Source organism: Arabidopsis lyrata (assembly GCF_000004255.2).
Source record: "Arabidopsis lyrata subsp. lyrata unplaced genomic scaffold ARALYscaffold_5, whole genome shotgun sequence".
NCBI lineage: Eukaryota > Viridiplantae > Streptophyta > Magnoliopsida > Brassicales > Brassicaceae > Arabidopsis > Arabidopsis lyrata.
In genome coordinates, this window is record NW_003302551.1 from 204555 (window position 1) to 271591 (window position 67037).

At 36.0% G+C, this 67037-nt stretch overlaps 13 protein-coding genes across 18 annotated transcripts in view; 6 read left to right on the forward strand and 7 right to left on the reverse strand.

Moving 5' to 3' along the window:
• Window positions 1–6316: 6316 nt before the first annotated feature.
• Window positions 6317–9349, reverse strand: LOC9312818 (homeobox-leucine zipper protein ATHB-17). The gene is given in 5 exon segments (XM_002876704.2): window positions 6317–6769; window positions 8212–8291; window positions 8412–8599; window positions 8908–9006; window positions 9009–9349. Coding segments are annotated over 5 exon segments (843 nt in total). The 5' UTR covers window positions 9226–9349; the 3' UTR covers window positions 6317–6510.
• Window positions 9350–12206: 2857 nt separating this feature from the next.
• On the reverse strand, window positions 12207–18579 carry LOC110228349 (ATP-dependent DNA helicase homolog RECG, chloroplastic). 4 transcript variants are annotated; one of them, XM_021025508.1, is made up of 18 exons: window positions 18292–18579; window positions 18141–18214; window positions 17939–18065; window positions 17373–17852; window positions 17178–17290; window positions 16735–16969; window positions 16337–16500; window positions 15956–16037; window positions 15755–15844; window positions 15421–15654; window positions 15174–15245; window positions 14887–15039; window positions 14659–14802; window positions 14291–14449; window positions 14102–14185; window positions 13400–13972; window positions 13176–13306; window positions 12207–12415 (listed from the first exon to the last, which is right to left on the reverse strand). In XM_021025508.1, the coding sequence occupies exons 1-17, from the start codon at window positions 18331–18333 to the stop codon at window positions 13214–13216; spliced, it is 2919 nt and encodes a 972-aa protein (XP_020881167.1). In that variant the 5' UTR covers window positions 18334–18579; the 3' UTR covers window positions 12207–12415; window positions 13176–13213. The 4 variants fall into 4 exon arrangements, with proteins under 4 accessions (XP_020881167.1, XP_020881168.1, XP_020881170.1 ...); XM_021025509.1 differs by lacking the exon at window positions 12207–12415 and adding an exon at window positions 12445–12803; XM_021025511.1 differs by lacking the exon at window positions 12207–12415 and having other exon boundaries at window positions 12445–13306; window positions 18310–18579.
• Window positions 18580–18847: 268 nt separating this feature from the next.
• Window positions 18848–21835, reverse strand: LOC9312819 (mitogen-activated protein kinase 17). Of its 3 annotated transcripts, XM_021025009.1 has the most exons (11): window positions 21818–21835; window positions 21615–21685; window positions 20992–21412; window positions 20756–20883; window positions 20497–20556; window positions 20263–20412; window positions 19964–20119; window positions 19732–19869; window positions 19535–19614; window positions 19344–19451; window positions 18848–19260 (listed from the first exon to the last, which is right to left on the reverse strand). In XM_021025009.1, exons 3-11 carry the CDS (start codon window positions 21395–21397, stop codon window positions 19029–19031), a joined length of 1458 nt encoding a protein of 485 aa, XP_020880668.1. In that variant the 5' UTR covers window positions 21398–21412; window positions 21615–21685; window positions 21818–21835; the 3' UTR covers window positions 18848–19028. The 3 variants fall into 3 exon arrangements, with proteins under 3 accessions (XP_020880668.1, XP_002876751.1, XP_020880669.1); XM_002876705.2 differs by lacking the exon at window positions 21818–21835 and having other exon boundaries at window positions 21615–21707; XM_021025010.1 differs by lacking the exons at window positions 21615–21685; window positions 21818–21835 and adding an exon at window positions 21518–21541.
• Window positions 21836–26537: 4702 nt separating this feature from the next.
• On the forward strand, window positions 26538–32668 carry LOC9312820. The gene is given in 27 exon segments (XM_021025111.1): window positions 26538–26974; window positions 27048–27160; window positions 27257–27383; window positions 27482–27577; window positions 27650–27718; window positions 27804–27938; window positions 28011–28079; window positions 28156–28199; window positions 28292–28455; window positions 28779–28834; window positions 28837–28944; window positions 29117–29201; window positions 29304–29537; window positions 29674–29765; window positions 29897–29939; window positions 30037–30194; window positions 30291–30401; window positions 30496–30564; window positions 30666–30809; window positions 31027–31101; window positions 31178–31354; window positions 31451–31536; window positions 31639–31693; window positions 31790–31915; window positions 32017–32130; window positions 32225–32344; window positions 32436–32668. Coding segments are annotated over 27 exon segments (2853 nt in total). The 5' UTR covers window positions 26538–26857; the 3' UTR covers window positions 32502–32668.
• Window positions 32669–32674: 6 nt separating this feature from the next.
• On the reverse strand, window positions 32675–35185 carry LOC9311141 (SEC12-like protein 2). The gene is made up of 10 exons (XM_021025110.1): window positions 34858–35185; window positions 34662–34756; window positions 34313–34460; window positions 34134–34225; window positions 33905–34001; window positions 33735–33810; window positions 33527–33647; window positions 33325–33441; window positions 33136–33203; window positions 32675–33039 (listed from the first exon to the last, which is right to left on the reverse strand). Exons 1-10 carry the CDS (start codon window positions 35143–35145, stop codon window positions 32948–32950), a joined length of 1194 nt encoding a protein of 397 aa, XP_020880769.1. The 5' UTR covers window positions 35146–35185; the 3' UTR covers window positions 32675–32947.
• A 155-nt stretch (window positions 35186–35340) lies between these two features.
• On the forward strand, window positions 35341–36053 carry LOC9312821 (10 kDa chaperonin, mitochondrial). Its single transcript, XM_002875027.2, has 3 exons — window positions 35341–35457; window positions 35558–35697; window positions 35847–36053. The coding sequence occupies exons 1-3, from the start codon at window positions 35356–35358 to the stop codon at window positions 35893–35895; spliced, it is 291 nt and encodes a 96-aa protein (XP_002875073.1). The 5' UTR covers window positions 35341–35355; the 3' UTR covers window positions 35896–36053.
• Window positions 36054–40493: 4440 nt separating this feature from the next.
• LOC9311142 (uncharacterized protein At1g04910) lies at window positions 40494–44785 on the forward strand. The gene is given in 11 exon segments (XM_021025260.1): window positions 40494–41201; window positions 41684–41753; window positions 41972–42039; window positions 42153–42241; window positions 42342–42539; window positions 42717–42921; window positions 43049–43216; window positions 43383–43488; window positions 43491–43549; window positions 43630–43820; window positions 44029–44785. Coding segments are annotated over 11 exon segments (1701 nt in total). The 5' UTR covers window positions 40494–40823; the 3' UTR covers window positions 44198–44785.
• A 226-nt stretch (window positions 44786–45011) lies between these two features.
• On the forward strand, window positions 45012–47585 carry LOC9311143 (phytanoyl-CoA dioxygenase). The gene is made up of 9 exons (XM_002875029.2): window positions 45012–45170; window positions 45255–45379; window positions 45483–45543; window positions 46008–46076; window positions 46185–46303; window positions 46642–46789; window positions 46882–47026; window positions 47125–47211; window positions 47314–47585. Exons 1-9 carry the CDS (start codon window positions 45116–45118, stop codon window positions 47357–47359), a joined length of 855 nt encoding a protein of 284 aa, XP_002875075.1. The 5' UTR covers window positions 45012–45115; the 3' UTR covers window positions 47360–47585.
• A 97-nt stretch (window positions 47586–47682) lies between these two features.
• LOC9311144 (WUSCHEL-related homeobox 6) lies at window positions 47683–50875 on the reverse strand. The gene is made up of 4 exons (XM_021025261.1): window positions 50112–50875; window positions 49672–50013; window positions 49376–49440; window positions 47683–49048 (listed from the first exon to the last, which is right to left on the reverse strand). Exons 1-4 carry the CDS (start codon window positions 50191–50193, stop codon window positions 48710–48712), a joined length of 828 nt encoding a protein of 275 aa, XP_020880920.1. The 5' UTR covers window positions 50194–50875; the 3' UTR covers window positions 47683–48709.
• Window positions 50876–52760: 1885 nt separating this feature from the next.
• LOC9312822 (CLAVATA3/ESR (CLE)-related protein 16) lies at window positions 52761–53424 on the reverse strand. Its single transcript, XM_002876708.2, has one exon. The coding sequence runs from the start codon at window positions 53422–53424 to the stop codon at window positions 53110–53112; it is 315 nt and encodes a 104-aa protein (XP_002876754.1). The 3' UTR covers window positions 52761–53109.
• Window positions 53425–54615: 1191 nt separating this feature from the next.
• LOC9312823 (pentatricopeptide repeat-containing protein At2g01510, mitochondrial) lies at window positions 54616–57338 on the reverse strand. The gene is made up of 2 exons (XM_021026569.1): window positions 55204–57338; window positions 54616–54994 (listed from the first exon to the last, which is right to left on the reverse strand). The coding sequence occupies exon 1, from the start codon at window positions 57178–57180 to the stop codon at window positions 55426–55428; it is 1755 nt and encodes a 584-aa protein (XP_020882228.1). The 5' UTR covers window positions 57181–57338; the 3' UTR covers window positions 54616–54994; window positions 55204–55425.
• A 3085-nt stretch (window positions 57339–60423) lies between these two features.
• On the forward strand, window positions 60424–61544 carry LOC9312824 (MLP-like protein 328). Its single transcript, XM_002875030.2, has 2 exons — window positions 60424–60686; window positions 61012–61544. The coding sequence occupies exons 1-2, from the start codon at window positions 60500–60502 to the stop codon at window positions 61278–61280; spliced, it is 456 nt and encodes a 151-aa protein (XP_002875076.1). The 5' UTR covers window positions 60424–60499; the 3' UTR covers window positions 61281–61544.
• A 5098-nt stretch (window positions 61545–66642) lies between these two features.
• LOC110228334 (MLP-like protein 329) overlaps window positions 66643–67037 on the forward strand; it is a 1275-nt gene continuing 880 nt past the window's right edge. Inside the window, exon 1 of the mRNA XM_021025348.1 lies at window positions 66643–67005. Within this exon, the coding sequence (XP_020881007.1) occupies window positions 66826–67005 (180 nt within the window). The 5' untranslated portion in view covers window positions 66643–66825. The remainder of the gene's footprint in view (window positions 67006–67037) is intronic.

A 67037-nucleotide genomic window follows, 5' to 3' on the forward strand; every position in this document is an offset into this window, starting at 1 on the left:
AGCTGTGATTTTCTCAAAACGAAAAAGAGATAAAGCGTCCTTATTATTCCTTAAGCAGACGCTGATGGGTTTAACAAACCAATGAGAGGGGTACGTATGTCTTGATCAAGTCTGGTGTCTCGAAATAAAGATACCATAATGATATCACGTGACGCGCACATGGTCCATTCCCATACATGCCTTTCTACCTCCCGCCGGGTCGTCCCCGTCGCTACCAAACCCCAAGGCCTCAAAAACTTTTTGTATTCAGTTCCCAATTTTTTTTTCTTTTTCTATGAATGTAGATTTTGGGTAAAATCCTTTAGTACGTTTACGTACTTTAGAACCTAGGGTTGAAAACTTGAATGTAAAATTAACGATGGCACATAAACGTAAAAGAGTCATTTTCCCCTCTAAGTATTGATATTTGATGAATAATGACCATACATCAGATGTTACTTTTTTATTTTTTTTGAATCTAATGTTAAATTATATTCAAAGAAAAAATATCGTTTGTACAACTAGTGCAACGTTTGTCTGATGTTTAAAATATGTAAAGCTGAAACTCAAAGAAACTCAAAGAAACTCAAAACCTTGATTCAAACCACCTTTGTAGCCCGTTGTCGTATCTTCGATCTCCCAGAAGTTTAATAGCCGAAAGAGTGTTCCGAGTGTGCTTGTCAATCCAAGCAACTAGTTGACTTGCCGAGTTATGAGGTTCTCCATGCCTTCTACCATTCCGCTCTCGCCAAATTGTGTAAACGGATGCTTGAAGGATGTAACGTGCCAAAAAACTCTCGATTCGGTTGTGTTGCATATTGGAGATATAGGAAATGAGGGAGTGACAGTCCGTTGAGTACCTTGTTTTGAAAATGTGCTTAACCAAAGCAGCCCAAATCTCTGACCCATAGCCGCATTGAAAGAAAAGATGGTCTCGGGTTTCTAAGTCGTTATTGCAAAGCACACATCCCACTTGAGAACCCGTGTTCCATTTGTCGATTCTATCCCCTGTTGCAAGCCTGTTAAGGACTGCGAGCCAAACACAAAAAGAGTATTTGGGAGTTGCATGGGGGAACCAAACTCCCTTGTGCCATGTAACTTCATTTGATGTGGTTCTGATTCTGTTCCATGTATCTTTAGTTGAGAAACAGTCTTTGAATGTGTCGTTATTGCCTCGCCAGAGCACTACATCATTGTCCTCTGTCCGTCATTCTCTTGCTACCTGAAGAGCCTCTTCGATTTGGTTTAGAGGTTCTGTCTGATGCCTTCTTATTCGGCGGGTAGACCAAGCCTCTGCGACAGTGAGGCTTCTATTTATTCCCAGATCAATTACTCCTCTATCTCTTGTCACCTCCATTAGTCTCCCACTACAAGAAAACATGTAATTAGCGACCACACATTAAGTAGCGTAGTAGTCGCTAAACCTATTAAGACGACAGTTTGGCGACTAAAACACGTAGTCGGTAAACCTTGCGTCGCTAAATTTATGAGTCGCCAAACAGTCGCCATTTAGCGACTGAATAACTACTAAATTATGTGCCGTTATTTAGTCGCCTAACAGTCGCCAAATTAGCGACTGTTTGGAGACATTATTGCCACTACATAGTGACTCTTTGGCGACTATTTGGTGACTGATATAGCGACTGTTTTGCCACCATATGGCGTCTGTTTAGTTTAAGTATTGGTGACTGAAATGCAACTAATTGACGACTGATTACAGGTTTAATTATCAATTTTACATTCTAATTTATGGAATCCTAAATTTAAAAAAACTATATTTAACAAACAAAGAACCTTGATTCAAACACACAACATAATTCAAACATGTTCACAACATAATATTCAAGCTACATAATATCAAGTTTTTAAGTTTAGACAAGAAAAGCAACTAAAGGAAGGGGAGATGAGATGTTCACTCCTAGGCTTGATCTTGTGAAGCATTAGCAGTCTGGAACTCTTCTGTTTGATCTTCTGAAGCAGACTCGAGAAAGGCGAAAAACTTGGGGTCAGTTTTGGTCAAGTACTTCTTCACCATCCTCAAGTGTTTGATCTCTGCTTGTTGCTCATTAGCAACACGCTTGATCTCTGCTTGCTCAGCTTTCACCCGCAATGCCTCTGCCTCCCGATGTGCTTGGAGAGTCGCTTGTTCTTCTATCTTGCGGTTGGCTTCCTCAAGCTGTGACTGCAAGGAAGTGAAAGCAGAACTGCTTCCTGGGTACTTCCGCTTCCCATTGATGTACCTCCCTAAGCTTCCCATTCCGAAGTATACCCCTCTCTCGTTTGTGACAGTTGACTGCAAAAAAAAGACAAGAGGATTAGTTCTTAAAAGATGAAGTAAGTGATAATAATAAAAAAAAAGAGGATCAACCACATTACCAGAAGGAAGATCTCATCATCCTCCTCTTGAGATAGTTCTGATCGACGGGATGTACCATCAGACCCTTCATCATTCACAAGGGCAGCCAACTTAGCTTCCTTGTTCTTCAAATATGCCTCATGAATTTCCTGCGCCTTCCTATCAACAAAACTCCCATCTTTTTTGGTATGAGTCCTAATGAATATCTCACCAAAAGTAGGTGGTCTTCCCAGCTCAATTTCCTGAAATGTTGTTCACAAAAAAATTCAAATTCTTAAGGAAAACCATTATGTAAATAAACAAGAGTGCTTGATGTAACTTACCATCTCTTGCTCGATTTGTAAGAAAGACTTTGGCCCCGATACATGCTTGTGAGGACCAAGACCATTACGGTCAGACATTCGAGCTGCTGATGTGGTTGAACTCTTGGCAAGTGCTTCTTCTGTGTCCCAATACTCACACATTTCCTTCCACAATGTCTTCTCAATCCATGGCGGTCTCTCAGTGGCTCGTTTTGAGCAAGCCTTAGAAACCATGTCCTTCATACGCAGCTGACATATTTTGTAGAATTTCTCTTCAATTACACCGGTCAGTGATGGATGCCATGTGTGTGTTTTCTACAAAACAAGAGGAGAGTTTGATGTTAGTGATCAAACAACCAAACCAAACCAAATGGATACAGACAATAGAAGTTAATTTACCGCGAATTCGAGGAAGTATTTGTGTCTTCTTTCAGTAGGTACACAGCTCCAATTGTAATATGGCCCATTAAACTTGTTTGTGAATACCTTTGTGATCTTCCGGGTCAGCTTACCATTGTCGTGACCAAACCTACAATTACATAAACCAATTAGCAAGCTTTATACACACATAATCCTAATCTACTCAACTTACCATACACACACATATTACTCAATATTAACCCTAAACCTAATATACTCAGCTTACCATATACACACCTAATCTACTTAGCAGATACACACACACATTACTCAATATTAACCCTAAACCTAATCTACTCAGCTTACCAATAGGTTCCAGGCTCAAATGTGGGAGAGATGACCGTTGTAAACTTCTCACGTCCTGGCTGAAGAAGCAACTCATGGAGAGTAGCAAGCGAATCTTCAGGAAGAGTTGATTCCCTTTCATAATTAGCCTCAGCTTCCTCATCTTCATCTTCTTCCGCATGTGAGTTTTGAGCTTGAGAGCTGTGATGTGATACAGAGGCTCGAGGTGGAGGATTTGACGCCTGCCGAGGTGGAGGATTGGAGGCTTCCGGTTGAACCGACGCTGGAGACTGATTGGAGGCTTCCCGTTGAACCGGCGCTGGAGACTGATTGTAAGCTTCCCGTTGAACCGGCGCTGGAGACTGATTGGAGGCTAGACGATGAACAGATCCTCCAGATCTAGGTTGAGTCGATCCGGATGCTCGAAATGGAGTCGAGCCAGATCCGCGAGGAGATCCTTCACCTGACTGGAAAAGTTGCGTCGGAGGAGGATAGTCCCTGATGGTTGGACCCGTTGGAGGTTGTGCAATCGGCTCTTGTTCAGAATCTTGAAGTGGGGCTTGACGATTCGCCGGCGTGAACTCGTAATGGCTGGGAAGACCCCTAGGTCTTCGATTCAAGGTCTTCGATTCAACTCGTACAGGCTGGGAAGAAGTGGGTCGATTTTGGGGGGGAATCTTCGATCCCCTTCCTCTCTTGCCTTTTCCACCACGAGTCTTCATCATTCAAGCGTTCAATGGAGAGATTGAGAGGATTGATGAAGAATTAGGATCGAATCGAGAGAGAAGGAAAGGGGAATTGGGTTAGGGTTCGTCGGGTTCGTCGAGAGAGAAGAAAAGGGGATTAGGGTTAGGGTTTCGCGACTCCGAGTTTATATACTCCGAGCTTAATGGGCTAAAATTACTGGATCAAGCCCGTAAAATCCCAATTAATTGCCCAAATAAAATAAATGAGTCGCTAAATAGTAGCTGTAACTGGCGACCTATTAGCGACTACGTTAATCAGTCTCACATTAAAGACTGATTAGCGACTAATGTTTAATATAGACTACTTAGTCGCTAATACGTCCCTAATTAGTCGCCAAATTTAACGACTACATATTCAGTCGCCGAATTAAGTCGCTAATACCGTGTTTTCTTGTAGTGTCCCTAACTCCGACCAATTGTCATACCAAAAAGAGGTGGCTTCTCCATTTCTAACATCCACCTTACAGAATGTTTGTGCCGTCGCTCTGTACTTGAGCAGTTTTTGCCAAATCCAAGACCCCAAAACAGAGCTCTCTTTCACTGACCAAAAAGAATTTTGTCGTAGAAGGTTTGTTTCTGTCCACTTAACCCATAAAGAGCTGCTGCGGGAGACAATACGCCAGATCAATTTCAAACAACAAACCTCATTAGCTTCACGTACAGAGTGACGTATTGTCTCCCGCAGAGCGTATTGTCTGAGTACAGATGTTACTTTATTAAACACAACGATTGAGTCTACTTTAGTCTTTATGCAAGCGTGCGATAGTTACTTGTCTAGTTAAGACTGCTAAAACTTATTAAGGGCCTGACTGGTTTAAACGTAGTGGTTGCGGTTGCGGTTGCGGGAGTTTGCGGAAGCGGGCGGTTGCGGTTTCAAGCGTTACCAAGCGTTTTGAAAGACTGGTTTAGCGTTTGAAAATGGATGCGTTTGCGGGAATTTTATGACTGGTAAACCAGCGGGTGCGGTAGCATTTAAATAAAAAATGACCAAAAAAAAATATATATTACAAAAAAAGACATAAAAACACCAATATATTATTATGATAATATTAGAAAAATTGAACATACTTAATAATTAAAAACGTAAATAAAATACTAAATAATTATTCAAAAATAAAGAAATTTTGTAATAAGATAGTACTTTATGCTGGTTTAACACCAAACATTGCATCAAGTAATGAGACAAACTGTAAATAACGTTGAATTCAATCAAAAAGCAAGTGATTTTCTATTCGAGAAAACAAATCGAAACATATATTAAATCAAAAAGCAAAGCAATACATAATGAAAAGAAGAAAAACGATACAATGAAAAATATTCAAATAGTTACACATGAGGTGATGAATGAATAAAAGGATTTATGATACTTACGTTTGGTTCTTGATTTTCATCGGTTTGGGTGGAAGACATTGAGAAAATAAGGTTTTAGAATATCGATTAGGGTTTCCGATGAGAACGTGATACAAAGATGAAAGATATATATAGGATTAATATATTTTATAATAATTATAAGTAAATGTTTGATTTTTTTTTTTCTAAACCCAACCGCTATCGCCCGCAACCGCAAACGCTTGCGGGAAGGAGCTTTTGAAATTCAGCGATTTCGAGCGGTTTGTAGCGGTACAGAGCGGTTTCTATGATTGGTACCAACCGCTAACAACCGCAAACGACCGCTAGCAACCGCTAGGAGGGTGCTAGCAGGAGAACCAATCAAGCTCCAAGTACATACGTTGCTTGCCGTTTTGCGCCATTATCGGACGACCAATAATGATTGCAGGCCTCTAACATAACACCTGGCCCAAACTATGATCACAGCTATAAGCCTATAATGCAACTATTAGATAGAAATCAGAAATGGGGCATTTTATCATAACGGCCTGCTAAAAACATAAGTGGGCCTCTTTAGTTTTTGTTAAACCCAGTAACCGGTCGAGCGAGGAAGATGCAAATCCACAGATTTGTTTTCTAAAAATGACATAACAGCTGACACAATATTTCTGCATTTATATAGAGGGTTTCTATAAATAATGACATAACAGCTGTGACTGGATTTGGTACGAGTCGTTGGAGTTAGGGTAGAATCATTATTTCGTGGGCTTTCTACCGTCGAAACCCAACAATTGCTAGTTGGAGTACTAAAACTCAACAATTGGCCTTTAGCTAGTAGGATTTTGTGATAATAATTTGAGATTTAATTTTTTGTACATCTTATTTTGTTTCAAACAAAATTAAGGATATTGGATTTCTGGTTATAAAAATTAATAATAGTATTTACAAAAAGTTGTTGAAGGAACAGAGTCTCAGTCTCTTAGTACTAAAATATTTACACGAAATCATGTGATCGTCAATTTTTTCTGAGCCCAAGGGTTGACTTTCGTTGACTTCTAAACCATACTCCAGTCCAGTGTCTAAGATACATAAATCAATGATCACGCTCTTGCGGCGGAAACGTTTTCTTGGCCGGAACCGGCACCACCGCCCTCGAAGGGCTCGCTGCAGTGGTAACTCGCTCGCAGCGGGGACACATAGTGAGGCTCGAGGCAGAGTTCACTGTTGTTGGGCCAACCTTCATGGCTCTAAGCTCTTCTACTTCTCTATGGAGCCTGTGGTTTTGCTCCGTTAATGAACCAAACCACCTTTTGAGGTACTCGCATTCCATCTCGGTTTGCTTCAATTTGCTCCTAAACCAAACAAATCCAAAATCGGTACGATGCGATTTATTTATTTTTGACATATAAACACATTAAACTCATAGATGTTTTTTCACAACTTGTTAGTTTATAACATGCAAGCAAGGATCAAATGCTCGTCGACGATGCATATACATAAAAATATATTTAAAAAATCATGGAAATGAAAACGCAGGAACTGCCGAATGAATTATGAGTCAAAGGGCATTGATGAGAAAGTAAGTACACAAGGCAGAAAAAAAGAAAACACATTGATTGATTTACTTGAAATTTATAAAATTTAATAAATCTAAAACATATAAATAATTGAGATAAAAAGAGGCTATAAAATATATTTATTAAAAAGGGTGTGGTTATGATTATAGTTATTATAACTTATAATTCGGGAAACCGTCATAATATTAATAGTAATACGACCAATGTTGAAACTCTTCTTATTTATTGCACCATATGTACCTTTCCCATCTGTTCACAATTATTGTGGGATCCAAATAAATTAACTCTTTATATATTGAGTCTATAAAAGACAAGACATTCTAACCAATTTAGCTTTGCTTTTTCGGTTTGAATAACAAATTAACAATGATCACTAACGGATTATCTAGATTGAATTAATAATATATGTTATAGACATGAACAAAATATATTCATGCAGAAACTAAAGACATATATATACCTATCGTTACCAGGAAATTGTAATAAACGACTGATGAGTTCATGAAACATCGAGTCATTGACACGTGAATATTTAGGTATATGAATTAATGTATACACGTATCGTATTGACGTACAGGGGCCAAAGTGTTTTGTAAAACTGGCTCCAAGTTACATCACACATTAAACGTGTAATGGATATCACAATTGGCGGCTCCGAATGCTGTTGTCACTTGTGAAAGTAACCATGCAACAACACATATGTACGTGATGTTGATATATAAAACTACTTCAACATTAATTAATATATTACTTTTTATTATTATGTGTGATTAATTGAGTGGCTGTTAATCTATTTCCGTAATTCCTTTGACTTCAAAAATAGGAATTGACATTTTCCTTCTATATGTGTAACAACAACTAAACAAGTGGTGACTCTTCAAGAATTTAAGAAGGACCTAGAAGGAAAACATTATAAAATAAATATTTGATGGAGGAATTAATGAGAAATAATTTATGAAAAGGACAAGATTAACTTTATATTATTTAAGGGTACGACTTATATATGTTAACGGGGTGGGTCGAATCCGATTCAGATTTCATTTTTTCTGCTTTATTTTTATATTCCGTCAACGTTTAACGCTTATATTTGTGAACTCTCTCGTTAATCATCAACCACCCGCTTATTATTTTAACCTTATTTATACTCAGATATTTATTCACCAGTGATGTAAAAAACAAAAGTTGGTTTAGAAAAAAAAAGGAAAATAAAATCGTACCTTGCTCTACGGTTTTGAAACCAAACTTCAATTTGTCTTGGCCGTAGCATCAAATGCTTGGCAAGTGCTTCCTTTTGTTTCTACATTTTACAAAATAAAATAAAATAGAGAAACATTCAATACAATTCTTTTTGTTCTAAAAATATAAATAAAGATATAAAAACAGAAGTAATTATGTTTTATTGTGAATAATAAATTACGGGATTAAGGGTATGATTCTGTCTGAAACTATCTTCAAGAAGACGTGACTGTTCTCTGGTTAGACGAAGTTTCTTTCGCGGAGGAGCAGAGCCATCGTGACTGAATTCTTCATCGTCTCCGTCTTCAGACGACGGCAATCGATTCATGTCTAGCTTTAGCTGGTCTCTTCCTCCGCCACTTCCTTCATCTGAAACTTATTGCGTATATAAATTATATTAACAACGACAAAACGAAAATTTGTGATCAAAGAGAAAATAAGACGATGAAAAAACTGAATATCTTTTTTTTTTATTGTTGTCGATATCAGTTTTAAGATTTTGAAAAAACTGATATGGTTTTTCCATGTAAAATAAGAAAACAGATAATCTGATAATCAAACAAAAGAAACATAGAATACAAACACAAGCCTCATAAATATATACTTGTGCATATAGTTGTTTATTTTGATTATATAAATAATATATATTCTAGTGTAAATATGTGTGTAAAGCTTACCGGAGGGAGGGGAGGAAGAGAAGCCTGGAACGGAGATAGTAAGATCCAAGTTTGAAGAGTTTTCGGGTAAAATCGCCATTATATTGATCAATTAATTTTAGGGTTCTTAAGAGGATCGAAGAAGAAAAGGGTAAAGTTTGAGAGGAAAACTCTCAGTTTAATAGTATAAAAGAGACAAACTTGAAGCGTGACGATGCCTTTACATTTATACATACACACGCATGCGTAATCCATAGATCGAGCATATAGTGCTATATGTATATACGTACGTATATCATTGTCGTCATATGTACGTAAATAGTAGTTTAATTTTATCATAAAAACAAAGTAATTAAGGAGAAAATATTAAGATGCGTTTGGTATCATCAACCTATAAAATTATTTTAACAAGTTTTTTTTAGATAGTATGAAAAATTGTTTTTAAATCAAAAATCTAAAATTTTTGAGTCAGTACTATTGAATATACAATATAGTAGTAATAAATAGAAGGAGCGGGGGCCGTTGACTGAAGTCCGCCGGTCAAAGGAGGAATTATGAGAAGAGTCGTCGGATAAGTACCACGTGTCAATCAGTAAATCAATGGTGGAGTAAATGCTGACTCCGTGTGGGAAACTAACCAGCAGGTTTTCTCTTTGTTTTATTGATTTCTTTTTTTAATTAATTTGCCATTTATTACTTTTTATTTGTTTTTAATTTTAGTTTTTATGATCGATTCTCTCCTTTTTCCGTAGGAACCTGAGTCGGTCCAAATATTGAGACCCCTGAAGAACTCTTCTTACTCTATACGCCTCCACATTCCATTATCTCCCACTAATTTATTATTTATTTTACGTTTTTTTTGTTTCACTTTTTGTACAAGCATATAGGTTATATAGATGATCGTGCTTGTTATTAATGGGAGAGTGAGAAATAATACTATATAACTGGTGAAAATTATTGAGATAGAAACGCATATTCAATAATCCTAATTGCTTACATTAACTTGGGTTTGTTGAATTTTTGTTCGGTTTAAAGTAGACGCATTTAAGACATCATATGAATTTGTTTCCAGATTCAGTAATAGCTTATATTAACTCTGGGTCAATGTCCACCGGCTAACCATGGAAACATCTAACGTTCCATCTATGATTTTAAAGTCAATTTTTGTAACGTTTCTTTATTTACTCTATAACTATTTTGACTAAAATAGTTTAATAAAAAAAGTTTTCTTTTTTTTTGTATGTATGTTTTTGTTCCTACAATTGAACCACACACATTATAAATTTGTTGACAAATAAGTGTATGTGAAATTTAACAATACTACGTGTATTGTTCGTTTTATTAATATAATTATAAGATAACATACTTGACCGGTCTTTAGACCTTTTGTGGTGCATTCTTGGTCATTTCATTTGCATGAGTCATATATTTTTAATTTGTATATAATAAGCACTGGATTATTAGATCACACACGTTCCTTTAACTGACTGCTTAATTATTTGGTTGTGTCCACGATTAGATTAGTATATCCAAATTTCGTGATTATGACAATCATATACTCCATCCGTTTCATAATATAAGTCGTTTTGGAGAAAAAATTTTGTTTCATAATATAAGTCGTTTTCAAGTTTCTATACACTTTATATATTACTTTAATATTTTATAATTATTTATATTATGCAGTCTCTTTTATGATTGGTTGAACTTTTTAAAAATATATCTTTTTAATCTGCGTGTTTAAAGCTAAAACGACTTATATTATGAAACAGAGGGAGTAGTATTTGCTCATTCATATTTCATATTCTATAAAAAAGAAATTTGTAAAAGTTGACAAAAGAAAAATAGTAATCATTTTCTCTTTTCTGCTTTGAGAAACACCATGAGTCCAATATATTCTCCTGCTAGCTCGTGAAACGCATGAGAATAATGTTTCATTGTACACTCATACTGACCACACTTAATTACAGAAAAAGAAAACTTATTATTCAGAGGTAATGGTGCATGGGACGACCCAATAATATAGTTTTTCATACTTAAAGCATATAGTATTAAGTAGTTTACTTTTTTTGTTTTTGTTTTTTTTGCTTTGTTCACATATTAAGTAGTTTACGGTTTACCATGGTGGCAAAATAGTAGATAAGGGGGTAAGTGATTTTCGTGTGGATTGATGAAAATATTTGTATGCACTTTGTGAAATTACGTTGGTCAAATAGTAATCAACAAAACTGAAGGTCAAGGTCATTTATCAATTTGTTTTAGTACAATAAATGTAGGGTTATCTAGTGTATATTTCCAAAATAAATTAGTCCTGATTATCTTTTTTTTTTTTTTTTTTGGTAAAGACTGATTATATTTGCTGGTGCATGATGATGGTTAAAGAAAGAAAATGTTTAAGACAGTTGTTATATATCAGCCAGATTTGTGTAGCTGCTACTACTGCTAGTCACCGTACCATAGTGGCAATTGCTTTAAAGTTTTTACAAAGCAAAAATTTTTCTAAAACTTTGAAATAGATTGAATTAAGATTTATAAGATTTGACTTTTTTTTTTTTTTTTTCTCACAGCCAAAATATTTCTATAATTTTTTTTTTCTGTAGATAGTCTTATTTTTTAAAGCATATAATTTTCAACTTTCCAAAATTTAAAATTTTACAGCAAAAATACTACATCACTAAAATCTATAGTCACAGCCAAAACATCTACATCATAAAATCTACAGAAAAAAATCTAAAGCTACAAGCAGAACCAATCAAGCCCATATTCTTTGTGTCGTCGATCGAACATAACTACAATCATTGTCTACTTCTTTTATTGGAACATCCGAATATATATCTGTAAAAATATATGATTCATCAAAATAATGTTCTTCCAAAATTTATGGTTAAGGGCTTAAAGAGCAATGGTTAGAATATTGATAATTTAGTAGTAAGTGTAACAGTGTCATAGTGACCACTCTCTTTCAAGTCTCAACGGTTGAAAGAATTCATTTGTTGTGTGGATTTTATCTATAGCTTCAATTATTACTGTCATGGAAGGATGATCCCCAATTTGTACAAACAACTTTTGTAGCTTCCGATGAGCAAATCATTCGTCTTGGGACGTACACAGATTTAACTTCCGACATCACTATCTTCTAAAGTCAAAAAGTTTCTGTCTTGTCTCTTAATCATTTTCATTCTGCTCTTTGGATCCAAACCCTTCTTACCTATATCATCTGCTTTTGCTACTCAATAAGGTTTCAATTTTCAATTCGAACAATTTAGCACAGTTATAAAGGTTACACAAACACATTCAGATATATATATAAGGGATTCTTGTTAACAAAACAAGGATTAAAAGCCGGCATAGTTATGTGTGATAACTTTTGGTCTTGTAGTGTTCAAATTAAACATGAGAATTGCCTTTTCATGATTGTCTTTATCAACCCACCTCCCATGCTAGTTTTATCATAAACGTATGTATATATCCAAAATGTAAAATCCTATTAGTCATCATCAAAATATTTGCCGACCAGCACCAATTATTATACCTATAATAAATAAAAGGACACCAAAAACATGTGAATGTTTTGTGTATGGTTCAATCTCAAACATGATCTCTTGATTATACAAAAATATGTTTGATCGCTGATAAACTCGATACAATCAAGATCTAGAATAGAAGCTACAATGGATTGAGTGTTAAGACGCATACAAAGAAGACGCAGAAGAAATGATTCAGGCACAAGCAGTGTCAATGAGATGCGAAACAAGTTGCCAACACTACAAGTTTCAATATGGAAGAGAAAGGACAAAGGAGGAGACAAGGAGGTTAGTGGGCCCCACTGTTTGATGATTGGGTAGGAAACATTTAGTGGGCCACCACTTGTCTCTTTGTCCCTCCCTCCCACCGTAAATCAATCTCTCCTCATTGGTTTGCTACACAAAAAAGAAAGAAACTCCTGTGGGTCGGTCACTCACTCACCATTCCTTGTTCCTATTACCACTTTCTATATTACTCCACACTCCACAAAACTCTTCTATAAACTTAGTAAGAAGCATAAAGCTACCACTAATTTTTTTAACTTTTATAGATCCCATTAGTTCACGTCCTATTCAAAGGCATCAATTCCAAGTCACACATGAATGGGTCTCTTGTTGGACACAAAACTTAAAGCTTAGATGACACCAAACATGCATGTTGGATCTATGCTATTATGGGCACATAGGATTAATCTGATGAATTTGAACACCGAAAGACTATACTACTACTACAACATGTCATAGTACCAAAATACTAAAAGGACATACCAAGTATGTACTATGTACATTGGCCTGTGCAACCTTTTTTAGTCGCCCAGGAGACAAAGTGGCTGTCTCATGCTTAGCTCAGCTTTCAGCGCTGGAAACTTCTCCAGGTCATGAGAATCTCCTAGAACGTTCTGTGCAAACACAAGATCAAAGGCAAAGTAATGAATCCAGAGGCGTAGAAATATATCATTTCACCGTAATGTGATGGGAGAATGGATGTTTACCAAAGCGGCGATGTGGGCTTCCTGAAGCATATTGCCGTCTATCTCTAGCCTAGCGACTGGGAACTCTGGCAAGTGTCCAGACTGTTTCTTCCCAAGCAAATCACCAGGTCCACGTAGAAGAAGGTCTATGTTTGCCAAGTAAAACCCATCTGATGACTTCCCCAACATCTTCAACCGTTTTAGGCTATTGGTAGTTGACCCAACTAATAAGCACTTGGATTTTCTAGTTCCTCGCCCAACACGTCCTCGGAGTTGGTGTAACTGAGCGATTCCAAATCTTTCAGCATTCATGACAACCATCATTGATGCGTCTGGAACATCAACACCTATCTCTATCACCTGGGTGGACAGAAGTATCTGTGTTTCTCCACTTCTGAATTTGTTTAGAGCCTCTTCTTTGTCGTCACTCTTCATCCTCCCGTGTAACAGTCCGCAATTGAACTTCGGAAATTTTTTGGCTACTATTTCGAGCTCAGCAGAGGCAGCACGGAGCTGTGGCAGTTGCTCTGATTGGTCAATAACAGGATACACAACGTATACTCTCCCTCCAGATTTCAGGTCTTTCAGCATCATCTGTCAATGGAAAAATGATAGGTTTAGATATCATCTACTGTGGAAAGTTTAAAAATCAAAGTCTTGAATGATTGTTTCTTTAATGACGAGAGTCAGAAAAAGAAATGTAGTTATTGTCATAGGTCTTACTGAGTAGACTTCCTTGATGCCAGTCTCGTTTCCCTCGAAAATGTGTGTCTCAACTGGTATTCTTCCAAGTGGCATACCAGTAATCTGAAGAAACAAAGAGTTGCAGTCACTAAAATTGCTTATAGACGTTTAACACATGGAACAAGTGAGTTTCAACCAGACGGATGAACGTGGAAACGTTTAACATACTTGGGTCAGAGATATATCCCCGTATAAAGCTAAGGCAAGTGATCTCGGGATAGGGGTGGCTGACATGGCAAGAACATGAGGAGCCATACTGAGATCAGCTTTAGAAGTATCATCAGAGTCAGATGATCCACTTTTTGATATCATAGATGTCCCATATAACTGCATAAGTCAGGCCACAATAAACTTCGGTTTACTAATTATATGCTTACATCGATAAACAAAAACGAAAACTAAAGACATAAATTCATTTCATGTCACCGATCAAATGATCACCATGGATCATTACTGTTTATTTTTTCATGATAGTTCAACTAGAGTGATTAAACCAGTACTTATCTGATAGAATCAAAATATTCTAGGAACCTGACCTTGCTGTTAAACTTTCCTCTCTGGATTACACCAAACCGTTGCTGCTCGTCAACTACAGCAATACGTAATGCAGAGTACTCTATCTTTTCAGCTATCAGACTGTGAGTTCCAATTATAAACGATATAGCTCCACTTTGAAGATCCTGTCATAGTGTCATCAATTGTCAGCTATAAGGAATACAAACTTATTGTATCATTTAAAAAAACATATTAGCTGCATGACTTGCCTGGCGAATCATACGTGACTGCTTTGCGGGGGTTGAACCTGTGAGCAATCCAATGGTTGGCTTGGATGTTACCCCCTCCATATTCTCCAACAGATCACGACACTGTTCATAATGCTGGATGGCAAGTAATTCTGTGGGGGCCATGAAAGCTGCCTACACGTGAGAAAAGAGTAACTCAAATAACAAATTCAACTACATGAAAAGAATGAGTCATTAGAGGATTTCTTGAGAAATTAACTTCACATGGTGAAATTAATTAAGGTCAAAGAGAGATTCTATTAACCAACCTGGTAACCAGATCCTATGACCTCCATGCACGCTAAGAAAGCGACCACTGTTTTGCCACATCCAACATCACCCTTAAAGATAAACCGATCTATTAAGAAACTTTTGTTTTGATAAAAATAAACAAATGTGGCAACAGTAAAATCTGATTCTGATAGTCTGGTAAGATTGGCTAAAGCCTACAAAGAAAGAACTAATCTATAACCGAGAAAAAGAAAAAAAACCAGCCAGCTCAGCTGACAAAACTACCTGCAAAAGCCGATTCATTGGAACCGGACGCTTTAGATCCCATATTATTTCTGAGACAGCGCTTAGCTGGCTAGGAGTAAGGGAATATGGTAAAGCCTTCAGAAAACTCTTGGTGAGAGTGGACCATTCTTCAATATAAACGGAATTAAGCACTGGCTTTCTAAACTTTTCCAGCAATACATCTTTCTCTATTTTTGTGCCAAGGCCTTGAAGCATTTGGTACAAGCGTGCCAACTGTGTAGGAGAACAAAATTCAATGGACTAATCGTTTCCACTAACAAATTAACACTAAGAATTCTGTTTCTGAGAAGACAATTATCAAGAAGCTAGTTACCTGTAGGTAAAAGAATTCGTCGAATATAAGCCTTTTGCGAGCTAAATCAGCCTCATCTAAAGTCTTTGGCTCGTGAATACCAACATAGGCCTACATTTACAGCAAGTAAAAAAATGAAAAGCAATTGAGAACATAAAATTTTGTAGTGGATTAAAGAAGAAGTTAAGCAAAGAGCATGCTTCAAAGAGAAGCAAGACTTACATCATTAAGAGATGGTAGGCCAAAAACTGTAGTAATTTCCTTAGGAATCGGATCCATATTGGCGGGGAGAACCCGCAGAGCCCTAAGAGATAAAAAGTGGGTGAGGTGTGATAAAAAAGCAAACCAATCATCGAAATATGTAATGCTTAGTTCTGAGAAGTTCAGGTATTTTTTATGATATATGAAGAACAATCCCTATATTCAAGCCAGTGCTGAAACACTCAAGGTGAGGCTTTTACTCAAAATCTAAGCGATTCCCTGATAATCTGATATGGCATCAGAACTGCTGTTTCATTTACTTTTCAATTTTAGATAATGAAACAAATAATGCAATATTTTACTAACCAGTGAAGATCACGGAAAAAAAAAGAGAAAGAAAACCTGGAAATGACATCGCTAAGGAACTTTGGGTTCAACCCTCCTTTAGAAGGGTATATAGGATATGGTCTCCCCTGGGCTCGATGAGAGGATTCTTCTTCATCTTTGAGTACATCAATATTGTATTCCCTCATTTCAAAATGATCTTCTGCACGCAATGACTTAACCTAGATATAGAAGAGATTATTAACAGATTCTTGAATTAGCACAGTTGCCAAAAACTTTCGTCCACGTAAATCTGATTCTTTAGGGATCTTTTATCGTGCTAAAACCAGTCTAAACTTCAAAATATGACTTCAAGAAGAGAGCTAAAGACTTATGAGGCAGTCTGAATTAGTAAAATACCTAAGCAAGAGATAAATATAAGTACAAAGACAACTTAAGGGAAGCAACGGAATTACCTTTCCACTAACGCATACAAGGTCCCCGACTTTATGTTTCTCTTGAATAGTATTAAGAAAGGGTTGCCAGGTAAAGCGAGTCCCCCTAAAAAACTTCTTCAGATGCAAAAAAATTGATTTTCCTGCTTTATCTTCAGCATTATAACTCAGATTCTCCGGAGTTCTGTCTCTGCCTGAGATTTCACAGCTGACAATAACCTCGAGAAATGAAAATGAAGAGCTAGCTCTAACTCCCCTGCACATTGAATCGCAGAGTTCAAATTTGAATTTCAGAAACGTGTAGATGCAGTTCAACACAAAAGGCATAAGCAATACATGAAGGTTGCTGAATTGAGAAATTATCAACAGAAAAACAGTGGCAATAGAGACGATTTCTTGACAAAGATCTTTCTTTGAGTATGTTTGAGATGAACTTTGGAAAGATATCAGAAAGAAATACTGACTTTGAAGACAAGATCTTCCCAACAAATATCAAATACTGTCCATCCTCAATATCAACCTGTGCATTCTGCAAATCTGCATAGGTTCGAGGAAAATGATGCAATAATTTCTTCATCTGCATCGAAAGACAATTTGAAAAATGGTTTGAAGCCTTTCATCGGGAAGAAGCTGTTGTTTCTATGTATTCAAATGCTTACCGTGTGAAAGCCACAGCTGTCTAGCTGATTACTGTGCCTCTTACTTAACCCAGGCAGAGAATCTATACTAGTACCCAGAAATTGCTGAGCAGCAAAAACATCAGACGTTGTTTCAACTTCAGAAGTAGCAGTTTTGCTTGTAAAAGAGGAACCATCTGATATCTCTTCTCTGGGATGGGAAGAATCATCATTCTGTAAAAGCTCAGGACAGAAGGAAGATAATGTTCTGGAAAGATTGTCAGGATCAAACCATCCTCCATGCATAGGAGTGGGAAGGAAACTGTTATCAGCTGGCGTTTTAAGAATGCTACTTGATTGATGGTAAGATTTGCTATGGGAGTATAATTCGACGGGACGAGAATCACCAAGAATGATAGAAGGGAATCTCTTACACGCCAAAACAAGATCTTTCTTAACTTGGTCATCAGATTTCTTGTCCAAAAAATCATCAACATTATCACACTCCATCAAAGCAGCAACCTGAGTAATAGAGTAAGAAACCACAAGCATTTGAAATGCATAGAGAAACATGAATTCGTATAGCAATAAAAAAACAATGAATTTACCTTAGAAATCAACTTGGACTGGTTTTCGAGCCTAGCAGCGGCATACTTGTCAACTTGTTCGAGAAGATTGTCAGAAAATTTATGCTTTGAACGGTAAGGTATGGAGAAGAAGAAGAAATTACTCAACCTAGAGAAGAACCAGCTTGATTGGTTAATTTCCATATAAGCAAGACAAGTTGAGAGAATCACAAGAAGAAAGTACCTGATTCTTCTATTCCAGTTTCCTCTCTGAGCTTGGATTACAATGACACTACGCAATCTTCTACCAGCACAACACTGACAACATTTCAAAAAACAAAAATGACATGAGAGAGAGACGTTCTACGACTACGAAGATACAAGGGGACGAGTACCATGTTACAGGGTTGCACCATGGATAGAGTCACTGCCGCCATTGGAGATCAAAACATAGCTTTTGCCTCAAGAAGAATTGTTCTCACATCCAAGTCCGAAAAGGGTTTCTGAGGCTAATCAACAGACAAATCAAAATCGAGCGATAATTGATTGATCAAACAAAGGATTGGAATTGGGTTTAGGCTTATAAGAAGACTTCGCTGAAAATGGAACCTCAAATTCCAAGTTCCTGAGTACAAAATCGAGTTAAAAGTTTTTTGAGTCTTGGACAGCTTCGAGACTTGAGGGTTTAATTTTATTTGTCTTAAATCTTCAAATTAAAAACTACTACTACTTATTTAACAACTAAATTAATTTGATCGATTCATAATCCAGTTTGAAATTGTTAATGTACATGAAGATTATCAAGACTCATAATCATTTCTGATGACGATATTTGCATAGATTAGCTTATGCAAATATCTTTCAGAGAATTGAGTTTTGCTTGCTATTGTTTATTATTGTAGACATCAACATCTACTATAAGCAAATGAATATAGGTAAATGTAATAAGGATGGTTCTAAAGAGTAAATAAATATATATATATGAATTTCAAGTTTCAAGAGAAACCATTACACACACGAGATTCCAATATGACAACAAGAAGAAGAGACAACTCAGAGAGACATGATACAATAGGCAGAACACAACAATCAATGGTTTGCTGCTAAACAACTTGATAATCAATTTTTCTGACTAAGACACTGCAGAGGAGACGCCCACACATCTGGAAGCACAGATACTATCACTCCTCATTAGACATGCTGACCGTTTTACCGGAGTTGCTGCTTTGTCTACCTGTGTTGTCTTCTGTGACGATAGGCCAGTTGCAGTGTTTGGAGTCTGTGGAGGTGTAAACACCACTGAAGCTGAAGATGATGCTTGAACTGAATCAGAACCTTCATCCTCTGATGAGCACACCCGTTCTCTGCAACAAAACCCAAACACCTACTTATAGCCCGATTCACTTAAACTCATGACGGTTCACTTTCAGCAAGTAGTATGACTCACCTAGGAAGTGAAGTGTACTTTCTCTGATGTGGTGGGGAGTTGTGTTCATCTTCATCGTCGTTGTGCTCTTCGAGTCGGGCAAACTCTTGTTTGAACTGATCAACTCCGCTGGATGTCAGGATCAATTCACAAAGATCAGACACAAGTTCTTTTCTACGAAGAACAAAGTTTATTGGGAAATGGGGCAATACCTCGGGTATAGAAAATGAGAGTTGATGTTCTCTTCTCCTTGTAGATACTCTTGCAGCATCTGTGGATGATACTCCAAAATCTGTTTCATATCCAGAAAGAGAACAAAAAAGAGTTTAAGAGATTCCTAAAAACTCAAATAATCATATGTTTGAGTCCCTTAAGCATAGGGATCCTTGACTTGACGGTTTTTATTTACCTCTCTGTACATGAGTTCCCTCACATCATCCCGAGTCAATTTCCTCCTCTCAAACTCAAACTCAAGTTTCGAGATAGGTTGCCTCGATGGTTCATAGTCCACATTTGCCAATCCTTGAAAATACGGATCAGCCAATGCCTGCGGAAAGAAGAAAACAAAAAGCATCAAGAATCATTCAAATGAATGCAAGCACACGGAAAAAAACCAACATTTCAGTGTATTTTCCTCTTACCTCTTCTGCAGAGGGACGGTCCTTTGGGTCAAAAGCGATCAAACGCTGAAGTAACTTCAGCGCCACAGGATCGATATTGGGGAATTTATGGGTGAAAGGTACAGGATCCTTTCGCCTCATGTTACCCAAATACTTTCTAGCCTTCTCATTGCGAATCTACACAGATTCATTATAAACAACTTCATGACATACAAAGCTAAAAAACACACTTGCATTCAAAGCAAGTCTATCTGGGAGAGAGAGAAGCCTCTGTATTGGGAGTTAGTTTAGCTTCCGGGAAAAATAAAAACAAAACAAACCCTGGATAGAGTTATCGGCGACGGAGTTCCAAGCAAATCAGTGACGAGTTCTAGCTGGTGCACAACGTTTTTGCCAGGAAACAAAGGTTTTCCAGTTAGCATCTCTGCAAATATGCAGCCAACGCTCCACATGTCAATCGCTGGCGTGTACTGCACAAACATATCAATTCCATAAGCTCACACATCACAATATGCATAAGTATATGGAAACAGGACAAGGAATAAAGGCTTTACATTAGAATAGAAGGAACCACATAGCTCTGGCGCACGGTACCATCTAGTAGCAACATAGTCCTTGCAAAAGCACATGACAAGATTATTGGTTACTTAGCAAAAGCATTGAATCATTTGCACAGGACAAGATTGGTTACTTAGCGAAAGTATATAATCATTTGAAATCGAATGAACAACAACATACCTCTCAGTTAAACTAACTTACTAGGCATTCTTAAAATGAATTGGACAAGTGTGAAAGACAGAGAAAGATACATACAGTCCAGAAAACGGCAGAAGGGGAATCAGTGAAGGAGACACGAGCAAGTCCTAAATCACAGATCTTGATCTTGCAATCAGCATTAGCGAGGATGTTCTTAGGCTTCAGATCTCTATGGAACACATGAGCTATACAAGAAGAACAAAGAAAAGATGATAGATAGAAGATTCAAAGAAAAAAACAGAAAATCCTCAAGATGAAATTGTAAGAGGTCACAGGGAACAAAGAAACCTTACCTGAGTGCATGAATTTTAAGCCACGAAGAAGTTGGTACAAGAAGAATTGATGATGCTGAGGAGTGAGGTCGTCATTTACCTTAAGAACGTGGTGAAGATCAGACTCCATCAACTCAAAAACAACATAAATATCTTTGAACTCTTTGCGACAAGGAGGGAGCATGATATGCTTGATCTCCACGATATCAGGATGTCGAAGAAGCCTGAGAAGCTTGATCTCTCTGAGGATACGAATAGCGTCTGAAACATGTTCAAACACATTGGTCATCTTCTTGATCGCCACTTTGCCTCCCGTGTGTGGACATTCCGCAGAAGCAACAACTCCGTAGCTTCCTTTGCCAACAACTTCTTGGATCTGATATTGACTTGCTTCACCGTACTCCGTGAAAAACTCTTTCTCCAACATCTTATTGATTTCTCACTGTTAACAACAACAACAAACCCAGAAATGTTATGTAAAAAACAAAACATCCGTAGATCCAATATAGAAACTTAAATCTAATAGATCAAAAACCAAAAGACAAACCCAGAAACAACAGATCCTGATTAATATCCACAAGGAAGAACCCTAATTTTACAACAACAACAACAAAAAAAAAAAAAGAAAGGAAAAAAGGAGAGACCTTTAAGATAATAATCTTGGAAGAAAGAGAAAATAATTCCACGAAGCTGCAACGAAGAAGAAGATTGTCGTCTGAAATTAAAAGCAAAGGAGGGCACACGCTCTTTTATATATATATGATGAATTCGCCTCAAGACAAAACAGCTCATTTAACCATTCGCTGATTACTCTAAATTAAAACACCTTTTAATAATGGAGAAATACCTTTTTTTAAAGAAACAAGTTGCCTCAAATAAAAAAAAAATTATCGCCCGACGAGATACACATGATGGCCAGTTCCTCCGAATCCAAGAAGAGCTACTATGACTTTGAAGGATAAGAAAAAAAATCTTGAAAAGGACTTTTTGCTGAAATCATCTGACAGAAAATTGAAAATCAGAAATGAGCTGAAATCACTGTAATGAAAATGGAATAAAAATAGGAGAAGAAAGAGCAACGAAGATTAAACAATACCTAAAAATGCGAGCCATACCTTATCTTATCTTCGAGTGCCAAATTTATCGGAATAATTCAATTAACAGATAACATATATTGTTAAGAGTTATGGTATATACGCGGCTGGTTGCCCTCCTGTCTTTTTCATCTACCCCCGAACGACATCGTTTTAGAAGGCGAATAATGAACTCTCGAGGAAAGTCTCTTTGTTGTGCGGAGGTTCCGAATCTCCCACCATTGTTGACCATCCTTGCAAACGACGCCGTTTTTGTGACGGTGCTCAAGTTGGTATAAAACGGGGGCGTTTTGTGTTGATGGCTTTGTTGTCTCTTCATTATTCTAATGGGCCGTAACCTAATGGGCGTTTACATCTCCTGTTGTATATAAATCCACACGGTCAACTTTCCACGTAACAACTACGTACATAGACTTGGGGTTGTTTTGTCTTTAGTAAATGAAAAGATAACAACCGACAATCTATCAGTCTATCACCACTAAAGTCAACTTTTTATGGATATACAAATATTTGTACCAAAGGTCAAATATCTTTAATATTATAACTTTCATCATTTAATTATAATAAATGAAAAAAAAAAAAATGAAAAACTAATTGCTACGCCACAAATTCTATTTTTTAAAACCAACGTACATTTGATTAAACAATTGACCTGACTTGAAAAAGTTGAAAGTGATAATTTATCAAATGAAAAAGCTTCCTAATTTGACGGAAGAGAATGTACGAAACACGATAAGGACATATATCATATTCATATGTTTTTTAATGTAAGAACTAAACTAAATGAAATAATACTTAGCTTGTCGAGGCAAATATTTTGGGTAACTCCGATCCTCCAGAGGAGCTTCAAAGGTATTCCATCTCTGCACCGATGTGGCGTCTTCTGCAAACACTTGAAAGGTATTCCATCTCTGGACCGATATGGTGTCTTCTGCAAACACTTTAACGTTTACGTCAATATACTTTACAAAAGCTTTAGCAGTATCTTTAGGTTTTATCCCCTTATGTATTGACGTAACAAATTATTTGTAGATTCATATAAGTTAATTAGTAGGACTTAATGACGTGACTAACTTTCTTTCCCCACCTATCTAAGTAGTTTCATCCCAAAATTGAACTCGTAGACATATGCCTTGCTCTATGATTTCTCTACATCAATTTCGAAAATACATTTTCAAGTTGACATCGTATTGTAAAGTTAGCTAATGGGCCTTAGATATTGACTCATGAAAGCCATAATGGGCCAATCTATTGAACTTTTCCCCCTTCCATTTTGGCTGATTTATTAAGTTCACAACACATTACAGACGTGTTTAGTTTTTCCGAAAGACATTAAAAAGTAAAAACAGTTGTATATTGTTCAAATGAATTTGATTGAAAAATTTGATGAAAAACAAAAAAAAAAATTTGATTGAAAATACTCTCTATCTATCACATAAAGGCATGTTATTAATTACTAGGCTAATACCCGCACAACGTGCGGGTTTTTTCATCTATAATTTGTCAGTTATAACAATTTACACTAGATTTTATCCCGCGGTACACCGCGGGTCGATTTTTTATAACAAAAAAAATTATTTAGCAAAATTTTAAGTTGTATTTGTTTTGTTAATATTGTTTATTTTGTTTAGTGTTTCTGATTTTATAATTAAATTTTGATTTTTAATTCTAAGATTTCATCCAAAGTATATTGTTTAATATTAATATCGATCTAAACCCGTTACACCATATAACCCCGTTCCGTAAAATTAAACATCATTTGTTATTTTTTTTTGAATAATATTTTTATCCACTACGGGTCGCAGGTTCAAGCGGATAAGCCCGTAGAGAGTTGCGGGTTTGCGTGTCGACCCGCCAAAAGAGAAGCTATCTTTTGAAACCCTTTGTTGTATTTAGAGGTTTTGAGAAAATATCCCTAAAAAATAATTTTCATTATATGAAAAAAAAAAGAAGTAGAAGAAATTGTAGTATCAAGTATCAACATTCCCGATTTTTACATCATTCGTTACTATTATTTTTTTTTTTTGCAGATAAAAATCAGAAGTTAACTAAGTCGAGATTTTTAAAAAGATTGTGTAGAGATTTTTGGTAAATTGTTGAAAACTTATTTGATTTCAAAATCTTTACTTAAGGAAAGATTTTGTAGAGACTTTTGCTAAATATATGAGAAATGAATTTCATTTAAAAATCTTTACTTAAATAAAACAAATCTAAATAATTAATGCTAATGGCATGCCATTGTAAATACTTCTCAACTTCAGGATTTATTTGCTAATTGTGATCCAAAAATGTATATATAGATTGATTGAGTTAGTTTGATAAATAGTCTTTTTAGTTTTTTTTTTCTAATAATCATTTTGATGTATTCCTCTAACTCTCGAGTAAATAATTTATTCTATTTTTTTTGTTTTTTAATTACATTGTTTAACACTTATTTACAATTACTTTCCTTAAAAACAAAAAAAATATATAAATTTTGTTATCTTAAAAGTAATTTTATATAAACGAAAAAGTAGTGTTGATTTAGTATCTCATATTTACCTTAAAATAAACCATAAATTCAACTAATATTCATTGTCACTAATCCTATATATATTATAGTATATGAAAACATGAAAGAAATTATAATATTATATTATTTAATTTTTATACGTTAATAAAATCTAAAATTTAATTAAAATTCCATTGATTTTATGTTTATGCATAAGTTTATACAATTTTATACAGAAAAATTTAAATAATTTAATTTCTATATGAGTTTGATATACTTTTGTACTAACTAAATTGAACTTACTTGGCTAATAAGTTAATATATGTCAATTTTCATATAAGTAAGAATTAATGCATGATTTAAATTCTTAACAAAATAAAATAAAATAATAAATATAATATGCTGATATGACACGTGTCACTATCTCCACTGCTGACGTGGCGAAATGATGGAGAGAGTTGGCCAACTTTTATATATATGATACATAATAAATGTTTCACAAAAGAGATGACTTTTACATAGATTATTTTGCTCTGCAAATTCAAGCTTTTCAACACCGTTCCATTTGCAAAAGAATGAACACGGCTAATTTTTTCATTAAAACAAATATACAAATAAGAATTCCATTTCATTGCCTCTAGTAATAATTAAATTTATATTGTTACAAGTTACAACTTTCGAGAAAAGCTTTATATTTACGTAATTTATTGATCTATATCCAAAGACATGTAACTAATTTTTTTCATTTTCTCAACCAATGAAAACCGTAACTCCACATTCCGACAAGAAAAAACTTGAGCGATTCCGATTTCTCATGTAACTAAACCATAACTCCACATTCCAATTGCAGATTTAGTTGTGTCTGTGTGGGACTCATCTTCCCATGAGAAAACTTGAGCGATTGATCTGATTGGAGGTGATATGTCAATCATATTAGATTTTAGAGACATTTTTTCTCCTGTGAGACGTCACAGAAGTCAGAAACAAAGTGTTACAATTGATAAAACTCTTAGAAGGTTTCAGACAAGAGAGCTAAAACTAACACCATGGCTTTGCGGATCCAGAACATTCCTCCTAAAAATTCGGCTGAAAAACCGAAACTGAGTTCAACAAATGGCATGCTTCGCTGCGTTTAGTAATCGCACAAACGTTTGGAATTTGGAAATTAAAAATAGGGGGTTAACTTTTAATTTCCAAATTAAAAGACATAGGAGTCTTTGGCGAAAGCTAATGATTCTTTGGATTCGTTAACGTGCTTACTCTTTGTAAAACTTTTTCATCATTTTATATGATATTTACATGTTAAGCGGAAAAAAAAGGGGGTTGTCAAATAACTACCGAGGTATAATCTTGAAACATAAAAGCGACTGATATTTGTTACAATGGGTCTTCATAATTTCATTCGACGTTCGAATATTTTAGATGATGATTTTATTGATGAAGTAACTGAGAACGAGGATAGATATAGACAACCCAAAATTGAAATTAGTTAGATAGAAGAGGCTGAAGCAACAACAAATGGATTATATATGGTAACAATTCGAAATCAAAATGGAAACAGAATCAGCTCAATTCGAGATTTAGGGGACCATAAATATGACGAGTGCCTCATGTTATGGTTCTCCACAAGATCTCCTCCTTGAGCTAGACTTTTCTGTATTTTGTCACTGCATTTTATTCTCAGCATTTCCCCTCTGTCTATTTTCTAAGAAGTTAAACAAATTGATGCATCTATGGTAAAAAAGTTTCTGGTTAATTATAATTTTACATTCAATTCAAAAAATAATTTTAATTTATTAATTAATGTCCAAAGACATGTAACTAATTTTTTTCTTTTTTCAACCAATGAAAACCAGCCTAATTCACAGAGAGATAAATTTTTTATTTTTATTTTACAATTTATTAACTAATTACAATGGAATAATAAATGCAGGAATTACGTAATCAAAAAAATAGAGTGAAAATTTAATTTGTTATTTGTTATGAGGCATTTGAGTTTGAGTGCTGAGAGAGTTGAGCCGGACGGGGAAGAACAAGCGGGAGACTTGATGCTTGCAAGCAAAGTGTTCCTCCTAATTTACATAAACCGAAATTTTAATTAAATAAAAAAGCAAAAGAAAAGCTCTGTTTTTTTTTTTTCTTTTTCTTTTTAAATAAATTTTGTTTTGATTCCTGATTTTTGTTTGTTCGATCTTCAAACCTTCTTCTCTCGATCTTCCCTTTTCCGATCCTCGGATTCATCGGAATCGTCTTTTTTCCCGACTTCCGTCGATTTGCTCCGAGATCATCGCGAAGCGTATCCATGGACGACGAGGTTGTTCAGCGAGTTTTCCAAGAAGGAGGACGAGATTTCTTCCAGCAGCAACCTTCTACTTCTTCTTCCTCTTCTTCGATTCTTCAATCTCTTCCTCTTCATGTGGTACGCTTCTTCTCCGTTTCCAAATTTCCAAGTAGGAGAAGAACATTAATTATCGGCTTGATTATTTTGGTAGGCTTTCGATCATGGCTATTACCTGTTAGTTAAGTCCATTCAAGAGCTTAGAGAGAAGAAGGACGGCATTGTTACTGTTGGTATCGGTGGACCTAGCGGCTCCGGTAAATCCAGGTAATCGATCTTTTATGTTTAGGTCGAATTCGTGTTTTTTCTGAAGAGGCATGCTCGATTTCACGATTTTGTTGCTGTTTTTTTGGATGCACGAAGCTTGGCAGAGAAAGTTGCATCTGTAATTGGCTGTACTGTTATTGCCATGGAAGATTACCGAGATAGTTTGGACGATGGAAATGAATTAGAAACATTAGATTTTGATGCATTAGTCCAGAATCTGGAGGTATTTTGATCATTACTCAGAGATTTGTGTTTGTATTGTTTAACTTCTGAAGAATATTGATGACTTAGGTTGACTAGCTCGCCTCTTTCTATAAATAGGATTTGATCAAAGGAAAAGATACTCTTGCTCCCGTTTTTGATTTCCAGCAAAAGAAGCGTGTTGATTCCAAGATGGTGAAGACTTCATCTGGTGTGGTAAGTCATAAATGTGATTTTGGTTCTGGTTTTGGTCTGGCTCTTATGGTTTCACGTTATGGTTTGTTGTAGGTTATTGTTGATGGGACATATGCTCTCCATGCAAGATTGCGTTCCTTACTGGATATTCGGGTTGCAGTGGTAAGATTTTCTCCTCCACAGCAGTTATTGGCCTAGCAAATGTACAACCCTGAATATGATATCATTTTATTCTCTCCGTGGTTAGGTTGGGGGAGTTCATTTTAGCCTTCTCTCTAAAGTCCGTTATGATATTGGAGATTCGTGTTCGCTTGATTACCTCATCGACAGCATTTTCCCATTGTTTAGAAAGCATATTGAGCCAGATCTCCATCATGCACAGGTTGGTTTGTCTTCTTTTTTCTCCATTTAAGTGTTCAGAAGTTTGACTTCTTCGTTTTTTGGGAGTGTGCAGATCAGAATCAACAATAGTTTTGTTTCATCATTTCGGGAAGCCATATACAAATTGAAATGCAAAACTGAGGTCTGTAGTTTCTTCCAGTTGTTGTGTTTTCCTCTTGTGACCTATGTTTACCACTTGACTAAAATTCATGTAACAGATAGTAACTTCCTTTGCTCAAGAAAGCGACGTGCAGAAGGATAAGTAAGAATGATTCTTATATTATGTGTGAATTTAAGATTTTTAGTGGATTTTCATAGGCATGCTGACTTGGTGAGTTGGTTCCCTGCTTTCAGCTTTATTGAGATGTACCTCAGACCTCCTTCTGCAAGCGAAGAGGCACGGATAAATGACTGGATAAAAGTTCGTCAAGCTGGTATAAGGTACTATCTGTCACTTGGAGACCAAAGGATTGTTGACAAGCATTTCATTATCCGGCCGAAAGCTGAGTTTGAGGTGAGTTATTACATGGAATTGCCGAAGCATTTCTTTGGTGTTTCCTTCTTCCTTGTTCTGTAATTTTTTTATGGAATGTGAGGTATCGCTAGCTCTTTATTGTTGATGCAAAAGATAACGGTAGGAATGGGGTTATGTAAAATTATACTGTTTTTGGTTCCTGGTCAAATACTTACCTTGGTTTTGTTAATTTCTCATATTATCTACTGAAGAGGCATGTCTATATTTGTGGAATCTGGTCAAGATGACGGGCAGCTTGCACACATCCTTTTAAAAGATACTCCTTACAATCCTTCTCTATGTGACTTAATTTCTATTGTCTAGCAGTCAACCGGATGACACTTGGAGGGTTGCTAGCTTTAGGCTACAATGTTGTTTGTGAGTTATAAGAGAGCTTTCAACTGCTGTCAGTTATGGTAATTTATCCCTATCACGTGAAACGATCGATACTCTTGGAGAGACTTTCCTGGTTCTGAGAGGGACAGATAGGAAGGTAATAACCCACAATTATCTTTAAGAACAAGCACATCGATCTTCAATGCAGAAAAGACTCTAGTAAACATTTTTTTTAGCTGTTTTCTTTTTCTCTCTCTCTCAGTAGTGAGGAGTTTAGCTTTTTAAGTATCCCTTTTGTTATACATGTTTTAATAGATCTTTTTGGATAGAGTGTGGGAGCTGAAGCTCTGAGAATGGGCATCACTGGGCCCTGGATCACCAAATCATACCTGGAACTGATCCTTGAAAGTAAAGGTCAGGGAATTGGATATAGCATGCTTGTTTCCACTATTTATCCTTTCTTATGCTCTGCAGTGCAACAGAATTTTAATTTCTATAAGCGTACCCATTTTGCAGGTGTACCACGCTTGAATACACCTCCACTTTTGCAACCGTCTCCTGTAATCACCAACCAAGAGAAGCAAATTGTTGCACCAAAACCTATCCGAACTACCCCGAACATCGTTACCCGCCTTGAGGATTTATCGCAGCCTTGGACTCGATCTCCTACGAAATCCCAAATGGAACCGATGGTTGCAACTTGGCATTTCACCTCTTATGATCCACCTCATTCAGTAAGCTCTGTAGTAGGTATGTCCGTTGTTTTTGAAGATTGATGGTTTTTCTCTTTGAGATTTTCCCTGTCGTAGTGTTATCGGCGATGAAATGTATTTCAGTAGCATTATCATTGCATTTATGCCTAGGCTTTCTCATCAAGCAGCCACAGATTCCTCTTTCAGGGATAATATGCGGCTTGTTCCTATGCCTGATTCATACGACTTGGATAGAGGGTTGCTACTTTCTGTTCAAGCAATACAGGTAATGGGGTTGCAAGAAGATAGGAGAACTATTCTTCTGTTAAGTAAAAAAGTTGCTTCTTCTTGCACATGTTATTCTACTGCGAAGCATTTGTTCTTTCTAGTAAGGGTCCTTTTCCTTATAATTTTCAGGCATTGCTGGAGAATAAAGGACCCCCTGTTATTGTCGGAATAGGTAATCTTGCTTGTTCGCTGTTTGTGTTGTTTTGTTTTGACACTGAGCCTAAAAACTATATCCTTTACTAAATATTGTCCCACTGATTTCACTGTAGGTGGTCCTAGTGGGTCTGGTAAGACTAGCTTGGCTCATAAAATGGCAAATATAGTTGGCTGTGAAGTGGTATCCCTTGAAAGTTACTTCAAGTCCGAACAAGTCAAAGATTTCAAGCATGACGATTTTAGTTCCCTTGATTTGCCTTTGCTCGCAAAGGTAATGCTTTGGTTTGTAAAGTAAAATGATAAGGTAATCTGTCAGCCTTTGGGTTACTTTTATTGGAATTAGAATATCTCTCTACTTCATTTGCAGAACATTTCCGACATTACAAACGGTCGAAGAACCAAACTGCCTGTATTTGACCTGGAGACTGGCACCAGATGTGGCTTCAAGGAACTAGAAGTTCCTGAAGAGTGTGGTGTGGTTAGTGCTCATAGTCTTCACATATCATATGTGATTGTCTTTGTTGTTTTCTCGGCGCAGTCGTTGATGTTTTTTATTTCACATCGTTTTTTAGATCATCTTCGAGGGGGTTTATGCATTGCATCCAGAAATCAGACAATCTTTGGACCTTTGGGTTGCTGTTGTAAGATACTTGTCTACTTTATTGTTCCTTTTCTTCCTTCCATTCATAATTTTTTTTTTTAATCAAAAACATATTGATTTTTGTTTCTCTTCACTAACCAGGTGGGAGGTGTTCATTCACATCTTATCTCTAGAGTTCAGAGGGATAAAAGCCGAATCGGGTGTTTCATGTCTCAGAATGAGATAATGATGACCGTATTTCCAATGTTCCAGCAACACATCGAGCCACATCTAGTGCATGCACACGTGAGTACACCTGAGATTCTAGATTTTACCTACCAGTGTTGTTCTCTACAATCTTTCCTTGAATCTATTACTATTGCTTACTCTTTTTTTATGATTATAATTAGCTAGTGAAAAACAAAAATCAATCTGAATTCTATAAAATTGTACTCAACCGAAATTTTTTGGAGTATATATATGATCTGTGTCCATACTTACAGTTTTTTTCCCAATAATACAGGTTAAGATTCGAAATGATTTTGATCCAGTTCTCTCTCCCGAGAGCTCTTTGTTTGTTTTGAAGAGCAATAAACAAGTAAGGATTAAACTATAATCACATTATGAGTTTCCTTATTTACCGAAACACTCACGACTCTCATGTGGTTGATAAGGTTCCATATCAGGATATTCTCAGCATCCTTGATTCGACAAAATTCTGCAGTTCCGTTCAGAATTTTATCGATATATATTTCAGGCTGTCTGGGCTTCCTGCGAATGGTCAGTTGTCAGATAGTGACTGCATACGCGTAAGAATCTGCGAGGGCAGGTTTGCAGTTCTTATACGTGAGGTCTGGCTTTTATTTGTAAATCATGAATGCTTTGTAAATGATTGAACTCATCAGTTCTTTTTCTAATGTCTCATTAATCTTCTAAACGTGTCACAGCCAATTAGGGAAGGGAACTTTATCATTCAGCCCAAAGTAGATTTTGACATTAGCGTAAGTACTGTGGCGGGTCTTCTTAATCTCGGGTGAGCAAGAAATCAAATAAGTTTTTTTCTTCAGTCATCCTCAATAGATTTCTGCCTGCTCTATATCTGTAACTCGATATATTTATCTATTCTTGGTTTCAGGTATCAAGCAGTGGCATATATCGAAGCCTCTGCTTTCATTTACCAAGACGGAAAGGTGAGGATACATGGCTAACAGTTTAATATGCAAAAGAAGCTTCTTGAGATTAGAAAGCCGATTTTGTTTTTTTTTTTTTTGGTTGAGCTTTTGAAGATTCTGATTGAGGTTGATCATCTCCAAGATGTGCCAAGTCCATACATACAGATCAAAGGCGCTAACAAAGAAGCTGTGACGGCTGCTGGTTCAGCTCTCAAACTGGATGGTTCATACACAACAAAGGTTCCACTTCCTTTTCGAAACACCTTTTAGTTGGATCATCATTTACATGTTATTATATTCACAATCAATCTTTATTCTGTTTTGTGTTTTCTTGAATGAAGAGTTACCTTCAAATAGTGTTGGAAAGACTGCCACCAGTGCAGAGAAGTTCAAGTGGAATCCATACACAGCAAGCAGCGCGGTTGCAAGAGCTTGTGGAATTCATACAATCTCAGGTAATCAAAAGTCTCCTCCATCCATCCTCTTCTCTCATTTTAGTTTCGTTGTCTCTAAAATGGTTCTTCTATGCCTTTTTTTGACGATTTTAAGGGAAGTAGTAACAGTGTGTCGGAATCATCACCAAGAAGAGATGGTTCTTCCATAGACAACGTTTTAGAAGATATGCAATCGAGAATTAAACGACTAGAACGTTGGCACACCATCAATACGGTATCATATCAAGATCATTGTGTTTAAAAAACTAATCGCATCATTATTTATGTTTATATCACGATTAAAAGTAACAATATGGTGAAAACAGGTACTATGGACATTTTTGATGTCTGCGCTCGTTGGTTACTCTCTCTACCAAAGGAAGCGTCAATAATTAAAATCTTTTCTCTGGTAATCTTCATTTCTTAGTTTTACCAAATAATCTAATCGCAGAAAAAAAAAAGGTTACTAACCTGTGGGAATATTCAATATATAGTCTCCAGACATTGTAACTATCATTGTTTTAATATGAAAGAAGCTGCAATGAAAGTTTAAACCATATGTTTATTTTCTGTCTTTAAGATTGATGAGGACTTGAAAGAGTCTTACTCATCCATAATAGTATTTGTAGTTCTACAAAAAAAAAAGGGAAACAAATTGTAATTTTTACTGTTTTAAGTGTTAGTTTACATTTTTTATTGATATAAAAGCAAGCAAGTTTCTGGTAGATGTGAAGAATCTCTGCGACTTTGCCAAAACACAAACGTAAAAAGCTAACTCAAAGACCGTATAATATGTTGGTTACAAAGCCACTCCGCTGTATCGTCTTCTGGTGCCTTTTTAAGGTATGATACCTTTTGCCTTCATATAATAATATGCAACCACGTATAGTAACACTACCAATAAAACCAGTAGCCACCACCTTATTCCAGCTGCAATTTTATCATCGAAAAACCACATTTTAGTTTAGGCTTTGATTGGTTGTTAAAATGCAGAGGTAAGAGGAGAAACCATAAATATATACGTACGTTTGTCACCCTTTTGTTCAATCATGGTCAGCCTTGCTCTTGAGTCAAAAGATACCGACACTAAGCACCTGCAAAACCAAACCCAAATTAAAACTTTTCAGTGATTTCATTTTATCTATTTGCTTGTTTGGAATCATTGAATCTATAGTTCTAAAGTAAAGACTTGAGCCCTAATGAGTATAGCAAAACCTTGAATCAGGGGAGAAAGTCAGTGCTGTGACCAAACCGAGATGCGCTTTCTTGACGACTTGCATAGTTTGCATTCTCGTAGATTCAAGTATTAAAACATCTCCTTCAAGGGTTCCTCTATATTAAGAAAAAAATTATGACTGCCAAAAACAGTATTACTTTTATCTGTTGGTCTCAAAAGTGAGAAGACAGATATACTTACATTGCAAGAAGCTTCCCATCAGCTGAGACATTAAAGGCTGATATAGAGTTCTTTTTTATAGGTTTCGACCATTTTCTTTTCCATAATTTTGAATCATATGTTATAATACTCCCACCACGTTCTACGAAAAACAAATCAATCCTCAATCATAAAAGGAGAAGAATTTAAAGATCTATGTTCTTGTACTGTCAGAATATAAGTAGTTTACCAGTGTTTGCAACAATGTAAAGAACTTCATTGCCTGTAGTGTCTACAGAGAATCTACAGGAGGCAAACATCTCGTCCTTCATTCAATATTCAAACTCATCAGATCCAATAAAATAATGTTGGAAGTGTGTATACAAAGTTAAAAGATACCAAGAGCAAAACCCAACTGACCTTCTCTTTTGATAGACTGGCAACGGCAGCAGAACCATTCACATCCCAAACCCGACAAAGTGGACCGTCAAGAGATACAAGAAATTTACCACTTTCGCTGCAAACAAAAAAAAATCACTATCAGATATCTGTTTACAATTACTGTTTGACGATGATCCCTTTCTCATTAAGAGAATGAACCTCTTTCCGGATAGCAAATATTTCCCTTATTTGATAAGAGGAAGCACACCTGAAAGTAAGGCTTTTAACTGATGAATGTGCCTTAGACTCATTTAGTAACGTTTTCATGCTAGGCCATTCAAAAACCCTCAAAGTCCCATCCTATACTGCATCAAAACAAAATGCATAAGAACCAGTAAAGTTTCTTTGTCTGTTATTTTAAAAGAGATTGCATCTAAGAGCCTCTACCTCCGCACCAGTAGCAAGAACAGACCCCTCCGGATCGAAAGCCAGAGCCAACTGTTGTCCAACATCTTTTAACTCTTTAACCACTTCCTCCGACTCTTCACCAACCTGATTATCCTCTCGGCTCATAATGTCTTCCCAATGAAATAGTCTGTGTATCAATAAAACATCACTTATAACCACATCTCTTATAAATTCTCTCTACTCCAAAACCATAAACTCCAGTGACATAATTTCTCTCTAAAATCCCATGCACTACGACTTTGCATACAGAAACTTCAAGCACATATGGTTTCCATAACATAACACCCCAATTCTAATGGAGTTATGAAATGGAATGAGAATTACTCACCTGCAACTGTTAGGCAATGCGCAAATAAGACCACCTTCCCGAGGATGAACAGCCATCCGGTAAGGTAGATCAGTACCAACCACAAGCCTACCCAACTGAAAAAGGGTCACAAGTATCAGATCTAAACCTTGAAAACGCATGAGATCTGCTATTTTACACTCACATAAGAACAAAACAAAAACCGTTGCCCACTTACTGGTTGTTCCGAGAGAGAATTGGTGTTTAGATCAACACGACATATTAAGATAACATTAGGGATTCCGCTTCTTCCCTCTCCGCCTCCGCCGGACAAAACGATGCAGCTCCGGGAAGACGACGACGACGACGACGACGACAAAGACTCATCATCATCTTCGGATTTCTCCGGATCCATTATGATTTTCGATCTGACAGCTACCTCCGGAATCCAATCGACGGCGTAAATCGGTACACCGTAAGTCTGCATATTCGACGGTTGATTCGTCTCTGTACTCTGATTCGCCATCCTCCGTGTCTCTCGAGCTCAATGTGAAGTCCTCACCGATTCATAAAATACTAAATACAAAAAAAAAACTTAAAATGGTCAAGGCCCATTATAGTATTTGACAAATAGAGGCCCATTATAGTATTTGACAAATAGAGGCCCATTATAATATTTGACAAATAGAGGCCCATTATAGTATTTGACAAATAGAGGCCCATAATAATATACAAAATGAAGCGTTTGATTCCAACATTCAATCGCATACTTGTGCAGAAAGTTCTCCAGCCGGCGAAAAGCGAAACCGGTATTCTTCTCCCGGAGAAATCCACCAAGGTAAGTTAGTAACACCATTTTTAAAAGTTCATGTATGATTTGATCTTCTGATTTTGGCCGGAGATTTGTGATCGGTGAACAATTTCCGGTGTGATATCAGCTGAATTCCGGTAAAGTGATAGCGGTTGGACCCGGTTCACGGGATAGAGACGGGAAATTAGTACCGGTCTCGGTTAAAGAAGGCGATACTGTTCTTCTTCCTGAATACGGCGGTACAGAAGTCAAACTCGGCGAGAAAGAGTACGTACACCGGATCCTTTAATTTAATGATATTTCATTAATTACCCCAATACTATTGATTTGATCCAAAAGAACCCCCACAGTGTCTAAAATCCCAAAATTCTTAATCGATTAGAATTTCTAAATTTATGTTGGTAATTTTGATGTAGGTATCATCTGTTTCGGGACGAAGACATCCTCGATACATTGCACGAGTAAAATGCAAAGGAAGTCTCTGAATCAGCTAGTGGGTTTCTTGGTGGCCTCGTTTGTGTTCAGGAGAATAATAATTTTCCAGTGACTCATTTCGATAAATGTTGTTGAATTGGCTTTTATAACTGTCTTTATCTTATGTCTAATCGTTTTCTTATGGTTCATTTTTTGTATTTAGTGCTATATATATATATATAAAAATATGTAAGTTTTAAAAACTCTACATGGCCGATTCCAAGGATTAAAACTTTAGTAACTACGACGAAGATTACAAAAAACGACAGAGCTTACTGCAACTTGCAAGTGTCACTAACTCTCAATCACGACATTCTTCCTTTTGAAAAATCTTCATTTCTCGACAAAAATTTTAGGCTTCCAATGATAACCACCAAAAGTAAAATCAATACACGTTTTTGAAAACATACTGAATTTTGAGATAAAATTTTTTTTCACTTGTATTGTGTGAGATGACTATTTAGACCGCTAAACAGCTAATCTATGCTTCTATATAACCTTAAACATACGAGTTTGTGATTAGTATTAGTGCCTTGTTGTCATGGTCATATTGCTCAACAGAAAATCTCCTAAAAAAATATTTCAAAATGGGATATACTAGTAGTTTACTAAATTTAGGAATCTTTTCAATCATCTAATAAAAAATTAAATATTGTCGCTGTTGCCAACGACTCTCTATCCATCTCAGTTTGCACATGCAACAGCAACACAGCCACAGGCTAATTGCTAGTAAAACTCTCACATTATTTTATTAGCTCCCTAATATTTCCCAAACAATGATGGCTAGTATTTAATTTTTTACTTTCAAATATTTCCTTATATAAATAAGTCACACAGTTACAACAAATTCCCACATACATACAGATTCAGCTTCAACATACTCATCAACATTGAATATATTTTTTCGGATGTCATCCATAAGTGGAGATCTAAATCTAAGTACCTCACAAGTCAACATTTAAATATGCTTAGAAAAATCATTGATTCAATCTACGAAATTATGAAGTTGCATTGTAGTATTAATAAGCAAGCAACCATGCTTAGAAAATTTTAATATTGTCATCAAAATAATTACACCCTAATTCCTTACCAAAACACGTGCCGTTTCAAGATTAGCTAAATAGAGCATGGAATCAACATTGCTTGTCGTGTTGGCTTTCTCTTCTGAGTTCTGAGTTGTTAATTTAATTTAATATTTTTACTTCATATTATTGATTTTTTAATACAACTCTTATTCGAATAATACTTAGATGATAAAGATGTTTTTAATTATTTTTAAAATACGTAGATGATAACGCTGTTCGGCAAATATTTGTTTCCAACGATAGATTATGTTTATAAAAAATCATAAAAATTGATACAAGGATTTCATGCAATATGATTTTAGACATTTAATAGTTGATTTTTTTCTTTTAGTTCAAAGAGATAATTCCAAATTGTAGATAGATAAAGTTTCATTGTAACGAGAAGATATACCATCATTGTAGAAAATATACGTTTACATACTGTATTATTATCTGTCCATAATACAAAACACTAGGATCGGACCCGCGGTCCACCTCGGAAGAATATTGGTTTACATACGTTGCGTTTAATATTGTGTGTGTTTTTTAGTAGAACGAATCGTGTAGTATACTTATAAGTATTCATAATAACGAATTGTAGAGAAAATGTAAAATTGTTTATAAATATACCCATCGTATTAATTACGATTTACAAAATAGAATTTTGTGTTTTAAAATTCTAAAATTAGACGATTCATGGGAATTAGAGCAGTCAAAATAGATCAAAAACCGCGGGTCGAGCCCACATCATCTCACTATGGGGCAGATTTGGGAAAATATATTAAACCCGCAAATAAGCGGGCCACATGGATTAATTCGCAGTGGATCATAGGTTTAATCGGTTTTCATCCGCGGGTTGGCGGATCAGCCCGCATATTAGTATTTATTGATAAAATTATAATTTATTCAACATGTGGTAATTTAAACAAACTTTTAATAGTATTTTTATTTTAGTAGTATTTTAAATTTTGGTTACTTTAAAATTATTTAAACAAAATCCATGGACAATCCCGCAAATCCGCATACATTCGGGGGACGGGTTTGTATTTCATATATGCTATTCGCGGATCGTGCGGACCGACTAACACAAGTCAAAATATTTTTTGTCTATCGCAAAACGGACTTAACGGGACGAATCAACTCGCTTTGACAGTTCTAATGGGAATATTGTTTAGTCATACAACAAAATGAAGTTTGGACATAGTAATAATAGAATATGTATCTTATTTGTTAGATGAGAGATTGAAAGATGAAGTATAATGATTAAAAATTAATTATTATTTTTCATGATTCACAAAATTTAATAAATACTTATCATCTTGTTGAATACTTCTAAAATCATATTCAAAAAATCTTTATAAATTGAAAATTAAACTTCTTTGGTAAGCTATAGGTATGAAAATATCATAATTTCGATTTAATCTAATTAAATTAAAATTAGTTACATGGATTTCATATCTATTTAATTTATACGACCAAAATAAAAATATCTATTTAATTTATACGACCAAAATAAAAATATCAGTTTAATTTATAAAACAGATGGGTTATTTATGATAAATTTTCTAGAAATCTTTAGAAGCAAATAAAATATCTTTCAATTAATGATAATTGGCTAAAATGAGCGAAATTAATGACAAAAACGTTGATTGTTATGGAATTAGTCCCAAAAATATATGAACAAATTTATTATACGTAATTAATGTATAATATTGTTCGGAATATGCTTTTATTATTAGTTACCATAAGTACAATCAGATTTTATTTGATTTCCATAAATATTTGATTTTATTTCGATTTTTCATTTTTAATTCGAATTTATATTCCAAAAAAATTCAAAGATCCGATTTCAGAATTTCGGGTCAATTTTCTGATTTTAACCCGACCCATTTTCATTTATACTTCTCTTTTAATAGTATAAAGATGACAAAAAAAAAATTGTTGAGTTCTTTGTTGGATATTTTCAGTATCTCACACAAGTAATCAAAAGTTAAACAAGGTCACAAGTCACAAGTCACAAACATCCCAAAAAATTAATTACATTAAATACCAAAAAAAAAAACGAATTACTTTTTAGTATATACTATTAGAATATGGAGATTTAGCTAAAACTGTTCTTTTTTTTTTTTTTTTTTTTGTCATCCGAAATTAATTAGAGCTCAAAAGAGCCATTCCTGAGGAATGTTGTTTACAAATGTGATATGAAGCGGTTCTGTACGAATTTTTCGTGCCAGATGATCCGCTTTTACATTAGCATTGCGAGAAATTAAAGATAAAGAGAAGGATGAGAATTCTTCCTTGTCGCTCTGGAATTCCTCCAAGTACACTGAAAACGCCGGCCATTCGGTTGGAGAAGACACCATCTTCACCAGATCAGAACAGTCTGTAAGGAACTCTACCTCTTGATTATCTGCACCAATCATACACTTCATCGCCCAGAGAAGGGCCTCGAACTCGGTATGTAATGGAGATAAACTTCGACGGAGATTTGCAGCTCCCATGGTTGGCGGCTCTCTGTTTGATGATGTACAGAACCATCCTGTACCGGAGAACTTATCACTTTCTTTCCACGATCCATCTACAAAGCAACGGTATCCAAAATAATTCGAGTCAAGTGAAGTATTCCCCACTCGAGAACGATTAACCAATTCCGCAGTACCATGAGTTTCATGATGAAGCTCAATTTGGGCTGACTGCCACAATTGTGCTTCTTTTTCCGCTAACCGTAATACCTCTAACGGATCTTTATCAATGTTTTCAAATATTTTTTCATTCCTTGCTTTCCATATATACCAGATAATCCATGGAAAGGCTGAAGAGTCAAATTCCGAAGGTACTCTCCAAAATAAATGGTCCAAATTTGCAAAAATAGACTCCGTTGGAAAAATTCCTATGGCTGTAGGAATCTGAGAGAGTGCCCAAACCTGTCGTGCCGGGTGGCACTGAAAGAGTGTATGATTGATTGTTTCCACTAGTTCGCCACATCTAGCACAACCAATATCACAATCAATTCCCCTTCTCCGCAAATTTTCCGTAACTGGTACATAACCCGTTAAAATTTGCCATAAGAAATGACGTATCTTAGGTGGACAATGCACTTGCCAAGAATGTGCTTTTAACAGTTTGATGTCTGGTCCAATCAATGACAATTTTATCTCCGAATTTCCTAACCGTGCGGTATGATATCCCGATTTGACTGTATATTTTCCGGATTTTGTAAAATGCCAACCTAGTGTATCCTCCTTAGTTGGTGCACCCACAGGTAGGGCACTTATGATGGCGATATCTTCTGGATCAAAGATCTCTTCTAAGAGAGCAATATTCCAAAAATTCGACCGACTATCTATAAGATTGTTAACTTTTAACAATGGGTCAACAAGTGAACCATTACTCTTTGCTGGTCTCGGGAATTGAGCTGGAATCCAAGGTAGCTAAAACTGTTCATAAAAAATCTTTAATATATATCTCTAAAAAGATTTAAATAGAGTTCTCAAATTCTTCAATTAAAGAAAATTTGAAATCTAAGGGCAAACCAAAAAAAAAAAAAAAGCGAAGGAAGGAAGAGAAGAAAAAAGGGTAATGGGCATGTGACTGATCACGGCTTTGCCTCCACCGCATAACACGAATCAAAAAGCTCCCTTCACAGATAGATTACACTCTCTTTCTCTCTCTCCCGGCGTTTAATTTTCTAATTTCACAACCGTGCTCCGCCGCCGTCTCCGCCGTGGGGACTTATATCGCCGCCTATTTCACGACCTGCCGCCACCGCCGGCGATAGGTTTAATGTTGAATTAAGGCGTTGTCGAGAGAGAGAGAGAGAGGAAGGGATTGCGATCTGTCGATTTTTTATCTCAAATGCTAGCGAAGAATCGGCTGCCGGGAAGCGGCCACACTACTCCGTCTCCTCCGGCGTCTCCTCGCCGGTCTCCTCGTTACCGTCACGGTCGGTCTAAAACCGCCGCCGGTAGTAGATTTCCTACGGTTCAACCAAGTCGGACCCTCGCTCATCGCCTCTCTTGGATCCTCTTATCGGTTCTTCTCCGTCGTCAGGGAATATTCCTATTCGCTCCTCTAATCTATATCTCTTGTATGCTCCTTTACATGGGAACGGTCTCGTTCGATGTTGTTCCAATCATCCAGCGTCGACCTCCGCCAGGATCCGTTTACAAAAGCCCTCAGGTTTACGCCAAGCTCCGCCCTGAGATGGACGCCGATAATTCCACCGCTGATGCCGTGAGTTCTCTTTTTCCAGCTCCACATTGTCTTACGCAGCTCGTTTTCTTTGTTCATAATAGCTTGTATCTTAGCGTTTCGTGATTCAACTTTCTCTAGAGGAATTCAAGCTCATAAGATTGGATAATGGCGATGGTTCTCCTATCTCGTGAAATTTAGGTTGATGAGAAGATATTTTGCTATTAGTTTTAGCTCTGTTTACTTGTAATAACCTGTTTCTCTAAGTACAAAGACATATTGAGAGAAAGAGCATTGACCTGAAGTTTTCCCTTGATTTCTATGTTCGTATTGGTTATGTTCCTTACCCTTAAAACTACTGTTAGATTTGGAGATTTTGGTGAATGAATACTTTCCATGTATCACGATCTCTACTTTGGTTCTGTGGCTACTTTGCCTGTTTGAGTGATACGTTGAGAATCTTCAGTATAGATTGCTTCGTTATTCGTTTTCATGTATCATCAGTGGAATTGTATTCATCGCAGATAACAACCATTTGGAAACATTCCTATAAAGGTGGTGAATGGAAGCCCTACGTGAACAAGTCTACTGGAGGTATTACATTGTTTTTGTAATAATTCTAAGCTTCAGCGTTTACGAAGCATATCTTCTCAAAACGTTCCCACCTTAATTAAAATGGAGTACGGAATTGAATATGCAAGAGTAAAGTGTTCTATATATTCTGCAAAGTTTTGCCTGGAGCTCAGATTTAGCCTGTTCTTTGGAGCATAATTGATTAATTGGGTTTCTGCTTCTTTTGTTTATAATTGTAGACTTGCCCGAGTCAAACGGTTTCATATATGTCGAGGCAAACGGAGGCTTGAATCAGCAGCGGACATCGGTGGGTTTGTTTATCTTTTCATGATACTTGAAATTTATGCACATCGCTCAATCATTCTACCAATCTTGTTTATGTCAAAGCTGTTGACTTATCTCTACCAATGTTATGCTTAGATATGCAATGCGGTTGCTGTGGCAGGCTATCTTAATGCAACTCTAGTAATTCCCAACTTTCACTATCACAGCATATGGAGAGATCCAAGGTTTTAGATTGCTTTCTTCTGAAAATCTTGTCTTCCCGTTGTTTGTTCAAATCAAAGCCATCTTTTGTGGATTGCTTTCTGACAGTGGGTTTTCTTTCAGTAAATTTGGGGACATCTACGATGAAGAGTTCTTTGTCAGTACCTTAGCAAATGATGTGCGGGTAGTTGATACAATTCCTGAATATCTAATGGAGCGTTTTGACTACAACATGACAAATGTCTATAACTTCAGAGTTAAAGCATGGTCACCTATTCAATATTATCGAGACTCGATCTTGCCGAAGCTGCTTGAGGAGAAGTAAGTTACAAATTCTTTTTTAGAAGATTGTTCATGTGGTACAATTGGTTACACATTGTTAGTAGAGTTAAAAATATAGTGACAGGATATAGTAAACCATCTTTTTTTAAGTGGAAGATATGTTTTGGATCTGTTTAGCTCTTGTCATTGAAGAGCTGTTCTCTATGCATGGCACAGGATTATACGAATATCTCCATTTGCAAATAGACTTTCTTTTGATGCTCCGCAAGCTGTTCAGAGACTTAGATGTTTGGCGAATTATGAAGCCCTGAAGTTTTCGAAACCCATACTAACCCTAGGGGAAACACTGGTGAAGAGAATGAAAGAGCAAAGTGCAAACCACGGCGCAAAATACGTTTCTGTACATCTGCGTTTTGAAGAGGTTTGTTCCTTGCAAAGGAGAGACATCTATAGAATCCCCATTGGTCTTTATCATGGTTGTAAACTTTTGAATGGAGAGCTTTGTGTCTGAGATGAAAGATGTAATAAGCTATACCTACATGTTGCAGGACATGGTAGCTTTCTCTTGTTGCATATTTGATGGTGGGAACCAAGAAAAACAAGATATGATTGCAGCAAGAGAACGAGGATGGAAAGGAAAGTTCACAAAACCAGGTCGCGTTATACGACCTGGTGCTATCAGGCAAAACGGAAAATGCCCTTTGACTCCTTTAGAGGTACTTATCTCTTCGTTTGATTCCTTTAAGCTCCTACTACCCATAATATATTAGCATTCTCAGATATTTCATTAGTTAATCATCCATCAGAATAGTTCCACAAACCATTGTGAGCAATAGTGTGACTTGTTCTGAATGGTTTATACTTTTCTTGTAAACTATTCAGGTAGGTTTAATGCTTAGAGGAATGGGGTTCAACAAAAGCACATATATTTACCTTGCGTCTGGTGACATATATGATGCGAATCGAACTATGGCCCCGTTACTAGAGATGTTCCCAATTTACAAACTAAGGAGATGCTTGCATCACAGGAGGAACTTGCTCCATATAAGGTCTGCTTCTTTCCTGGTGTTTGTTCCAGAGTATAGTTCTCGTGATGAATGATAAATCTGACTTGAAACTCTGTCTTCAGAACTTCTCTTCCAGAATGGCTGCAATAGATTACACGGTCTGTCTCCACAGTGAGGTATTTGTGACCACACAAGGTGGAAACTTTCCTCATTTCCTCATGGGTCATCGGAGATATTTGTTTGGAGGACATTCCAAGACCATTAGACCGGACAAGCGAAAGTTAGCAATCCTCTTTGACAATCCCAACATCGGGTACTCACTTCTTCTTCTCTAAATCTTCGATAAACCCTACCAAATCTCCACATTTTAATCGCCGACATGAATAACATTTGGATTGTTCCCGGGTTTTTTTCACCATACCAGTGTTGCACTCATCTGCAAACCTAAAACTCTGTTGATGTGTTATCACTTATTGCTCAAACGCTGTTTTCTGTTTTGTTTTGTTTTTTTTTTCCTGCAGATGGCGGAGTTTTAAACGTCAGATGCTAAACATGAGGTCTCATAGTGACTCAAAGGGGTTTGAGCTAAAACGACCTAATGACTCCATTTACACATTCCCTTGCCCTGACTGCATGTCTCGTAGGAACAAAACAACAACCCCAGATTCCAGACCTTCTCCTGTCACCTGAAACACACACATTTGATTACCGGCCTTCCAGAATCCGCTTCTACAGGCTATGTTCATTCCTTGTAATTCTAATTCTTTCAAACCAGACAGGACTTAGTAACTCGGCCTGCCCAGAATTTTAGGGAGACAGCGTTTGAAGGGGCTGCAGAATCGTCTATTTATCTCCAGGGAGGTTAGCCAAGGAGTAACAGCCACAACATTGTTTGATACTTTTGACACATTGAAGCTGATGTATCTAACAGGAGAGACAACATTGAAGTTTTAACAGAATAGGGCAGCGTTTGGATTTTGGTGTTTTTATGCTGGGGGTGTTTTGCGGTTTGGAGCGTTTGCGTTTTGTACATTTTGTAAACGCAGACGTCAAGAGTCTTTGTGTTAGGAGATATGTAGAGAGACGGACAAGGGATATAGGAAGCTGCCCGAAAAGTTTTGTACATTTGATTTGGTTAGAGATCATTGTGTCTTCTTTTCATTTCTTTTTTTGTTCATTTAAATTCTTTGTTTTGATTGTTTCACATCATATTCTTATGATTCTTTCCAGGTGAATCTTTGTGTTTCTTCAGAAAGTAATTTGATTCATTTTTTGCTTCTTCCAGTCGTGTTCACTTTTTCATATGTTTTTATTATACAATTAAATTGGTTTGTTTGCTTGTTGTCTAATCCAACAAACACAAAATAAAAATTTCATCTTTCTAATTTATTTCTACGCGCTACTCGGGCGCGTGAGAATGCGTTCCACGTGGAACTGGCTTATTTCGCCAACACAACACAGGTGTGCGCGTGGGGAAACGTCTCTCATAAATAATTGGAGCGTATAAAGAAAACTTTGTTTCCTTGCTTGTTTGGGTTATTATCTCTAGACAAAAGGATTTGAAGTATATCAATTTCCCGGCGAAATCTCTACCGGAACCACCGCGTTATGGGAATCACCGGTAGTCTTACTCCAGATCAGCTCCAGTTTTTTCACTCTCAAGGTTTGTTTCCATGGAAATTTCGTTCCTCCTAACTCGATCAATGAACAAGTTATGAATGATTTTGTAAGTCAAAATGGATATTAGGGTATTTGGTAATCGAATCGTTCGCGAATGAGGATGAGATTAGAGGCTTAAGGAAGAGGATGGACGAGTTGCTTAATCAGTTTGATTGTTCCGTCTCGTCCTCTATTTTCTCCACTAAGAATCAGGTTTTATTTTCTATACCAAAGTTCTTTTGATTCCAATCATCATCATCATCATGTTGTTTTTCTCTGTTTAATTTTGATTAGAATGGTTATTTGATTATTGTAGAAGCACACCACCGATAATTACTTCTTTGAGAGCGCTGAGAAAATCTCCTTCTTCTTTGAAGGTAATAATCCCACTTTTCCTAAATTACTTAGCTTTTTTTATGTCCCCAGATACTTGTTTGTGTTAACATATTCCAAACTATCACTTGGGTTTTTTCCAAATGAGTGTTCCTTGCCGCTTTTGTGTTGATGTCTGTGTGCAAGTGCTCTGCTATATCCACAAGTATTGACTGTTGATAACTATCTCTTTGCAATTTTACAGTTTCTGATAAATACCATACCACTACAATCTCATCTCTTTTTTTTTTTTGATACAATGGATTATGAATATGAATTTTAATGCCATGTTTTCGCACTTCTTTTTGATGCGGGATGTGTGGGAAGCTTCGGTCACCGTTTCTAATGACTTAGTTAGGATGCAATTTTCTAGACTAATTATATCCTTGTTTCATGGTCTAGTGGATATCGTCTGATGTTTTTGTTCTCATCCAGCTATATGCTAAAGATTCTTGTGTTTGAATCTCAGAAAAAGCTTTTGGTGATGATGGGAAATTGAAGCAACCCAAAGAACTCTCTATTAACAAAGTTGGACATGGTATTTTAACCTCTCATCTCTTCCTTTTTTTGGCTCGCTTTTTACATACTTTTCGTGTTAGGTAGAGAAAATTGGGCTCACGAATGTTAACATTGTTTGTTGGTGCAGCACTGCATGAGCTTGACCCATTGTATAGGGAATTCACATATTCGTCCAAGTTTTCAAGTTTGGTGTCATCCTTAGGTTACAAGAGACCAGTAGTCATGCAGTCTATGTACATTTTCAAGGTACTTTTATTTATTTATAGACTTTTGATTCTTTGTTCTTTGTATGTTTTTAAACTTTGATCAATGAAAATCTCCAACTGCTGAAAATCAGTGTGTTCACACTATATGTTGATTGCTTTTAAAAATTAGGAACTGAGATTGTCATAGAATATGCAAATGTTCAACATTTCAGAATGCAGATCACCACTTATATTTATTACTAACAACTTCAAAATTAGCATTTGTAGTTACGGTTAAACTATTTAAAGCTTATATCATTCCGATCTCAGCTTCTTTCGCTTACTTTATGGGAACCTTTCACTATGCAACTTTGTAATTTGGACTGTTGATTTTACTAGCAACCTGGAATTGGAGGCGAAGTTGTGCCGCACCAAGATAATTCTTTTGTGTACACGGATCCACAGAGTTGTACTGGTCTCTGGATTGCTCTGGAAGATTCTACAACAGTTAATGGTTGTCTTTGGGCAATTCCTGGATCTCATAAGAGTGAGTTTTCTTACCTCTATTTCTCGTGTTCTTTGTTATTTACATAGTTTCTCTTAACTGGACAGTCCTTTTTTTCCGCTGCCTTATTTCAGATGGTTTAGTTAGAAGGTTTATCCGGGGGGAAAACGGTATAACCTTTGATCAGCCATCCCCATCTTACGAGCAGAAAGATTTCGTGTCTATTGAAATGAAAGCAGGCTCATTGATTGCCATTCATGGTGATCTAATCCATCAAAGGTAAATTTCATCTCCCATATGAAGTAGCTTGCTTATAGTTTAGATTTGGCTGAGCTCTGAAAAATTATGTTCTCCTCAATGTGGAATTTGAGATGCAGTTTCGAGAATCTATCCTCGAAGTCAAGACATGCCTATAGCTTACATGTAGTAGAATCTGATGGATGTAAATGGGCAAAAGATAACTGGTAAGTCTTTTATTTAAGTTTTCCTCATTTCATTTTCCAAGTCTTTTCAGTTTGTTCTTCGTTCTTTTAACACGGAATGTTTACATTTCAATTATATGCTAGGATACAAAGAGAAAAAATGCCGGAGCCTCTCTATGTTCTTCCTTGATTCACGCCAGTCGTGGGAAAACACTGTGAGTTACTGTTTATCAAATTTCTTTTATGATGATCTACCCACTATCTTTGTGAGAACTTTGAACAGTAATAAGAACATGGCTAAAAGGGCCTTCTTGTGTCATTTACTTGTTGAATACAATTTGTTTATGCTTGGTCTCTGTAGTTGTCTTTAGATAACCAAACTCAGTGGTCAATAAAGTGTGACAGTGATTACTTGATGTTTCTTTGAATTCACAGTAATTAGACACTAAAGAAAGTCATATAAAGAGGTTAGGACCCTTAACAGTTAAGAAGTAGAGGAAAGAGAGACCATTGGATACTGTTTTTTTAATTGTCAAGCTGTTTGAAATGTTATTGTGATTGGAGGAATGGGACAAAACTATCTCTGTCCTATTGTAATTGTACCAGGGCAAAAGAAACGTGGGACAGATCTTTTAGGTGCAGAAACGATAGAGTCAATTAAAGAGTTATGGTCGAAGTGATAAATGCTTTGTGTAGTTGTCTTTAGGAAGTGTTCTTGATCCTCTGTCTCGAAAAGCATTTTTTCATACCATTATACATTCATGATCTTAAAAGTACAAAAGATGGGTCATATATTCTGTTTCTGGTAGATTAATTATTACCTCAGAAACTATAGACATTTGAACATCTCTTGCTCGATTTTAAACACAAATCAATGAGTAATCCTTTGTTTCCATTAAATTCACAAAATAAATGAGAAATGGGCAAACATTAAAGATGTTTTGTCTTCATTCCATCAAAACCCAAATGTCAGTTTGGTTTCCCCAACGGTACGCACTTTTTTGATAATAAACCTCACATTTGCTAAATTCCCTGAAAAATCTTAAGTAGTTCTATACACAGTGCAATGTCAGCATCGAATGTCTCTCTCAGAGAGTCGCATGTAAATTGCAGTGGGAGAAGAAAAGAAAGAAGAAAGCATGTGAAGAAGTAGAAAAACATCAATTACTAACAATTACATCTAATTTAATATATATTCCTTACATTGACAAGGAACCATCGAAGCTTTCAGTTTAACTTTCAGACACATGTATTAGATGGTTGCAGCTCCAAACCCAAGCCCCAACATGGTCCACCTTCACATTTGGGTAATAACTATTATATAACCATAATAATATTCAAAATCAAAACCCTAAAGTCGTAAAAAAAGAACCTTAAAAATTCAAACGCTCCTAACATTTACTACACGTCTCCATCTTCAAACTCATCTCTTCTACCTAAGAAGTAAGAACACATCACTTACCATTTCTGGACAAAAGAACAAGTAAAACCTTCATTAAATCCCTTTGTCCTATTTATTACTCACACATGGGTTTTTGTTTCAGTTCTTCAGAGGCATGAACTCGTAGTAGTAGCAGTAGTTGCAAAACACTTGATTTGCTTTCGTCTTCTCTGTAAACCGGCCTGTTTCCTCGTGGTTCTCCCTAACCGGAAAGAGATCTAAAGTTCGAATCTCCCTCGTTTCTTCTTGTCCTTCTCCGTTGACATTTTGGTCAATATTAATCTCTCCTGCAGGTTCTTGAGTTATCGACCAAGTAACAAGATTTCTCCACGTGGCGTCTTTACCATCCTCTGATGCCCTCACAGATTCTTCAGCTGTCCCATGATCTTCATTCTTAGCATTGTTGTCTTTATTGTTACTCGCAGGATCTAATTCATGCTAAGCAGAAAATACAAAATAATAAAATTGTTTTTAGGAGCTAGCAACTACAAAATAGTAATAAATTATTTTCGGGAGATGCCAATTAACTATTCTAAATTGAAATGATGATAAATACCAAAAAGATAAAATTGAGATGGATAAAAAAAAAAAAAAGTTAGCAGCCTTTTGAGAACATATATGATAGAAAAAGCTTCTCTATAACCCTACTCTGCATCATTTACTTGTCTTCCACACATATTTAGTTATTTACATTTATGTATTTGTTTGGTCACCTATTTATGCATATAACAAGTGTTTTGTGAGTATCTTTGTTCAAGAAAATACCTGTGGCTGTGGGTTTGTGTGTGGAAGAGATGGGCAGCTCTTTGTCTGATCAACTCGATAACCACCTGTAATTACCACGTCATCTTACATATATATCCGAAATTAGCATGCATGGCCACTTTAAGTAACGTTCCATTAAATTTCATCAGTTATATAAACCAAAACTTTATATATCCCTTTAACCAAAAAGACAAAACATACCTTAAACGTAAAATTATGTTGTTGGTTGATAGATATTTAGAACCAAAGGATGGGTATTTAAATCTCTAAATATAAATCAACTAATTATTGATCACCTGATGATGAATCCTTGACATCTTTATGTGGTTTGTTAAGAGCACCTCCTTCACAACGGCGTCGTTTTAGTCTCTCCCTAGCCTTATGATTCTGAAACCAATAGAAAACGTTCTTCCCTTCGATTCTCCCATATTTACGAAGCTTAGATGCTATCTGTTGGATATGTTCCGTCGTCGGTGTCCGTGTTCCGCTCATGTAAAGCTCTTCTAGCATCGTGATCTGCTCGGGTGTCGGATTCCATCTTGAAGTCGCCGTCGCAGGAATGTTATTTTTCCGATCATCATCGAGTTCTCCTGATGATGCAGTGATGAGCTGATGGTGATCATTGCCGTTAATATCACCTGAGAATAATAAGAAGAGTATATTAACAAACAAATAAACACATTGAGATTAATTAAATATATATATATATATATATAAAGAAGTAAGGGTTTAGTACAGTAGTGTGGGAGAAGAAGAGGAGGTTGAGTAGTAGAGAGGGGCAAATAGTTGATGAGGTTGTTGTTGGAGATGTAGCCCATGCTATGTAGAAGTTTGCCCTAATCACTTTTAATTTAGAGAAGATATATCAAAGAGAAAAGATTCACAAAATAGGTCTTTTGTTGTTGTTGTTATTGTGGAATTTTGAACCTTTTAGCTAGGGAAATGGGATTTGAGAGAGAAAATGCTTGAGTTTCAGTGCTGTGTGGGAATGAATGATGAGATGTTTACTTGTGATGCAAGAGAGATGAAAAGGCTACCAAAAGATTGATTTTTGGGTCTACCATTTGCCTCTTGTCTTGTTTTATAGATAAAACCAAAATCTTTATGCACATATGACATATATATAGAGAAAGAGAGAGAAAAAATGATTATACACTCTTCAATCTTGTATGTAATGAATTTTGCTTGACAATAGAAATGACTTGTATTATTATGTGTATAATCAGCAAAAGCAAAAGGAAATATGAGTAAACATGATTTAAATTTTAAATATGTCGGGGAAACTTTTTCTAAGTAATTAGACCAAAATTTCATAAGTTAATAATAAGATTAAAAATGAGTTTAACTAATAATAATATCCCACGTGCAGTTCTCGCGCGTTAGGCGCGTTACGTCATAATCGGCACACACTAGTCAACGGATTTAGGCCACTTTTTACCAAAATTCATAACTGAGCCCAATAGACGCGCGTGGGTCGAGTTTTTTCCTCTCTCATATTAAACGGGCTTTAAACTGGACTATTTAAATCAAATGGACCGAGTGACTCGTTTTGCAGCCCATAATATATGTTCCGAAAAGTGAAAAAATATATATATCAATATCGGAAAATAACGTCAATAAAAATTGAATTCTTGAAGAAATTTATAAAAATTTGTTAGAAGGAAATTTTTCTAAAAAACAAAATGGAGATGGGAATGGGGGTAGTTGAATAATGAGTAAAGCTCCTTAAATCTCTCCATTTATGGCTCACCACACTGTGCAAAACATTCATTCCACATTCAACAACCTCCCTCTGAGGATATTCCTCTTTAACCAAAATGGACCCAAAACTAAATTATTTAATACAAAATGAGTAATAATCTCCAAGGAACAAAATTACATTTTTATTTTTATTTAATTATATATACATTTTGATGTGTGTCTTGTTTATAATCAATGTATATAATATATACGCATATTATTTTTTCTAAGAAAAACAGGGACAAGATTAACGTTTTCATATATTTGGTTAAATGTTAATTCTTGTTGCATCAACAACCATTCGTGATTTAATATCGATGTGTTGGAAATTTATGTATTTAAGTCTCATACCTTAACAAAATAGAAAATTAATCCGTGAGTGCATAGTAGTAAAACTAGTATTCATTCATATATGAGCATTAATTATGTTTGTACGTATGTAAATAATACTTGAAAAAAAAAGAGAGAAAAGAATAGAGGAGAGGTCCTTGGGGACAGGCATCCCCATCGAGAGAACCGAATGCATTAAGTTCAAACACATTCAAATGAAACAAATATTATTAAAGCTAAATGGCCTACTCTAATAAATAATATCTTTATCCCACATCACAATAATCATTTAGCCGATTTTCGCATAAGTTTTTATTAGTAAGCTCTTTTTTTAGTTTTGTGTTAATGAAACTTATCTACGATATGAACTAGTGTTCGATAATAATCCGAAATTGTAAATTCGGATAAATCAAACTGATACAAAATGCGTAAAAAAATGGATTGGAAAATTCTATTTACTATCAACAAAAAAATACTTCGATTCACTAATAATGAGTTTGTTAGATTTACAATACCTTCTCATTTCCAAATGAGAAAGATTCATGTTCACAATGAACAGGTGAGGAATCGTTACATTTTTAGTTTTTTTTTTTAATGATATAAAATTTGGAAGTTCTGAATCTTTGATTCTTAATCTTTTTGATGTCTTGAATAAACCGTTAATAATACTGTGATTAAGGTGTAAATATAGTTGAAGTCTTGAAAAAAAAAAAAATTAGTTGAAGTAGTGACCTTGTGAATACTTTTAAGAACCACTAGACCACCACATTTTTGTAGTTCTCAAGTTTGAAAGTTCGTTCTAAATCGGTTTGAGCTAATTAGATTTGGATCCAAAAGAAAACATGCAACTTTTCATCGATTTTTATATATTGTTAGGAACTTAGGATACCTACTCAGTATGTATATGATTAGGCTGAATTTACATACATGTCCGTTTTAAAAAGAAAGATTGGATGCTTAATGCACGACCTAAAAATATGTATTTTTCAACTAGAGCCCACCATATTCTCACTTTTAATATGTAGGGAAAATCCACAACAATGGGCTCATTACAATTAAAAATAGTCATTATGCATGAATTTCACCAAATTTTAAGTTTTTGGTTCTCCCATTTTCATGAGCGAAGGAACAGTCAACAGCTTCCATGCTCATATATTTATAAACTAATCATATTTAACAATACATCGATTTTATTATACGATGTTGGACCCATTCAACACTGATTTTAAAATACTTATATGTCTATGTTTAAATAACAATAATTAATCAGTTAAACACAAAAAGACAACCTTCTTTTTCTGCATAGAACATGATCTTCGAAGAAAACCATGCATTCGAATCTTCAACCATTTTTTTCCTTCTTACAATATTAGTATATAAAAAAATTACAAATTCCGAAAACATACTGATTTAATTAAATAAATACAAAACTATTATCAATAATTCATGGATCTCGATGGTAGGCATTGAAGCAAGAGTTACAACAACAACAGAGAAACAAGATCATTGACTCTTAGCCTCACAGAAATTATACAAGGCTAAGGATAATGATCCACATCTCATTATGACTAAAACATAAAATTATACTAAAGTAGCTATAGAGATTGAAGAATCTCATGGCAGTTTCTTGGAGCTCGAAGAGACACGTGTTGCTAAATAGTGTTTCAGTTGTGAAGAGGATTTGGACCTGTGTGAACTAATCTCTTGTCGTCTTTATAAACGTCATCTCTGTTTTCTTCTTCTCGACGTTGACCCGTGAACGACACTGAAGCTTTGGGAGCTTGAAACGACGCCATTTCATGGAAAGGATCAGCTTTTCTCGGTAGTGAAGGAGTTGCAAAAAGAGCTGATGAAGAAAAACCAAACTGAGCGAAGATCAAGATTCCCCAGAAGAACACGGCGGTGGTAGGTGGTGGTCGTCCATTTCTTCTTCTTGTTCTTCTCCTTATGTCTTGCTCGTTTCCTACACAAGCTTCCATGGCGGTTTGATTTGAGTGGAAAGAGAAGCTTTTTATGAGAAGCCCATGAGGTAGTGAAAATTTGAGTTTGTATCTCTCTCTGTTTTCTTGTGACAGAAATTGATTTCCTTTTTTGTCGGTGTCTGTGAAGTGCAGAGCAGGTTTTGGATTCAAGAAATTGATGAGAAAAAATGGGCTTTGAGTAAAAACTATAATAATAAGTCTTTTGATAAAAAGTGACTAGTGGTAAGAGGATTAACCCAAAAGACAAAACTCTTTTATTTGTTTGAGTGAAGTCTAAGTAACAAAAAAACTTTGTCTGGGTCTCTTTGGATAATGAGAAGAAGAAGAAGAAGAAGTAGAAAGAGGAGAAGATGAAAAAGATTTTTATTATTCAATGGAAATTAGATTTGTGGTTTCTTTATTTTAAAATTTGTTTCCTTATCTTATGGGTCTTATCCCTTGTTTGAAAAATCGCTAGGCGCTAGTCGGGCGTTCGGCATGGGCCTAGCGATTAATCGGAAAATCGGATTAAAATCGGGGATTAATCGGGGATTAGTTTTAGGGTTATTTTAATATTTTTAAAATATATTAATTCAATATTGTTTTCAAAATTACAGTAAAAACAAATTTTTATGATTTTTATTAAAATTTGAACACAAGTTATGTAAAACATCACAAACTCCCAATTCAAATGATTGAATAACAAAAATAAAATGTTTTTTTTATACTTGTAATCTAAAAAATAATCGGGGTATTTAAGATTAGACGGGAAATAATCGGATTAGGCGGGAAATAATCGGATTAGACGGAGAATAATCGGGTTACTGATTTTTTAGGGGATTAGTCATTAATCGAGGCGGAGAGGGTGGGCCTAGCGATTAAGCGGGGAGTAATCGGGGCTAGGCGGGGATTTTTAGAACAGGGGTCTTATCAAACGATCTTGACCCTTGATTCCTGGGAGAACCTTCTCATATCTGTACTGTGAAACTTATTTTTTTTTTATCTAACCTCCTCCAATGCTTTGCTTGTTCTCTCTGCTCAATAGTATTTTCTTATATTTTATTAATGAAAATTGCAAAATATTTTTCAAATTCAGCCATGTTGTTGCTTGGAGATGGTGCAGTGGACAGTTCAGTATTAATAGCCGTTGTCCCCGGGAAAAAAAAAAACGAATTTATGTTTTCTGAGAGGAGAGAGAAGGGTTTTCACTGTAAAAATCAAAATGTTAATAATGTAAAAAGTGTTTTTACTAATAAAAGCAAGTAGCTTTCAATGGAGGATTGATTACCTTAGTTTTGCTAAATTGACCCAAAAAAAAAAAAAAGATACCGTTGTTGCAGAGTCTTTTTACTTGGAATGTCTTGACGACAAGTGAGATAACCTCTGTTCTCTGTTTTGTCTCCATCTCTCTCTCTCTGTCTTTCACGAGAACTTTTTCTATTTCTTGCTTCTTCCATGTCTCTGCTTTTCAACTCTCAGAGAAAACCATTAACAGAGGCAAACTCTGTTTTTGATCAGTGTCAATAGCATCTAATGACTGACATAAACATTGAATTCATATTCACAAATTTTGACCATTCTTTATCTCCTGCAAAAAAGTAGTTCAATTTCAGCTATTTATACATCACAATAGATACAATACAAGGCCTGTAAAATCAGTGGAATATACAAAGAAAGATACAAAACTCATTAACTGGCAAAAACGTGAGGTCAGGCTTAAATAGATCTAGATAATTAATGAGCAATTAAAGATCAAATAAGCATTAAGGAGTATAGTGTACAAATTGACTTAGCTACCTTATTCAGTAGAGTCTCTCTCTCTTGCAGGCTTCTGACTTGTGCAGAAGATTAAACCAAAAGCTTCACGATTTGTTGCCATATGCAAGTTTAGTGGATCAGGAGCTTGGTTTTGCATCAACTGGTCTTTTGTTACTATTCAAAGCTTCAGATACTTTTAAAATCTGTGGATGCATTTCTCATCAGATTTTCTCTTGATAATCAGAACATCAATATGTGAAGTCACCAGAACTCTTTACAAGAGCAGATACCATTCCTGAAGTGGTGAAACCTGTTCTTGTCTCTCATGATGATCTCTCTTGATGTAAGCCTGGAAACAAACTTGGAGAAAACGTGGCAATCATCACAGGTTCTCAAGTTCTTCATAACCCGTATAGGATGTCCTGCTCTCCCATTAATGAGTCCAAATGCAATAGCAAGCTTCTCACTGTGATGACTAAGAGAAGATTCCTTTTCCTCCATTTCCACATCATGAAATACTGAACCCGTATCGGGAACATACCCCATGTTTCTTATCTTCTTCAAGATTTCATCCAATTTCTCATATATCGCCTTTGATTGCGGATGTGATATGTCTCCTCTATTGAAAAAATGGATTTTGCCGTCAAATTCAACGGAACTATAGGCAGCAACCTTTTTAGTGCCCAGCTTCCTCATTTTACTCCTTACTTTGTCAACACAATCCCATTTACCAGCAGCTGCATAGATATTAGACAGTAGTACGTGGTATGAACCAATATCAGGAGCTGTTTCTACAAGAACGTCGGCCACTTTCTGCCCCAAGATCATATCACGATGAACTGCACAAGCACCCAACAAAGCTCCCCAGATACCGGTATCTGGTTCCACTCGCATCTTTTTGATAAATTCATAAGCCTCCTCTAGAAGACCAGAGCGTCCCAATAGATCAACCATACATGCATAATGCTCTTTTCTTGGCTCAAGATTCTTATCATTCAATCGAACCATGAGACTGAAATACCTTTTTCCTTCATTCACTAGTCCAGCATGGCTACAAGCAGATAACACCCCGAGAAATGTCACGTAGTTCGGTCTTAGTCCCTCGTTCTGCATCATAGTGAACAATGCCAAGGCTTCTCCGCTATCGCCATTCATTGCATATCCTACAATCATCGTGCTCCATGAAACCACATTCCTTTGTTTCATGTCGTCGAATAATACCCTGGCAGCTTCGGTGCTACCACACTTCAAGTGCATATCAAGCCTTGCATTTTCGACTATTATGTTACATTCAATCTCTTCTTTCCTCGCGCGATCATAAATTTCTTCTCCGATATCCAAAGAGCCCAGCTGACCACAAGCAGAAAGCATACTCACAACAGTAAAAGAATCAAACTGAACTGCATCCGCACACATCTTGTTGAAATACTCAAGAGCTATAGCGGAGTTCCCGGTTTGAACACAAACCGCAATAAACGCATTCCAAGCCACTAAATCCTTGACTTGCATTGACTCAAACAAGAACTCAGCCGAACTCAATTCACCAAACTTCATGTACATCATCACCAACTCAGTTGCAACAATCCCAAGACACTCAAAACCATTTTTCAACACATGGGCATGAAGGGAAACCCCACAGGGCAAAACCCCAAGCTGAGAGATCGCCTTCACCACAAACGGGTAAGTAAATTCATCAGGACGGACACCAAGATCACGCATTTTCTTATAAAGTAGGACACTTTCAAAAGGGAGCTGGTTTCTAACGTACCCTTTGAAAAGAGTGTTCCAAAGGAAGATCCTCGGCTTGGGCATTTCGTCGAACACCTGGCGTGCGTAACACATGTCACCTACAAGTACAAGATTCTCTAACAACTGAGTTAAAAGACTGTTCTTTTCAGAGAAACCTGTCCTTATTACAACCGCGTGGATCTTCTTAAGCTGCTTCGGCTTTGAAGAACTTGCTCGTAAGAGCTCGGAGAGCATTTGTTTTGTTAATGGCGTTTGTTTCGCAAGCATCTCTTCCTTCCTTCCTTTTTTTTGTTCCGTGATCGTCGTACTTTCAATGGTCTCTGATTTTTATAAAGCCCAATTCCTACGACAAGAGGCCTAATTAAGTAAGCCCAAAATTAGATATGTATGGGCCGAGAGACCTAAGAATCAATCCACAGAGTCAAAAATTGATTTTTAAATCCTTTTTCTTGTACCAGTTACCGGTTAAACCGGTTAACCAAAATCTTTTTACTAAAATGATGATAATCTCACCGGAATTGCTGACCGGAAAATCTCTGAAGAAGCCGCATGGAACTTCGATGTCAATGTTCGAATGGTTGAAATAAGAAAATCTCTTCTGAGTACTAAAATTACCACCGAAACTCTCACTTTTTCCATTAATGTATCTCAAATTTTCTTGTGATGATGAATCACTCAAGATACTCTGTATCTCCTTCAACACTGTCCAATAATCTGATTCACATAAAACAAAAAACAAAAAACAAAAAAAATAGAATAAAAACAGATAATGTGAAATTGTTTAATCATAGAAAATAGAGGAAATGTAAGAAAATCCAAACTCAGACTAATTTGATTTTTTTTTTTTCGCTATTTAAAGCAAATTGATTTTATACTGCCAGTTTTGCAAAATTCTAAATAATCTTCAGTTGTGTGTATATTATTAGCTGATTTGGTCACAGAAACGTACCTTAGTAAGTAAATTGAGTGAATGGTAATCAAACTATATGACTTATACATACATAAAGTAAGTATATCTGTATTTGTGTGTTTACATGCATAAATCACATATAGTAGAACGTAAAGATATTTAAGTATTTTTTTGGTCAACATATTTCATTTAGTTTAATCCAACAAAAAGAAATACTACGTCATTTAGTAATTAGTAAGTAGATATTATTGATTGTTCTAGAGAGTGACGTTGAACCATCAACATAGTATTAAATTCATTGTCTGATAGTAGTATTTTACTTCTCAGAACATACTTTTATTGATTTTCGGTCGATGGGGACAGCAGAAGCATGGAAAACGTTCGACCAATAATCTTCGTCTCTTATTTGATTTGAGTTATCGCCGAATATTGAATTATGCCATTTGCCATTTATTCTTTTTTTTTTTTGGACAAACTAAGCATATCATATAATAGAAAGGAGCCTTGTTCGAAAAATCGCTAGGCGCTAGTCGGGCGCTCGGCATGGGCCTAGCGATTAATCGGAAAATCGGATTAAAATCGGGGATTAATCGGGGATTAGTTTTAGGGTTATTTTAATATTTTTAAAACATATTAATCCAATGTTATTTTTAAAATTGCAGTAAACACATAAAAATGTATTTTTGAGACAAATATTTATGATTTTTATTAAAATATGAACATAAATTATTGTAAAACATTACAAACTCCCAATTCAAATGATTGAATAACAAAAATAAAAAGTTTTTTTATACTGACAATCTAAAAATAATCGGGGTATGTAAGATTAGGCGGGGAATAATCGGATTAGGCGGGGAATAATCGGATTAGGCGGAGAGTAATCGGGTGACTGATTTCTTTAAGGGATTAGTCATTAATCGAGGCGGATAGGGTAGGCCTAGCGATTAAGCGGGGAGTAATCGGGTCTAGGCGGGGATTTTTAGAACAGGGGAAAGGAGTTTAACCTCTACTAAGAGAGGATACAAGGCTACAAAGATTACTTTCTAAAACGGTCGTTTTCAGTCAGGTTTTCTATCGGGTCACCTATTTTCTTTTTTGTAGAAAGGCGACAGTGATTGTTACCGGCCTCGCAAAATTATGATTTATTAATTATCTATGGCTTGATTATGATTTCTAGGCATGTAATATTTAGTTGATAGTTTATGTTTCGATCGAGTTCAAGAAATAAATCATATCAATAATTATCCAATTTTTTTTTATTTTTTTGGTGATACGAACTTGGTAAACGTGAATCACTACACAATTCAAATTAACCGTAAATTTTTAACTTTTCTAGGCACAATAAATTTAGACTTACTTATGAATAATATGTGTATTGGAAGAACCGGAGATCGACCGAGATCGACGGTCGAGATGATTGTCCAAAAATATGAAAATCATAAAGATCGAGAAGGATCTAGAAGATTATCATATCTTAGTTTAGGAACATTTACATTTATCTCTAAAGTATATTTTACATTTAAGTTTATCTTAATTTAGGAAATTAGGTTTAGTCTTTCTATATATATATATCGATGTATCTTGGAACATTAATCTTATGAGAGCCAATTATAATTCTTCCTAAACACTTTTGTGTTCTTTACTCTCATCAATTTATCATGGTATCAGAGCCAGGTTCTTATTCCTATGGGTTAAGGTTTTGTTTGCTTCCGCTACTACAAAAAAAAAAAAAAAAAAAAAAAGAAGAAAGAGACGTGATCCTTTATTCTTGGTAGATTTTCATGTGTTTATCCCGGTCATTGATTGGCCACGTTGATATTCTAGCAAAGTTGCTAGTTTCTTGAAGAACAAACCACTTGATCATTAACATGAATCTAGTGGTTTCGTTCAGTTTCGGTAACAATGATGTTTTTCTCGCCCTCGCGAGTTTGATATCCCTTTTGATTAAACTTCTCGCCCTCGTGAGTTGTTTCTTTTAGTCTCGCCATCGCGAGCTACATCCAAACCTCGCAATCACGCGAGCTACATCTGAACCTCGCAATCGCGGGTGTTATTTTATATTACTTGAACCCTACGATCGGGTATAAACTTTGATGACCTAACGGCTGGGTATTGTAGCCGCTTTGAACCCTACGATCGGGTATAAACGTCGATGATGACCCGACGGCCGGGTATAAAGCCGCTATTATGAATAATTGTCTAATCTCACACGTGTGACCACGTATGAGTTTGCCGGGGGGTATTGGAAGAACCAGAGATCGACGAAGTTTATCTTAATTTAGAAAATTAGGTTCAGTCTTTCTCTATATATATATCGATGTATCTTGGAACATTAATCTTATGAGAATCAATTATAATTTTTCCTAAACACTTTTGTGTTATTTACTCTCATCAATTTATCAATACGACCATTGTTTTTTAAATCATATTTGTAATAATGCAAGATGACAGAATCGTGGTAAAAAAATAATTTTAGTCAAACGGAAAAAAAAAAGACATATTTTTACGTTTTTTAACCGTTACATTCTCTATGGAAAAAAAAAAGACATATTTTTACGTTTTAACCGTTACATTCTCTATATAAACGAAGGAGAGCAGAAATGAAAGTATTCATCAAGCAAAGAAACAAACAAATACACTTCACTCGCTACCAAGGAAGAGACAAAAGAGAGAGAGATGGCGACGTCAGGAACATATGTGACGGAGGTTCCTTTGAAAGGATCGGCGGAGAAACACTACAAGCGGTGGAGGAGTGAGAACCACCTCTTCCCCGATGCCGTCGGCCACCACATCCAAGGTGTCACCATCCACGACGGCGAATGGGACTCCCATGGAGCCATCAAGATTTGGAACTACACATGCGGTAAAAATACACTTACTTTATTTGTTACAAACTTACAAGTATACAGAGAATCTATTTATCAAACGTTTGACCATATATGTAAACTCATCTCTCTCTAAATTTGATTCACTTGAACCCGACAATTTTATTCATAAGTAGATTGGCGGATTTTTTTTAAGGAACAGTAACAACACACGTGAATCTTGCCATTTAAAACATTCATCAGAAACATATATGTGGAAGAATCTCTTTACCTTAAAATTTAGTTGAGTGTTACATGTATATAGATCCAAACATATATAATATATGCATGGTGCTAACTTATCAATGGAACACATATATGAAGATGGGAAACCGGAGGTGTTCAAGGAGAGGAGAGAGATAGACGACGAGAATATGGCGGTAACATTCAGAGGACTAGAAGGTCACGTGATGGAGCAGCTTAAAGTGTATGACGTCATCTTTCAGTTCATTCAAAAGTCCCCTGATGATATCATCTGTAAGATCACTATGATCTGGGAGAAGCAAAACGATGACATGCCTGAGCCTAGCAACTACATGAAGTTCGTCAAGAGCCTCGTTGCTGACATGGATGATCACGTTCTCAAAGCCTAAATCCCCTTCACATCAACCCATTAATTATCACCTAATATCATGATCATCATCACCCTCATACGTACATGGCTCCTTTTGTGTGTGTGTGTGTGTTTCGTTTTATGGTGTTTTCAATACAATAAATGGGGGTTTGCATGTCTGGTTTCATCTACTATATTATGCTTTGATGTTGTTTATGTTGAGGCTTCATGTATGTTCATCTATACATGTATCCTTGTTAATTAATGATTTTCAAGAGTAATTAATGAATACTGTCCTTTTTAAGTGTTGCGCTATTTATGCATCAGCTTCCACAAGGCTCACATAATACAGTACTTAATAGTGGTTGTATTATTCATCATTTTGTACGTTCATTTAGTGGTTGTATTATTCATACACGGTATTCATTATAGTTAGTGGTTGTATTATTTAGTTGTTGTTGCCATCTTTTTGGGCACTAGGATACAGAGCGGTCGAGTTCGAGGGAGACAATCAAAATGTAATACGCCAAATCAATGGCTCTGATTTGAACCCAAGGCTCCACCATTTCCTAACCACGATATGGGGATGGCGAGATAAGTTTCCAAAGGCAAAGTTCTTATTCAAGCATCGTCAGCAAAACCAGTGTGCGGATCTACTAGCAAAAACCATTAGAACTTCTCCAAACCAATGGTGTTTGTACCATTCATGTTCAATGTTTCTTACTACAGCTGTAAACAATGATCTTTGATAAGTATTAATAAAACGTCTTTGGAAAAAAAAAATATATATATTGTTGCTGTCGTTGTATGTTCATTTAGTATAGAGTAATTAATGCTGACTTTGTATGTTCATATAGTGGTTAATTGTAATATTCATCATTTTTTCTAATTGTCCTGTCATCGTCAGTAGTACTGTATCTATTGATTGGTCGTATATAAAGAAATTTATATCAGTAAAATTCTAAGATAATTGAATTTAAAAAGGAGAAAAAAACATAGTTGAATTTAAAAAAGGTTCGTATTGGCTGCTGCATTATCTTTATTAATTTTCGTATAGTTAGTTAATCCTTTTTACATACGCATTCAATATGTTGCAGTGGCCCATGAAGATGAGATTTGACAAAGGCAAACGGCAAACCAGTCTACGAACTAAGTACTAAGCCAGTGAATGCGTGACATCCCGACCCATCCCATAAATATGCATAGTTGGTCTTCTTATAACGACCCGTAAATAAAAGAATGGTCCACTAACTGATAAATGAAACTTTAAATTTGTAGCCCATTAAAAATATCTCATATATGCATGCGTCACAAAAGAAAAATGTAAATTGTAAAACACAAAACTAGAGAAACCAAAACAGAAAGTTAAAAATACTCAAAAAGATATTCAAATTTTCAAGCTTTTTCTTCTTGATCAAGAAAACATACTTGAGTTGCTTATACGTATGGAAACAACAACAGATTCATAGACAACAAAAGAAAGAAAGAAAGAACATTAATAAGTTTAGGTAGAGCCGTAGAGGAAGAGCCTCCACCTTTGGAAGAGGAAGTGATACCTCTGCAACCAGCACCTTCATGCCATTCAAGCATGATCTCAATCTCGCCGCATTCGACATTGTTAAGTCTAAGGATCATGTCTTGCGTAATCTTAATTACCATTGTTCCAAACAATGCTACTCTCATCTGATAAACAGTTGTGCCTTAGAGGTTGAGCCCTCTTGATAGCACATCCATTAGGTAGCCTCAAAAGCTCCATCCCCATTTTCAAAGCCTCCAGGTATGGTTGAATGTCAATGTTTGCATCTCCCATTTTGTCATCTCCTGTGAACTTGTCCCAATCAAACATTGTCTGAACAATTTCAATAAACAACAACAATAATGTTATCCCTAAAACCAGAACAGAACTTTTTTTTTAGTGTTAGTAACATTGTGATCTTTGATAGCAACAGTCATTTCTTCATTCCATACTAGGTTACAATTTCTTTTCACCACACGTGTCCACACGTGACACGTGTCTTCAATGTCTGAAGTTTTCGATAAGAAGGGAGTGATTTGGCGCCAGGTAATTGCGATGTTGAAGCAGTCTTTTTGGGGGCCTACTTCATCCTTCTATCTTTAGTTGTCTAGAGTCTCGGGGAAGATCATAAGTTCATAACCATTGTGAGATGGTAGAAAAAGGCTTATGCATTGTCACTGTGGGCACTCGTGAACTCCCAGCCATTTATTGTAACTCAGGTTTTTTATTGAATATAATTTTACATTGGTATAGAATAAAAAAAGTAATTACTTTTAAATCAATGGGAAATCTGTAAATACTTGGAACGTTATAAGTTATAACCCTTAAAGTCAATGAGCTTTCCAAACAAAGTCCATCTATCGGGAAAAAAGCCTTTTTCAACCTCTTGCAGGCGGGTTTTTCCAATCCAAACTATGACCCCTAGTCGATTTCAACCCAAACCCAAAAATAATTCAAAATCGAAACCTGAACTAATGCAAATGAGCCGATTTCAACACGACGCGAAACAGTGTTAGTTCGAAAGTTAACGGTTGCTCAACCTTGGGTAATTCTCTCTCTACATCATTCATCAAACTTTGAAAATAAAATCAAATAACCTTGAGAACTGTTAACTTTTGAACTAACATTGTTTTGCGTCGTGTTGAAATCGGCTCATTTACATTAGTTTAGGTTTTGATTTAGAATTATTTTTGGGTTTGGGTTGAAATCGACTGGGAGTCATAGTTTGGGTTGGAAAAGCCCGCCAGCAAATAGTTGAGGTTGAAAAAGACCGTTTTCCCGTCCATCTATCATACCAAAGTAACAAAGGTTCCCATTACCAATCTTACAAGAAATGAAATCATGAGACATGAGCCATCAGTCTTAGCTTTATAGTTTGCACCATATATAGGAATCGTGAGTCGTCGTGACTGTCCTCAGCTAGGGGCCTTAGTGATTTCCTTCCAGAATGAAAGTCACCGTTCGCAGGCAATCTATACCGTATCTTCATCTGGTGGACTTTTTCAGTGCCGGCTCAACATTTTTATGGGCCCTAGGGCAAAAAAAAAAAATTGGATTCTTAGAAATTTTTTTTAATGTTTTTTTGCTGTAAAAAAATTTTATATGCTATTTTTGTTAAAAATATTAATTACTAATACTAAAAACAATAAATAAAAAATTTTATAGACCTTTCTAAATTTTATTTTTATGTTATAATCTAACTTTTTAATATTTTTTAAAAAATATTTTAGAAAATGGACCCTTTAATTATTGGACTACGGAATTGGACCCCTGGCCATCGCACCGCCCGCCCACCCATCTGAGCCGGCACTGGACTTTTCGGCATTCAAGGAACACATCATATGATTTGTTTAAGGTTATATTTATCTTTTTTTAAAAAAATTGATAGGTGACGAGGGCAGTGATGTATGCATTTGTCAACTCTAATCCTTATCATTGCTTCACTATATGCACTAGATTGTATACCCGCGCATTGCGCGGGATTTTACTTTAAAACGTTTAATTAATGCGAATCCTTGAATATAATATTATAAATAGATTCATTTGAATTTTAATAAATTTTATTTTATTTATGTGTATTATCTTTTCAAAGTAGTAAAAAATTTCTCACTTTTGACTACAATTTCTCTCTTTTATCCTTTGATGTATGTAAAAGTTCTTTATCGATGACAAATCTGAGATATAGACTCATTTCTATTCAAAAACATTGGATTTCAACGTCAACTTTTACAATTTATCTTGACTGTTTGAAAAATACAATTTTTTTTTTTTACAAATATAATTTGACGTATATTTTGATGCTAAATAGTATTCTTAATGTTGATTTTCCTAAAATATGTAACATACGAACTCCTAATTCTAATTTTAAAATACGTTTTAAAATAAAATATATTGGAACGAATTGCACAATCGTTGCCTCGATTCTCGAGCTTTTCTCTCCCTTGAAAGCTTTTTTTTCAGATCTCCGTTTTTACGTTTTGCTTGATCTTAATTGTTGCTATTGAGACTTCTAGTTTATGGTCCAGGAGTTAGTAAGGACGCTTCTCCGACTGCGGCGGTGTGGATTTTGCCACCGATGTAGCCGCTGCTCTGGTTTTAACGGAGGTGGTGAATCGAGGTCGTGGTTCGCGATTGAGGACGCCGTGAAGTGCTTCGAGGATCCCCACGGCTCAACCGTTTTTCCTGTAGTGGAGGCTATGGCGGAAGTTGGTGGCGATATGGTGGGTTTCGCGGTTTTGACGCGGTGGTTAACGGCAGCTCCTCTGGATTTGCTTGGCTCACGCGGAGTTCGTCTTCAGAGGTTTGGGTGAGCCACCACCCTCTGGATTCGCCGTGTTTGGTGTTCACCGGTCCGGTCGAGGCGTTCTTGCTTGGTCTAATCGGAGAGATCTGGAAGTGGAGGGAAGGGGATAGATCTATGGGTCGGATTGCTAGGTCGGGATCTGACTCCGTAGTAGCGGTTGTCGCGGTGGCTAGCTTTTCGGGAGATAAGTGGCGGATCTGGTGCGTCGGTGGTGAGAGAACGTGGTTGGAATTTGGACCCTTCCCGTTGTGTTCTTCGATCTGTCGAGGCTGCCGTGAAGCTGGGTATCTTGGGTTCACCGGATCTAATGCTCCGGCCACCGTGCAGTCGTCCATCAGCAGGGTCCGAGCTTTCTGTTTCGTTTCCGACATCTCTCTTGTTGGGCTATTTTGTACCTGGGCCATTGACTTGTAAGGCTTTTTATGCCAAGCCCTTTCGGGAAGTTATTATAAATTAATATATTTAAAAAAAAAAAAATATATTTCTTATTATTTCTAATTAAAAACTCTTCTATCTACCATTATTATTATAGTTCAAATAGCATCCTCAAATATTATTATTACATATTTTTATTATTTGATTAGATTGTTCTATTTTTATTTGTGATGTTTATAATAGGTTTTTGTTTTATTTCAAATCACCTTATTATTTTTTTAATCTATGTTAATTTCCTAAAATTCCAGTATATTTTTTTTTCAGATATTCATTTGTTTTTTTTAGAACCTAATTTAGAAAAAATTAGTAAACTATAATTATAAATAATAATATTTTTTGTTAATATTTTATTTATTTTTTGTAAATTATTATTTTTATTTAGTGAAAGATAATAATAAAAAGTGTGTGAATTGATTTTAGTTTTAATGTTTTTTGTTATAATAAATAAGTTATGTGGAACCTACAAAAAAAAATTATCATGTCATGAATGGTGAGGTGGACACCTTAAGAGGAGAGACACCTCTCTAATTATATATATAGATTTTGTCAAACCTATCCTTATCATTGCTTCATTATATGCATTTTGTCAAACCTATCCTTATCATTATAACAAAAAAAAAATAACATTTTATGATAAGAACTTGGAAAACGTGAATACGACTCATTCTAAATATATTAGCAGTAGATATCGAATAAGTATATATTAACCTGGCTCACATATTTTACGTTTAAACCGTTACACACTCTTTATAAACGAAGGAAGACCACACGTGAAAATAGTCATCAACCAAAGTAAAAAAGCGCACACAGACACATTTCACTCACGAAGAGATGGCGACATCGGGAACATATGTGACGGAGGTTCCATTGAAAGGATCGGCGGAGAAACACTACAAGCGGTGGAGGGATGAGAACCACCTCTTCCCCGATGCCATCGGCCACCACATCCAAGGCGTCACCGTCCACGATGGCGAATGGGACTCTCATGAAGCCATCAAGATTTGGAACCACATGCGGTAAATATACATTTACTTTAACATAAC

Coding starts and splice junctions, on each gene's coding strand:
- LOC9312824 (XM_002875030.2), top strand. CDS start 60,500: ATGGCGACGTCAGGAACATATGTGACGGAGGTTCCTTTGAAAGGATCG. Junction 60,687..61,011: donor GATTTGGAACTACACATGCG/GTAAAAATACAC, acceptor ACATATATGAAG/ATGGGAAACCGGAGGTGTTC.
- LOC9311144 (XM_021025261.1), bottom strand. CDS start 50,193: ATGGGCTACATCTCCAACAACAACCTCATCAACTATTTGCCCCTCTCT. Junction 50,014..50,111: donor TCTTCTTCTCCCACACTACT/GTACTAAACCCT, acceptor TATTATTCTCAG/GTGATATTAACGGCAATGAT. Junction 49,049..49,375: donor ACACAAACCCACAGCCACAG/GTATTTTCTTGA, acceptor TTTTCTGCTTAG/CATGAATTAGATCCTGCGAG.
- LOC9311143 (XM_002875029.2), top strand. CDS start 45,116: ATGGGAATCACCGGTAGTCTTACTCCAGATCAGCTCCAGTTTTTTCAC. Junction 46,304..46,641: donor AGTCTATGTACATTTTCAAG/GTACTTTTATTT, acceptor TGATTTTACTAG/CAACCTGGAATTGGAGGCGA. Junction 46,790..46,881: donor AATTCCTGGATCTCATAAGA/GTGAGTTTTCTT, acceptor GCCTTATTTCAG/ATGGTTTAGTTAGAAGGTTT.
- LOC9311141 (XM_021025110.1), bottom strand. CDS start 35,145: ATGGCGAATCAGAGTACAGAGACGAATCAACCGTCGAATATGCAGACT. Junction 33,811..33,904: donor CCAGTCTATCAAAAGAGAAG/GTCAGTTGGGTT, acceptor TATTGAATGAAG/GACGAGATGTTTGCCTCCTG. Junction 33,648..33,734: donor TTACATTGTTGCAAACACTG/GTAAACTACTTA, acceptor TGTTTTTCGTAG/AACGTGGTGGGAGTATTATA.
- LOC9312819 (XM_021025009.1), bottom strand. CDS start 21,397: ATGTTGGAGAAAGAGTTTTTCACGGAGTACGGTGAAGCAAGTCAATAT. Junction 20,120..20,262: donor CGCCGATAACTCTATCCAGG/GTTTGTTTTGTT, acceptor GAATCTGTGTAG/ATTCGCAATGAGAAGGCTAG. Junction 19,870..19,963: donor ACCGTCCCTCTGCAGAAGAG/GTAAGAGGAAAA, acceptor TTCTTTCCGCAG/GCATTGGCTGATCCGTATTT.
- LOC9312821 (XM_002875027.2), top strand. CDS start 35,356: ATGAAGCGTTTGATTCCAACATTCAATCGCATACTTGTGCAGAAAGTT. Junction 35,458..35,557: donor TCCCGGAGAAATCCACCAAG/GTAAGTTAGTAA, acceptor GTGTGATATCAG/CTGAATTCCGGTAAAGTGAT. Junction 35,698..35,846: donor GTCAAACTCGGCGAGAAAGA/GTACGTACACCG, acceptor ATTTTGATGTAG/GTATCATCTGTTTCGGGACG.
- LOC110228349 (XM_021025508.1), bottom strand. CDS start 18,333: ATGGCGGCAGTGACTCTATCCATGGTGCAACCCTGTAACATG. Junction 14,450..14,658: donor GAGGAAAGTTTAACAGCAAG/GTCAGGTTCCTA, acceptor TGACTTATGCAG/TTATATGGGACATCTATGAT. Junction 13,307..13,399: donor AAGCCCACATCGCCGCTTTG/GTAAACATCCAT, acceptor GTGTTTGCACAG/AACGTTCTAGGAGATTCTCA.
- LOC9312823 (XM_021026569.1), bottom strand. CDS start 57,180: ATGCTTGCGAAACAAACGCCATTAACAAAACAAATGCTCTCCGAGCTC.
- LOC9312822 (XM_002876708.2), bottom strand. CDS start 53,424: ATGGAAGCTTGTGTAGGAAACGAGCAAGACATAAGGAGAAGAACAAGA.